Raw genomic sequence first — 72,089 nt, forward strand, 5'->3', positions numbered from 1 at the left:
AACCAGAGGACTTTATTTTTAGGACTACAAGAAGAAACAGACAGACAGAGAGAGAGAGAGAGAGAGAGAGAGAGAGAGAGAGAGAGAGAGAGAGAGCGCAAGGCAGAAATAAATTCATTTATCATCATCGTTTCTAAATATTTATACATCTGATCATTTTAGCAGCCTGCTCTGTTAGAGAATGTCCTGCTGATGCTCCGCTGCAGCTTCACGCATCACTAGGTCTGTTTCAATCTGTCAGTTTTGATGCACATTTTCAGTTTGCACAAAAAAAAAATACATTTTAAAAAGCCGAAAATTAGTGGAAAAAAAACTTTCTCAAAAGTTTTTACCTTTAAAGATTATTTTTTGGTCTTTCTGCTTTATCTTATAGTGAGAGAGACAGACAGGGAATGCAAAGTGCAATGGAAGCAAATTAAGAAAATGAAATGACGTGACTTCAACATGAAGCTTGTGCTCCGATGAAGAGACAAAACAGTTTCCTCATCGTTTCGTACAGATCTGATCCTCATTTGTATCAACATACACTCACACAAAGATTCGTATATTTCACAAAAAGTTACTCCTCATTTTTGTGGGTCTTCCTACGAAAGTCCAGCAACACATATATCAATATCCGCTCGTTACATAACTACGGTCTTTTCAAAATAAACTTCACAGGAGACAACTTAGCCATTATGAAGCCTCGAGTTCGGTGAATTTGTCGTCACCATCTTGGCTTTTTTGCAACCGATGAACGAAAGTTACCATATTTACAATGCAGAGAAGTGACGTAGAGACGCTATATACCAGCCTGTCAATCACAGTGTAGCCCCGCCCTAAAGCATCCCCTGCTTCATGGTCTGTTTGACTCTAAATGGACCATAATGTACTAAATGAACATCATGCTGTATTGAAGAAGACTTGAAACTAGAGATTGAGACCATAAACTCATGTTTACAATGTTTACTGAGGTAATAAATCAAGAGAGAAGTAGAGTCATTTTCTCATAGACTTCTATACAATCAGAGGAGTTGCCCCCTGGTGGACACTAGAGAGAATGCAAGTTGAAGACACTTCCTCATCGGCTTCACCAGAACCGGAGGGGCCCGATTAGTGTGATTCTAATTAACTCATCTTTTTATGCCCTCTTCTTCTGCAGCGGTATAACGGTTTGCCGTCTGGAGAATTGGCACCGCCTGCTGCTTATCTCGATGAACCAACTCCTCGCATAGCCGTAGTAAATGGAAACAAGCATTCATTCGCAATTTTATGTTGCAGATATTGTTGAAATTCGATTGACATTTGCCCTACAGTTGGATGGAAACCCACTCATAGTGTATTAACTTGAGTTTAGTAAGAATAGACACTGTGGATTTTGTCCTCCATCACTTACAATAGAAGCACTTCAGTAAAAGGTTATTTTTATGACCAGTATGAACAGGAGGAATGATTATATCGAGAGTTTTCACGCTCACAATATCCTGAATTACTGCCTTTTACTCGTCCACAAAGTATAAATCAGACGTTTGATCTCTGCCTTGACTTCACATCAGAGGAAACCTTCAGCGAGTCCGCTTCTTAGTTTTTGTCTCTTGATAATATGTCCAACATCAGCTGATGCTAATAAAGAACAAGAACACCAGGGCACGCGCACACATGCACACACACACTCACACACGCACACACACACTCTCATCACCCGCAGTATGAAGGGAACACACTGTAGTCGTTTGGATGCTAGTCTCCTTTCGCCATATTTGGCAACCTGTTGCTGCCACACACACACACACACACACACACACACACACACACACACACACACACTCCCCTGCCGTTCCCTCTCTCTATGATCGTGACTGAACCCAAGAACCTGATGAACCCTCCCCTCCCCCTCCTCCTCCTCCTCCTCCTCCTCCTCTTTCAGGTTCACTGGGTGATCTTCTGGGAATCAAAAGCAGCAACACTTCTTCTGGACAGCTGGTTGGCGGGAGTTTTTTTCACTTCGGGCAACGTGAGGCAGTGTTCGCGAGGTGTCACTGAGTCACTCCATATCTGTCAGGTTGGATTTCAACTACGTTGTATCTACTTTAAAAAAAAAACAAGAGCAAACATCTTTAAATATAACTTTTATGAATTCTGGAGGAGCCAAAAAGCATGCAGTGCATTTAAATGTTTAGGATTCTATATTTAACATCAATGTAAAAGAGCTTAAAGTCCCAGTGCTCCGGGTTCACTCCTGACCATGTGCTTCAGCAGAGATGGCGCCAACGCCGCCGGTTGGCTGCAGGAGCCGGCTCCGCCCCCCCCCCCCGCTCATATCCTTGCTCGAAAGCGCTCCTCGGCCTGCTCCGAGAATAAATGTGTTACTAGGTCATCACCGCGGGGACTCGATCTGTGTAATGCAGCTGAGCGGGTCAGGCCGCTGAAATCCTACACTCGCTCTATTTCAGGCAGCAATGCCTCGTTGGCTGCAGCTCGACACCCAGAACAATATTGGTCAGGGTTCATCACAGGTTTAACACCTGAGCCTGCGGTCTAGATACCCGTCCACATAACCCCCTTCACCTTTCTGCATAAGAGAGCTTCACTGGTAACTCACAAGTAGGACGTCTCAGCTTTACTTTCAACGACTCATAACTTCAGTTCCAGTTACCCACTTACATATTCAAAAAGACTAATTAGGCCATCTGTAATCGTGACGCAATGAATCCCGACTACTTTTGATCTCGACTTCTAATCAAACCGATCTGGATATCTGGATTTTGTGAATAGAACTATTGTTTTACATACGCAGAGAAGCACCACGAATCTTAAATAGCCACAAATAAACTGTAGATAAAAGTAATCTTCATCTAGCAAAGTTGAAAAGAGGCGTATAAGAACAAAAAATGAATTATTTGGGATTTGGCAAACAAAAGGTGAGGTGACAGTCATGAACTATGCAAAGTTCTTTAGCGTAGATGGTGATTTTCATTTTATTAATCTATATTATTATAATATAGATTGTTTGCTTTCAAAAGTAATGGTAGAAATCGATAGAAATCTACAGTATAAAAAAGAAAATGAAGTAAAATATATTAAAATACATAAAAGTATGAAGCCTCCATTGATTTATTACCAGCAGTGACTGCTGTCTCTTCACTTGCACATCCTGTCTTCTATCTTTATTCACTTTCATCTTCACCGATACATTTGTTCTGCACGTTTCAGTACTTTTATTGACCCAAAGAAATCCGGTTAGCAGTCGATACCTGAAATTCATAGAACGGCAGTTACGTGATGTAACTCCTGTTCTCTCATTCATCGAGACTGAACGCGCCGTTTGCTTCTACTTTTCCATCATTCTCATGTGTTCTGATTAATGACTGCGAAGCCAACACGCAATGTGACGATTGATTCATCAACAGCTTCCTCACCAATTCAACTTTTCTGTGTGTGGATCCTCTGATTCTTCCCCGAAGGAAGAATTTTTATGAGATATCATGTTATATCTCATAAAAAAAACAGGATTATTTCTCCGCTGCGACATCCGAGTTGCCGAACACTGTTTGGATTTGATTCCACGGTATTTACTGCGTGAAACCACAGAGGCTGTAAACTGAAAAGAAAAAGCTGAAGAGGCTCTTTGACTGTTAAGAGTTTACAGAAATGTTAAACTCACATCTGCATCCAAGTCTGATGATGAAATATGGACTCTGACTGCTCCCTGCTGCTGCAGGCGGCCTTATACAGAGCTCTTTAACACACACACACACACACACGTGCAGTCAGGCTGACACAGCTGACGTGGCATCCAAACAGCACGTGGACTGATGCGTGGAAAGAGAGGGAAAAAAAACCTCAAGAGCTCTTCAGTTGGAGGGATTTAAAGGGGAGGTCCAACTTTAACGTTCTGTCTCTCCCTCTCTCAACCGCACACACACACACACACACACACAATTTTGAAATGTCAGAGGCTCGTTGTATTTTTATTTCCGTGGTTGAATTTAACATAAATTGCTCCAAATGAGAGATGTAGTCAGAGTTGAATTTGCTTTACATTCAAACTTTTATTGAAAGTTATTTCAATATAAAACTAATTACAAAAAGTTTTTTTTGTACCGTGCAAATATAAAGAGAAAAAGAGAGGAATAAAAAATTCTGACAAAATCAAAATAATAACTGATCGTGGAGAACTCTATGATTTCAACACGTCAGAGATCAGCCATTAAAAGCAGCAGTTTGCCACAAGGTACCACACCCGAGTGAACACCCCTCTCTCACTAGTAGAGACCTACGGTGGCCTTCAGGGCTCATTCTTAGCTCACTACTACAATTCTTAGTTTCATGTGATGACACACCAAAGAATACTTATGAATATTATCTCCATTTCTACTAACAGATCCCCCTCAACCCCTCACACCGGCCCGTGACAACTTAAAACGTTCCTGAGAGCTGGATTCTTCTTGTAGGATTTAAGGTTAGGTTAGAGGAGATAAGGTGACAGGAAATGACACGAGGTAGACACTGAACAGTATCTAAATGTCGTTTCCTTGCAGACACTTTGAAGCGTTCTTCTTGAGAGCGTGGATTCGATTGTTGACGTAGTACTTGAGGGCCGACCATTTTCTGGTCCCGAGGACCTCTGTTTCCAGCCTCAGGCACATCTCACAGTCACTTTTCCCCGGAACGCGACCCGACGTGATGAAGGACATCATGTGCGTCTCCACAGCAAGGACCTCCTCTTTCTGCCACCGTATCCTGCGCGTCCGGCGACCTGCACAACAATAAACACAAGTCAATATTTCTGTCAGTTGATATCAAATAAGGAATATTTTCTTCAAAACGTCTCTAAAGGTTTACCTCTTATTGCAGACGTGGTCTCACTCTGACTGGATGTGATCAGACTATCTGATAAGAAGAAGAAAACAACATTTAGTATTAATATTAATCACACAAACAGGAACCTAGAGATGCCTCAGGTCAAACCTAGTCTCGTATAACATATATTTACCTTGTGAGTCGGACTCAACCTTCTTGCCTTTGTCCATCTGCACAATCTCTGTGAGTTTAGAAGTGAGGAGAATGACGGTTGGTAAAACATTCATTTGACTCCAACATGCTCTAATAATGAAGCAGGACGAGCACATGAGATATAAGAACTGTTCACATTAGATGAGCTATTCTTTAAGTTACTATGCACCATTGGGGTCAATGCTGATGTCCTCCAGGCTCTTGCCTTTGAATTCTGCGTGGCGGCCCCGGTCCAGATCCATGAGGGCTTTGCAGATTTTAGCGAGTTGCAGGGTTCCCGCAGGAAGTCTGTAGAACGGCTGGTGCACTCTCACGCCGGGTCCGAGTAAACCGGCCAACTGACCCAGCTCCGCGTTGCCGAGGTTCAGAACCAGAGACAGGGTTCCCATCTGTCTGCGCAGTTTGGCGCAGCTTAAACCGATGGGATTTGTTGCACCGCAGTCCCTGGCGTAGTTTCGAACGGTATCGGACCCCCGGTAGCAGCTCAAAGCAAACGGTCTCCCAAAAAAGTACACGTTTCCCAGAGGAACCTTACACGCCTTCCGGTTGCTCACCAGCAGATCCATCGCTTGCTGCATCGCCGGGGTCAGAAGCACGACGAGTTTTCTTCCCCGTTTCCCTCTCATCTCTACTCGCCTGGTGTTCTGACAGAGCTTCTTCTCGATGTGCGACAGCGCTGCGTCCGCGTCTTCCTGAGGTTCTGGGGACACGTATGCAGAGAGGGGCATTCCGGACACCTCCCTTGTTCTTCGTCGGTTGAACAGCGCGACTTGAGTTAAGGTGACCTTTGCCAGCCGCGACCACGCCCGGGCGAAGGGCCTCCTGCACAGGTCCGTCTGAAAGCGCTGCCGCTGCACGTCCAAGTAACAATGGAGACGCTGGACGTCTTGTATGAATGCAAGCAGCAGAGGGGCGGTATACTTGGTCTCCCTGATTGCTTTCAGCGACGCGGCCGACACCACTTCGCGCCATCTGTTGTCGTACACTTTGCGGAAGGCGCGAGCGTCTTGCGCTGCACGGTGGTTGTTCTGTTCGTTTGCGCGGATTTCGACGAGCCGTGCGATATTTACCAAGCTGTTTCCGATTTTGAGTGCAATGCTCGGGCTCTTGAACGTATTCGTTTCACTGTCGAAGCCCGCCAGGTATTTCACCGCTCGCACAACGTGCATGAAATTCGCTGGTGTGATGTGGTCTCTGATGGTCCTCATGGAGGAGGTCTTCCTCAAGCGGATCAGAAGCCGCCCCAGCTCTCTCATTCTGTGACGAACGTATTCCCTTTTGCCGTCCTTAAATTTAAGCCGGTTGTAAAGATCCTCTCCGTACTCCATAATGCATGCGTCAGAGTGCAGTGCATGATAAGTTGCATCTTGAACAGTGTTCACGAACAGCTTTCCAAATTCTCCTTTGACCTCAGGCGGCGGAGATGCACACGCAGTCTGGACGCGCGCTTTTGATACGCTGTGCGCAAAGTTGCCTCTACTGATCAAATGCTCCAGACATATCCGTCTTTCTTTGGAGCCCTTTGGGAAGGAAAAGGCCTGCGCAACCTCCGGCTCGTTGTGATGGGTCTGCTCCAAATGCCGTGCCATTTCTCCAACTCCTAACTTACAGAACAAACAATGTTGCTTTGGCTCGTACATGATGGTTGTACAAAGGGAGCCAGCAGCCTCTCCAGCTTCTGTGAGTGGGGAAGAAGCGCTGTCAGGAAGCTGCTTCGGAGAGCCATTGTTCAGGCATTGGAGCGTGTCCTTCGTCAGGATGAGGGGCTCCTCGTCTTCGCTCGTGTCTGTACCGTCAGAATCGTCCTCACTGGTATAGCGATTATAATCGTCTCCGCAGTTGTACGGCTCAAAAAGCTCATCGGAGTCAGAATCAATCTCTGACTGAAGACTCTGAAAACGTAAATGAAATTACACTTTACACACGATGCGGACTATGAATTCAGAACATGTCAAGCACATGCATCAATGTTTCTCTACACGGCGAGTGTTGCGTACAGGCATGTTTTTGGTCCTCTTCTGCCGTGAGAGTGAGTCGTGTTCCTCTTCGTCGACGCTAACCTCAGAGTCAGAACTCAGAGTCTGAGTCTAGAGTCCAAAAGAAATGTAGAGAATTTGCATTTGCCCGGAGTACGAAAACAGGTTGAGGTGGAAAAAGAAGACAAAGCTCAAAGATATTTAACTATTATGTTTTCATTGGAGGAAGGTGTTGTGGTCCATCTGAGCCCTAAAGAATTTAAAGACATTTAAAGATATAATATCGGTGTGATAACAGAACATTTAAACAGCCTTTACTTCAGTGTCCTGGTGAGAAAGTAATTACACGCTGGTCATGTTTAAATGATCAGAGAGTCATATCAATAGCTTTCATGGTTAATAATACTAACAATACGAAAGAAGGATTCAACGTTTTGAGTACTGTACATGAATCAGGTTCACACAAAGACAACCTCCAAAAAATGACATCACAAAACGAGATTGTGTTTTAACTTAACAGTTATATAAATATCTTACCAATTATTCAAACAGGAAAAGCTTCAAAACTAACGTATGAACACACGACTCTAACCCAGACATGCGTACCTTCATCTGATAGCATGATCTCTGAGGATCCTCCTCTGTTGTTCTAGAGCTCTCAGGGATGGTGGTCTGAGGTCCAGCCTGTAGAAGGAGTTCAACGTCATATTTAATAAGCTGGTCAGCAATAAACAATAACTATGAGCTGATACAATAGACAAAAAGATGAATGTGTGTGGTTATCTAAAGACCCTTCTGGTCTGATATACACATGCATACAGTACCAGTAGATTTATCACATGTAATACATCTATGTTCACTACATGTACCGTCTATAAAACTGACTCAACTGACCAACCTTTTTCCTCCAGGGACAGTCCGTTCCCCCGTAGTCATACGTGATCTCTTCTCCGGCACTGATGTCCTTCAGAGCAAAGAGAAAGAGGCGTGGCGTTCCCTCCGTTACGACCTTCTTTATCTTGCAGTTTGGATGGTGGTGGTCATCGTTGACTAGTCTCCCAAGACTGCCATCTTCTTGCGCTGCATCAACACTTCAAAATGATAACAAATCAAGATTTGTAAACCTAAATAGCCGGACTAACATGTGCAACTCAGGCTACATTACTGATGGTTAAAGTTACTATATCAGACTGATTTAATATCACAAATGTAAATCGTAAAAGTGTAAATGTCCTTACCACCATGCTCTCTCTCTGCAGTAGAAATCAAACATGAAGACCGTACATCTACTGTGATATATCGATCTCCTCCTCTGGGATTCTTCAGAACTTATCAATCTCCCTCTGTACTCCACCACGAAGTCTCCTTTTAGGAAAGGAGCTTTGGCAAACACACCTCGACCTAGTACACACAAACACATGGACACACTTATACGTTTAACATCCCTAGAAGCTGCACGTAGGAACAGTTATTTTCATAACACATCAATTACTACATTAATAAAATGGTGAAAACCTCTAAAAAGTCAATTTAGTTTGGTTTGGCTAGTAAGAGTCTAATGAATACAAACACCCCCATACCTTTGTAAGAGTTGATGTATTTTATTTCCAGTTCTGCCGTCTTGTCGAGGGCCCTGACAGAATGATCTATCGCATCCCATACAGGAGGCTGTCTGAATCTCCTGGCAGCCATTGTTAGTCCTGTGATCACACACAAAGCAAAGTCAGACAAGATAATCATTTATTAGTCCCGCAGAGGGGACATTTACAGGATTACAGCAGCATAGTGGCTAGTGCAAACAAGAGACATAGTAAAACAAGATCAAAACAAGTATTATAAATAAGTAATACAACTGTAAAGAATTTCAAATAAGTAAACAAATACACAATAACTAAAACATTATATATACAGACAGAACAATTGTTAATTAATCATTTTATACATTACAAATTATAACTGGTTTAATGCTCAATGCATCTGAGCATTAATAAGTGGTCAATATATCTATTAAAAAGGGTATAATCAACGTACTGACTGGCAACCCAGTTTATTTACACAATAACCATAGTTTAAAAATGGTGGACTCGCTCGGCCACGTGCTTAAAAAATGGCCGTAGTCCGTCTGCCTCCTACTTTTACTTTTCACCATTAACTTTATATGCACAAACCTCACCAACATGCTCGTTGTTTTAAACAGATAAATCCTCCCTTGAGTCACATTCTTCAAACTGTTGTTTTTGTGTTTTATTGAGTTAAATAAATATAAAAACGATTTGTTAAACCAGGACGTTGCTGCTACACAACCAGACTAGCCGACTGGGCGCTAGCTTAGTGAGCTAACGCGACCTAGCATAACATAAATAAATCGTAGTGTATTGTAGTAACTACTCACCTTTTTATAAACACCAGTCTTGTTGCCGTTTGCAGAGACCAAGACGCAGACGTCGAGTGCTTCTTTTACAATGAACTGTTTTACTTTCGCCGTCTGTTGAGTCAAGGAGCGCTTGTTTAGGAGAGTGGGCACATCCTGTATGTGTACAGTTACACAGTTATACCTGTAGGACTTTCTGACTCCGCCCACTGGGCGTGTCAACGTGTAACTATCCAGCCAACCCAATCCGTCCGTTTCTCACAACATGAATATTTATTCACAAATAAGAGACACTTATCAATTTATTTTCTAAATATAGATTACCAATATATGCTTTAACACATGTACGTTATTATTATTATTTTTATCATTTATTTTTACATCTGTAGTTTTTTTTTCTTTCTGTGAATTAAGGATAGTAATCAGCTTGTCTTCTCTTAGCCTGTGCTAGCTAGTTAGCTGCTGGGAGATAGCTAACAGCTAAGACTGTGAAACACTAGCTGCAGAACAAACAGTATCGCAGAATCTGTGCAGTATAAACACACTGTGCAACACTACAATTATTCTGTCTGTATATATAATATTTTAGTTATTGTGGATTTTTTTACTTTTTCACTGATTTAATATTCGTTACTGTTTTACTACATATTTACTTATTTATAATACTTGTTTTGATCTTGTTTTTTTACTATGTCTTATGTGGCTGGCTATGTTTCCAGCGATCTCACCACCATGATCTGTGTTTTTGTAATTGTTTTTATGCCGGAGAAAGCTAGTTAGCTATCTACAGAGAGATTTGTTTTTAGCGATGCTAGCTATCCAGGAAAAAACAAGACGGCAGTCGTTCAATGCTTTGGTCCAACCGCTCACAAATTAAGTACACATACTGACAGACACAACTTATTATAAATTTGGATCTTATAAATAAATATTTCATGTGGGAATATTATTATTATGGATATTGTTACTGTACTTACAATGAACCCTACATTCATAAATGTATATATTCAATGCTGACAGCGATTCCTTTATACTGTTCTGTACTTTATATTGATTTATTACCTTAAAATTAGCTTAGCGGCTAATCCTCGGCCTTAACCTCTATCAAAGTGTGTGAGCAAAGTGTGTGTTGAGGCTGTACCATCCTCCATCACTACTGGCCGTTTCTCTTCTAAGCACAAACTGTTGATGTATGTTTATTGAGGGGAAACCTCTAAAAACTTCACAGTGCATTTCTTTGACCTTGTTTTCACTGAAATTGATGTTGAATTTATGAGGCCCAGGTTTTTGGTCCCCACCCTATGATTGTGCTTGCATGCTTCAGGCCCCACCATATAATAAACACACACACACACGTACGGAGGTTCATTGACTACCGATACATTCATCCAAATCCACAATGGGACAGTCCTGACCCTATCCCCCGTGGCCCCATCCACCAGCTCCAGACCACCAGGTACCCCTCCCCCAGCTCAGCAGGGGCCCATGCCTCTCAAACACCTATCCCAATGCCCCCCCCCCCCCCCCCCATCCCCCACCACAATGACGACTCTCTATTCTGGAGAGAGCCGTCAACAGGCTGTTTAAAAGTCAGAACCCCCGCAAATCAGCCGGCCCAGACGCTCCCTCCCCCCTGAAGCCTGTGCTGATAAGCTGTCTCCTGTGTTCACAGATATTTCAACACCTACCTGGAGACATGTCATTTACCAGCGTGCTTCAAGGCCTCCACCATCATCCCCGTCCCCCAAAAACCCAGGATCACAGGACTTAATGACTACAGGCCCGTCACCCTGACCTCTGTGGTTATGAAGTCTTTTGAGCGCCTTGTCCTGTCCCACCTCAAAACCCCCACCGACCCACTCCTGGACCTCCTGCAGTTCGCCTACAGAGCCAGGCTGAAGACAAGGCAGTCAACTTGGCCCTTCAATTCATCCTTCAGCATCTGGACTCCTCAGGAACCTATGCCAGGATCCTGTTTGTGGACTTCAGCTCTTCAGGCTGCAATCTGCCGTCCCCCCACAACTTCAGGACTCTGAGGCGGGCAACAAAGATTATGTCTCATGCTATTGTGTTTATTGTTATGCACCAATCACCGAGCCAAATTCCTTGTATGTGTAACGTACTTTGCAATAAACTGTTCTGATTTCCTGAGATCCATGTAAAAATTCAGGTGAGCACACAACAAACTAAATAGTAGCTGCCCACCTCCACACACACATTTGGGGTTCAATTATACTCATAGATGTACTTTAAGCTTGCTTATGTCAAATAAGTGAAAACAATTGGAAACAATTGTCACCAGAGTCAGTCAGAGGAGGCAGATTTCACGCCTCTTACATCTTCATTCACGCTTGTCATTATTTTCTCAACGTTTAATTAACCGTGGCGCTCAGTGAGTTTCCTGTTCTGACCAACACACACACACACACACACACACACACACACACACACACACACACACACACACACACACACACACACACAGCTCTTGTGCCAGTAATTAACACTCTAAATACACGCCTCTGTGTTTGTTGGTGAAGTTCATTATAATTAGTGCCTCATAAAAACGTCCACATCCTAAAACATCCTGGCCTACACATCCTGAGGAGGCCAAAGGTCAGAGGAGGGAAGAGGAAACGTTCATTCATAAAAGATACAACAATGTAGATGATAGTGAAGGCACTTTTTCGATGGTAGTTATGAACCCAGCTCAAGTTTATAGATATAAAAACTTGATTTAAAGAGTAAATCATAAGGATAGCTCACAAACACGTCTTTGAAATACCACCTAACACTGACATGAGCTTTTCAAATCAGTAGGCCGGTTACCGGAGGAGTCGCCCCCTGCTGGTCAGTAGGGAGAACGCAAGTTTTTTACCGTCCTCTAAGGAGGAGATACCATTGGAGTTAGTTGAAAGCCTGGTGTGTTGCAAAACGTAGCTAAAGGGGGCCTCCGTGTGACGATCTCCGATGCCAAGGGGCACTCACCAAACGTCGGTATTTGTCAAGTTGGGAATGAGAACGGGTTGGCGCTGCAGACAACATGCTTGACTACGCCGCCGTTGCTACACAGAGTGCTGTTTTGTCTTTTTATTTCAAGATTTTTACTATTGATGTCCAGATTGTACTAACTTTGAATTGTCATTGGCACGTCTGTCCTCAGCAACACAGTGTGAAGTAGATCAGATGAACGTTTCTCGAGATATGTGAAGGAAATACAGAAAGAGAGATATTTCTTACTGTATAATTATATATTAATGTGACTTTTCACAGCACTGGCACTCTGTAAAAGGTCTTATGTGCTGGTACAAGATGGTAAAGTAAAAGAGGGACAATATGTCAGCGTCTCAGCTTTGTCACCATTTCAGTTGATTTTGATGGACGGTCAGGCCTGTGGCCAGAGACAAATGTTTAACTGATGTTTAAATGTTTTTCAACTTCCTGTTTTCCAGATTAGTAGCTTCTGTCTATTATTAAATGCATATTTAATCCGTCTGTATCGTCATCCGTCTCTGCTTCTTCTTTTCTTTCTCTCGGTCTACGATGAGTCTGACACTAAAAGCCTCTTTCTTTGGCTCTACTCCCTCAGATGCTTCAATAAAGGAAGTATACAAAGTCAAATACTAGCTAAATATGTCCCAGTAACTTGTTATAAATGTGTTAAATTTGTAAGGTTTTGCTCTAGGCCAAACCGTAGAAGCTATAACCTCATACAGCTGGGATTGCCTGTCTGCACACGGAGATGTCTGAGAAGGCGGCTAGCAGCTAACGGTGCTAACAGCGTCAGAAACAGCAACAACGGCAACAATGCTGATACCCTGCCCTTGAATGGTGGAGACTTAACTGAAACAGGGCCAGTAATCACCAGAGTGACACATGTTGGAGAAGACGGGTCATAGGTGGATGAAGCTTCAGTGATTCCATTAGTGAGGGCATCAGGTGGTCCATGGGTTTGGGGTGTTGGTTGTGTTTGGACATGGTTTGCGAAGTAGTAACCTCAACCCGGTTTCAGCATTCTAGCCTATACAACATGTTTTATTTTTATTTGCTGATTCTACTAAATCATTTTATTTATTTATTTTATTTCTTAGTTTATTTTTATCGTATCGACTGTCTCACTGAGCTTTCTGTTATTGTTGTTATTGTCTTACTTTTACTGCTTTGTCTGTCAAAGCACTTTGTAAACTCTGTTTTTAAAGGTGCTATAAATAAAGTTATTATTATTAATATCAACAAACTAGCTTACAGAAGGATGTTCAAATGCAGAAGTAATTTACTGTAACTAGAATGACTAATTTGTTCAGAAAGAGGTGAAAAGTGACTCGGGGTTTGTATTTGAGACTTTTCAGGAAACACCCTGATGTGCGACAGGGCACAGATTTAACAAAAAAGCATTTGTCAGCAGTCTGACCACAGCCGGGCAGACACTTATTATATTTAAAGGGTATTGAATGAAGAACTTTGTGAAATGATTTAGATTTGTTTGGTTTTGGAAAAGCCTGAACTTCCCTCCTCAGAGCTGACTCACTGCACTGACTCGTCTGCTGCCTTCAGTTCCTCCAAAAAACAAAACAACAAATGAACCGGAGGAATTCAAGAGTCAGGGGTGACTCTCAATTCCTCATCTGTAAATATAAATCAGCTCACAGTGACATTATGAAGTGAAGCTCAGACTCAGCGGTTTACAGTAAAGAACCGTATGTTTTTATTTGGCTCTTTGAAGTATTTCATAAGTAAACCAGGGATTGTAAACAAAAAAGTCACATGACTGAGAAGGCAGCTGATTACCTGGACAGCTACTGGAGAAAGCTTCCACCATTGTTGAACTCAACTGAAGACGGTGTTGCAGAAGTCTGTACTATAATAAAACAAAAATGCTGTATAAACAGTGACACGATGTCAGACTACAACACTACACAGCAGCCAGCTTTGAATCAAACAGCTGCACAGAAATCAAAGAAAGAGGGAAGCGAAGAGAAAGAAACAGTGTTAGTGGAAAGACAATTAGAATCCTTCTTACATAAATTCAACACATCCCTGTGACGATGACAATGACCGCTAATAGTGGGTGGATTGGTCCAACAAACATGGGATTTTCAGCCATGAGACTGATGTTCAACACCGTGTGTCCCAAAGTTTTGCTGTGGTTTTGTTGCCTAAACCCAAACATTAGTTTAAAAATAAGTTGTCCTAAGCGACACAAAAAACCCAGACGGTTTGTGATTTCGTGAATGTTTCACAAACGACCCTGAGACTGTGCCGAATATTCAGCCGTACTTATTCGTGCCAGAGTATACAGCCGAAGATGTGCAGCGGAGAGAGGCCGAGGCTGTGGCTGCATTAGCCGTGCAAGAGGATGTGGCCAATGGAGACCCTCCGAGCGTCAAAAGCTTGCGTGCAATGCATCCTGGTACATGTAGGCACTGCCATTACGGATAACATCTACATTTAAAGTGGGGGATTTTCCACTTAAAGATGGCAACCAATCTGGTCTTTGGGTCCACCGATTGAGAGTGAAATATTTCAACAGTAGTTGGACTGGATTTGGACGAGTTCAGACATTCATGGTCCCCAAAGGATAAATACTCAATGACTTTTCAGGCAGCGCCACCAACAGGTCAAAATCTATCAGCCCAAGCTGTTCTTGAGGCCTAATGCTATCATAGCATCTATCGAGCAAGTTTTCTGGTGTGTAAAGAGCATTAGCGCTTCTCTATTGCTAACAGCGTAACACACCAATGCACATTTTCAATTTGCGGGAGGTAAGTCAGATCATTTCTTCTGTTAAAGTCTAAAAAAATGCTCACAACTGCATTAACTTGCTATAAAGATACTTGACTGCCTGGAAGGAAACTAATCTCAGGACTTATTTATGTTTATAACACTTTGCCAAACCACCACCATGGTCCATTAAGTTTGAAACATTTCTACTGAATCATCCGCTGTGACTCTATGAGCGTACAAAGCAACAACCTCAGTGTGAGTCACTGTGGATCAGAAGCAACAAAAAAAAATGATGGTGGATTATTTTTATTTTTTTGGTTCAGACGGCACAATGAGTCAAACCCAGCCGCCCGTTCTCTGAGGGAAGTACTTCATTTCTAAAACTGTCTGCATCTGGTAGGCAGAGGAAATCAGTACAGGAAGTGAACCGCTGGATCACCGCTGGTCCAAAATCCCTTCAGAACACTCCTGTTCCCTGTTTTTATTATTCAGACCCTCACGAGTGTCTGAATAATCTTGGGATCAATTATGTTAACTTGTGGTTCCCAAACGTTTCCAACAACTCAATGGATGCGTCTTGTTTATTGTTAATTAACACACGTAGAATTGGAAATCATTGTGGTTTTAGTTGCTATGACTGAAGTCATATGGAGAGAGAGAGATATATTAGTGATTCCCTCGCTAACGTTTAGAATAAATGTAAACAAGACTTGCTCTTTTGACAGAGCGAGAATAGCATTTCTTTGCTTTGTGCTACGCTAAGCTGAAGACATCTTAGACCTCTGTGCTGAATGCACAGAGAAGAAACATATTTATAGAGCTAACAAAGGGCTATATAGGTAAACACTGTATTGTTTGCTGTAATTTGTACTGTTAGCAACGTTAGCTATGAGCCACCTGCTCAGATGTCGCCATGTTGAGAGCCTTTGAGAGGCAATCAGACTGCTCCTAATCTGGTATATGTTGCACTTTTAGGGAGAAACTGCAACATAATTTTTTGCACCGGGCACATAATCCCAAATATTGTGTTGGTGTTTTGTGTTAGAGCAGACATTTATTTTCTAATGATACACATATTGTGTTCAAAAGCCACTTTTGCTGCTCTAAACTAGCTTTTATGCATCTTCCTCAAATTTGAGCTGTGGCTCTTCCATAACTTTCAACCAATACATGTTGGTGGAAACGCTTTACTTTGGTTGTCTCGTAATCTTAAAGTATGTTCTCAGTTTTAGTTCATCTGTAGGTTGGTTAGAGTGTAAAAAGTCACATAAAATAAATAATATTACATGGAGCACGGTCTCCCAATACTTCTTTAACCCTGCATTCTGGGAATTTCTTTGAAAGCTAAACCTGGAATGATTTTCTTACTGGGGTCAGACGAGAAAACCTCCCTGTAAGCACAACTTGTTTTCCCCTCCCCTTACATACAACTGTTGTTCAATAACATCTAAATCACTACATTTAAATCTGTAGTTAGAAGCTGCTTCACACTGAAATATCATCATTTAAATTCCAGAGAAACAACCGTTATCTGCGTCCTGGACGTCCAGAAAATGTCCACTTTTAAACCAATCGGAGGCCACTTTTAACCTTTTTGTTTTTGTCTAGACGTCTTTGAAGCTTCAAATCACCAAATTGGTGGTTATTTTTGGGCAGTTCACCACCTACTACAAGATGTACCAGTGAGGGACACACCCAGAGTTTAGACAGAAGATAGAAGAGAAGATGAGGAGAAACTAACTGCTGGCAGACGAGGAGGGAGATAAAGACGTATTTTATATCTGAGTAATGAACCCAGTCACTGTTTAACTTTCATTCTGATGTGTTGACAAACCAACACATCTGGTCAACAGAACCACTGACTACGCCTTTTCCTTTTGTCACGTTTAGCCAGTGTGTGTGTGTGTGTGTGTGTGTGTGTGTGTGTGTGTGTGAGAGAGTGTGGGTGAGGGGTCCACTGTGTGTGTAGATCCCAAAGCTAACATCCATAGCTGGTAGATCCCAGCTGATAGAGCAGCGGCTCGCACTGATGGCATCATAATCCAGAGACAGGAAGTAGGTGGATAAGTGTGTGAATACATCGCCAACACACACGCACATACGCGCACACATAGCTGACATAGAGGGGCCCATTAAACCTCAGGGGGTCATAGGTTTGAATGGGCCGATCCAAGTATGACTTACAATACTTACAAGTTACAGTAAGTGGAGATGGTGATGTTATGTTGGCCACACCAGAACGGAAAATAACTTTCATTGAAGATGTCAGACCAACCTCCCTGTGAGTCGGCTAATGAAGACAGATGGTGCACAAAGGCATCAGGGGAAAGTCTGAGGGTCAGTGCGCTCAGAAGCTGGAGTTGTTCCACGGTAACGTTGGATCTTATCTCATTTGTTTATGCACTTGTTCCAGTAAGTACGCCTGGGGGATGCTCCCAGTACGGGGAAATTACTCCAGTCTAACCAAACGATGGCAAAAAAATGAAAACAAATGCGTATTTTTCAGCATCATAACTCAGTAGTTTATGTATTAAGAATGTTTACAGGATATTAGAGACTATTGGGAATGACTTTTTTTACGAAATATCTGATGTGTGTTTATGTTCTCGTTGACTGTTGCACAACTTTCTGTGTAGTCGTCCAAGCAGCAAATGAGAACGTTGCAGCATTGGGAGTTAGTATTTGGCAAATTGAGAATGGGAGGACACAGTGTGCTCAGTTTTCATTTGGGACATCAGCGATCTCACTGTTCAACTGTTCAAATGACAGAATAATCTCAAATTATAATGTTCAAACAACTGGCTTTTCCCCCTGATCTGTCAACATAACACCTGTGTTCAACAGCAACACCTGTCATAGAGCACATATGATGTGTTAGAGATGCGAAGTCCCTCCCCTTGTGGTTGACCACCACAGGACCTTATTTTGGACACAGTAGTTGGTCCTCTGCATGTGTGAATCTGTCTTTTTATTGAAAAAGTTCTGCAACTAGATTAGATCGATTCGGTGTGAACCATTTGCAGGCAAAAACATAAGTGTGTGTTCATAAATGTGGTTTGGCTATGTTATTAGCCATGTGGGCTAATAACATAGCACGCCAGCTAGCTTCTGGTTCCTGTAATCACACGAGGAACTTCGCTCTGAACACCATCAGCTCCTATAAACGCAACGTGCCGAAGATCAGAAGAAATCACACTTAAACTTCACTTTTACAAGCAAACCGTTTTCTTCCATCATTGAGTCTGAAGCCTGCAGACAGAAAACTGGCAGAGAAGTTTGTTTTTTCTAACCATCTCACTTCAAATAGCTGACCGCGACACACGACTGCCATTAACACAACCACCAAACACCCTGACACACACGCTCACACACGCTCACACACACACACTCACACACACACAGAAACTGAGTCTGACCCTCATCAGTCTGCGGTGTAACTGCAATTGTGTACTTGTGAGGTCCAGATGTTTTCAAGAATTTCAGCAGAACATTTCAGATTTCTGATAATGTTTAGCTACGGTTACAGTAAAAATCTGTGTCTGTGTGGCGTCACAGCCAAAGTGTGTGCGGTAGTGTGTGTGTGTGGGATTAAAAGGGAGGTTCCTGTTATGATACTGTCTTCCCAGTTCTGTTGCCGTCCAGTTGTGTAATTCCCACCCAAACAAATAATAAATCAGAAGAGAGTTTCTGTGGAAACACATTTACAGTATGTGATCGTCTACCTCTACATGTTGAACTAAAGCCAGAATAAAAGTCAGAACCTCAATACTTTATTTTTGGGTACTGACTGAAAAGTGCTGAAAGCTGCTATTGAATGTCCTCCTTTGATCACATAGTTCCTGTTTCCAGTAAAACATGACATTTTGTTCAGATGTTTATGTTTAAACATTTGAGAACTTTGGTTTCTTTTATGCAGAAGATATAAAAGAAGTTTGGCATCAAGAAATTGTTATTTTTGGTGTTGGATGTTGAAGTTCATGCATCGCGTTGGCACCAGCATGTAAAGCGAGACTCCACCACGTGATCTGGATCTTGATCTGTGGTTCCCAACCGTCTCGGCTTGAGGCCCTTCAACCAACGGCTTGAGATTTGGGGAAACACGTTTTGTTGCTGGTTGTGAGATGAGAGGCTCGATACCACCCTCATGTGTGTGTGCGATTAACATGCAGCACGGTTAGCTTAGCATAAAGACTGGAAAAAACTAACCGGGGTCTGTTCAAAAGTAACAACATACCAGAACCTCTGAAGCTCAGAAGTGGAGCGTGTGAGAGGAAATGAGGTCTGTTTCATGCACCTGCAGCTGCTCATCGTCCTGATTGTCTTGCAGGTAATCAGGTGGGCGGAGCTCTAACATTAGTGAAACTGTGAGCACCTGAGACCTGCTGATCAGACTCCATCAGGGCTTCTGCCTCCTCAGCTAACGAGGCTCTCTTCGTGTGCTGTGGTTTGGTTTCTTCATCATTTTGCACCACATTCCTCATAAACCAGCTTCACTCATGACCACATCCCATCTCTTCTGTGCAACTTAATTTGATTTGTTCATAAAGTACTTATAATAGGATGTTTTGTTCTCGTCTGTTAAATTATCTGCAACTATCAAGACAACATGTAATAGTGAGATAAATGTGCTACGCTGCATAATGACAGACGTCACAAAATGTAAGTATGAGCTTCAAGGATTTTCAAACTTTAGGAATTTCACCTTGAGACATTATGCTTCAAACTATATACAAAGCAAACCTCAACTCAAAGTCTTCACTTGAACCATGAGCCAAAGTCTAAACCTTGCACCCTCTAAATAAACCTCAATCCTAAACGTCAAATTAAATCTCAACCCTTGCTCTGTAGACCGAACGCATTTACAACCAAAAACCCTGGAAATAAACACAGAAGCCTCTAACCCCAACTCCAAACTGCACACCTTCAATCATCACCAAAAACCCATCAACCCGACACTCCAAGTCCAAAAAATAGATCCTTAAAACCCAACCAAACTACAAATTGAACCTAAACAACACACAACAAATACAGAAACTCTTCTTCTTCTATATATTTTGAGTTTTTTCTCGCCTCATGTTCTCCCGTAGTTCTCCACCTCCTCCCAGAGCCGGCCCTGATGCTGCTCAGCTTCCTGTCTTTGAGATTAAACTCAATCAGGTCACACAAGATTGTATTTCTCATAATTATGTTGTAGGTTACTTCCAACCTTCCACAATGAATTTAAGGTGGGAGTAAATTACTTTATCTCTAGCTAGTTATCAAATTAGCGAATGTTCCGATCGCCTGAAGTAAGCTAGTAGCACTCTGCTCAAAGTTCGAACGGTTCGTATGACGTCTTACGAAAGAGCGACTCCTCATTTTTCGTGTGTTTTCCTACGAATGCAGTCTTTTCAAACTAAACTCCTTCACAGGAAGCTACTCAGTCAGGTTGAGGAACAGCCAATCGTGTCTCTGATGGTCCGGTTTACTGATGTAGGTCATACAGAGGCACCAGTATTAAACGGATATTGTTTCATAACCAGTTAAAAAGTTCCTCACGGTAACTTTAAGTAAAAGATGTCGGTACTGCCTCCACAACTATGTGAATGTGTGAAGAAAACCTCAGCGAGTCAGTGTCAGATAAACCTGATGGTGTCTTTCTGCTCCTGTGAGGACTTTAAATGTACATGTGATGGATTTTAATATGATTCAGAGCCCAACGCACCACGCAGATAATTATGTTTCCAGTATCAAATTATTCTCCAAGGACTGTAACGCTGGACTGCTCAGCCTTGTGTGGCCCTGACACACACACACACACACACAGGAAGTTACTCAAGCCGGCTGTAATTTTATTCAGATGTTCTGTGTGTGTGTGTGTGTGTGTGTGTGTGTGTGTGTGTGTGTGTGTGTGTGTGTGTGTTTGGGGTACCATGGTTTGAATAGTAAGAACTAGGACAGTTTGAGGAACGCGGTCGCCATCTAGTGGCGACAGATGTAACTGCAGGACATTTCAATGACAGAAGAAGGGATTTGTATGACGGAGAAACTTTGATTACAGCAGGAAATAACAATTAGATCAAATATAATATTTAACAAAAGCAAGTTATCGCATTTAATAGATTCCCAATTAGTTTGATTTGAAAAGATTCAGATGTTTCCAGAGATGTCCGAGGTCAGCCATGAGCCACACATGACTTCTGAGTATATATATATATATACATATATATATATATACATATATATATACATATATATATATATACATATATATATATACATATATATATATACATATATATATATATACATATATATATATACATATATATATATATACATATATATATATACATATATATATATACATATATATATATATATATATATATACATATACATATACATATATATATATACATATACATATATATATATATACATATACATATACATATATACATATATACATATACATATATATATATATACATATATACATATATATATATATATATATACATATATACATATATATATATATATATATACATATATATATACATATATATATATATATGTATATATATATATATATATATATATATATACATATATATATACATATATATATATATATGTATATATATATATATATATATATATATATATATATATGTATATATATATGTATATATATATATATATATATGTATATATATATGTATATATATATATATATATATATATATATATATGTATATATATATATATATATATATATATATATATATATATATATATATATATATATATGTATATATATATATATATATATATGTATATATATATATGTATATATATATATATATATATATGTATATATATATATATATATATATATATATATATATATATATATATATGTATATATATATATATATATATATATATATATATATATATATACATATATATATATACATATATATATATACATACATATATACATATATATATATACATATATATATACATATATACATATATATATATACATATATATATACATATATATATATACATATATATATATATATATATATATATACATATATATATACATATATATATATACATATATATATACATATATATATATACATATATATATACATACATATATATATACATATATATATACATATATATATATATACATATATATATACATATATATATATATACATATATATATACATATATACATATATATATATATATACATATATGTATATATACATATATATATATATACATATATATATATATATACATATATTATTTCTCACTACGCATGTACATCTACTACATTCCCGTTTACATTAGTCGATACATTTTGCATTTACTGTGCACCCGTCTACCACAAATGTGTTATTCTATTTCATATATTTTGTCTTCTATCTTCGGATTTTCATTTTTACGTGTGTGGTTTTCTTTATTTTTTCATATTTAATGAGCATTGTTGGAGGGAGCCTGAGATCTAACAATGTTATAGCCAACGACCTTCAAAGCGTTCACTTTCTTTACGGCACTATCTACACGTCAGTGTCACAAACACACAGACGGTTGAATTACAGGCTGATGCAACAAGTAAAGATTATTAGATAGCGGCAACATTTTGACCGACTCTCTTGAGTTTGGTTGAATTTAGCACCTTCCTGCTCTGCTGTTAGTATTTTTGTTTTTATATAACTGATGACTGCAGATTTAGATCACATGGACTCTGTAGTAGAGGAGATTGAGCAGGTGCCATATCTTAAATATTGCACCTTTTAAAGTGTAAAGCCATCAAATGTGTGAGATTAAATATAAATAATAAAACCAAAGTAAAGACATTCAGACAGGTGAAGCTGGTGTAATCAACATTTATTTTCTGTCATTTTAAAAACGGTTTGAGGACAATCAAAATATAAATACGTTTCTCTCACTCATCCGATCTCACACACACACACACGCACACACACGACCCCTGCCACTGATTCCGATGTTTCAAAAAGGTGCAACGACTCTCCTTCACGATCAAACCTCATCATCCAGATTTCAGAAGCTACTTAAAACACAGAGAGAGAGGAAACATTTCATACTGGAGCTCATCAAAGTGTCTCTTTACAGCCGTAGTACTCGGCTTGACATTCTTCATGTGACTTTCCGCAGTCACACGAGCTTCACTCCTGCTGTTACATGTTGTCTGTCGTAGTGAATCTAGAGAATAAGTTGTGTTTTGTGTCGACAGAGTGGTTTAAATCTGAAGGTCCGGCTGTCTCAAGTGTCTCCAAGTGAAAAGACGTATTCGAAAATAAAATGTACATCTCTACTGGGACAAAGTCCTCCAGCAGGCGGGAAGTGATTTATTCTATGGTTCTAGTTTTGTTAGTGACGGACAGAAGCAGAAGATCTCCACCACATGTTCAATCACAGGTGGCGAGTTTTAGTCCGATGTATTTTAATACAACTTATTTTTAAGAAGCTCGTCATTTCACCGCCCCAAACTCTGATTTATTTTAATTCGACAGTGAAGAATTTGTTGCCTTTAATTTGCAGTTTATTTTATGTGTAAAAGCATGTACGATATTTCACACCTTCATGGTGTTGCATTCAAGAACACTAAAACATATGAGAGATGTGAGTGACACCGGCGTTGGAAGAGATCCAACACGGTAAGCAGACATGGACGTCCTGTAGAGGACGACGGTCCTTCAGGTTCTTTAACAAGTTCAAAGACATTATGATCGACACGAAAACTGACCGACAGACCGCTGCTGTGGTGCAAACTTCTGTGATACGGAAGTAAACGTCTGGAAGTGGTGAAAAAAACAGATCATCTTAAAACAGACTTGTAAGAAGTGTGCAGACGCTCGTGATTGTCGTGGATAGCCAATCAGAGTGGAGCGACATCGAATGAATCAACAACTATATCGATAATTAACACTTTTTACGTCTGTAAAGTGGCTTTTCTTAACATATAGAAATAAAAATGACTCTGATTTGAGTTAATGCACCGAAAAATGCAAAACCACCAATGTGGTCTTTTCAGGAAAACAAGAACCCCAAACCTTTTAACCGACAATATCACCACACTGAGAATAAACACAGAGAGGCGAACGTCAACATCTGGGTCTCATCTGGCGGCTCGACACGCGAGTCAGGAATAAAGTGAGAATCAAACCGACGTTTACGTCTTCTCGTGGTCTGGAGCTTCCTGTCAGACCGGTCATTAAACCTCAGCTTTCAGATGAGGAAAACACTTCTTTTGAAAGATCGTCATCTGAAAGCAACTGGTTACGTTATGACCCATAAACATTCCCAACTCCCACAGACCAAATGAAAATATATATTAAACAGAACAGAGAAACGTATGGCAGTCTATCGGGGCATATGGGACTGCACTGTCCCATGGAATGAAAGAAAGAAGCAAAGAAGGATAGAAGGATAGAAGCATCCCTTTTACCGATATCACAAAAAAAAACATGTTTTAACACTTTGACTCAGTGCTGCGCTCGACGTGGTGGATTCACAAAGTGTTTAGCTGTTTCCTTCCGTTCTCTGAGGCAGTGGCGGATGTGTCTGTACAATATTTACACTCCTGAATACAAAACAAAGAGGTACAAATCATACAGAGAGTTCATCTTCAAATCGCTGCACGAGTGAACAAAAAACAAAATTGTGAAAAAGGATAATTTAGTCAATCAGGGAGGTAAGATCCCCTAAAACAGAGCCGGGGTTAAATGACTAAACGGTGCAGGTGAGGACGGACGCGGACGAGAGGGCGGTCTGACACTTCTGTTGTTGAAATCACAGGAAGCTACTGTGATTGGTGTAGATGTAGATGTATGACACTGTGGTAGACACACATTGGCCTGGCTCCAGATCTCACACACAGACGTGGCTTACCGGTCAGCCAATCAGAGCTTTGCTCGTCACGATTAAGAAGGTGGACGTCGTGTTCCTACGTCTCACAATGACGGCGGGATAAAATTGGCACAAAAACAGAGTGTTGTGAATTCAAATCAAGATAAATGTCGCTTTAACTTCTCCGATCAACCGCTGCCACGGCTTCTCTGTTAACTGAACACGTGTGATATGGATGTTATTTGTAATATCTAGTGGAAGAGCCTCGCGTGAAGGAGACCGTCCTCCATCAGACAGCGTCTCTTCTTTTCTTACTACTTATAACATCCTACTCACGGTGGCTGTGATGTAAGAGGACTGACATCGACCTGCGTCGGGTCGGTTGATCAAAATACAATCATCTCGGGTTGAAGTATTTGTTGAACAGAAAGTCTTTAAGGGAACACGTCAACCACAATGTTTCAACCGCTCACAACGTGAGCACCGGATGATTCTGGTCTCACGGTCACAGGAAGCAGAGCTGTAACCAGGGGAAGAGACGTTTCTTCTTCTGCAGCTTTGAACCGGTGTTTATCTGATTGGAATCTTAATTCAAGGATCCTGTATTTAAATGTTTAAACATCGACTTATCGAAAGAAACAGACACAATGCGTGTGTGTGTGTGTGGAGACGGTGATATTCTGTATTTTTCTGCTTTGTCAACAAATCCCACGAGAACCAACAACAACGTGATAGTCGGTCTCTGAACACCCCCCCTCTGGTTCCTGCTGAAGGCTGATCTTAACCACTCAAACAGGAATAAATGCTGCATTTGTTGGGGACTATTTTCAGCGGCGGATTAATCCACGTGTGGTGCTCTAGTGAGCAGCAGCAGGACGGTGAGTGTGTGTGTGTGTGTGTGTGTGTGTGTGTGTGTGATTGAGTCAGAATAAACTACAGTGTGTGTGTTCACAATGAAGGAAAGTGTCCCCCAGTGCAACAGTGAGACTCATCGGTGTGTTTTTAATGTTTTTGGACGACAATGGAGCGCTGTGACACAGAGGAATAAGATATGTGGATACAAAGACAAGTTAGCAGGAGAAGTTGTTGCTGGTTTTGCTTAGTTCATGGGATTTGTTGACAATAAAAAGTATAAAATATGACCAAATTTATCCTTAAAGGCGTCTCAATATATTTGTTGTATTGAGAGTCTGTGATTCTGCTTAAAAGAAATGTTCGTACAAACCAGGTTGTATGATTTTGGGTGACGTATTCCATTAAAGTCTCTCATCTTCGCCCCTCTGGATCCTCTAACGGACATTCAGTGTGGCGGCGGTCGTTAAACAGGAAGTGAGCAGGAAGTGAGGGAAGGAGGTTTCCTCTTTTCCCCACCGAGGAGCTTCTGGAGGCAGACGAGGCGTCGTCGTCCTCTCTGATTCTGAACCCGTCGGCATCGAAATTAAACAGCGGAGAGCAAAAAAAAAAACCTGAAAAAAAGTCCCACAAGTTCCTCTCCAGTGCTTTAGAACCTCTCTCTGTGTTCTGTCACTCCATCTGACAGAAGACAGAAAGACAAACTGCTTCCGTCTCCGTCTGTCTGTCCCTCTTCTGTGTCCGTCTCTTCTGTCCGTTGTCTCGGTCCGTTTTGCACCGTGGAGGCCGGCAGGGGGGTCAGTGTGTGTGGGGGGGGGGGGGCGTTAGGACGCCTTACCCAACTCTATCTTCTTCTGGATGACCCGAGCCGAGTGGTAGATGAGCGAGTCGATCAGACCGGCCACTGCAGGAGAAGGAGAGTCAGATTTAATCCGCTACATTTCTACTCGCTCTCACGCGTTGTTAGTCTGCGGTACGTTATGATGTCACACAGACGCACTGACCTGTAAACACGCCTCCAATGATGGCACAAACCCCCGTTAAGAAGTGTGTGAATGATCTGAACAGAAAGAGAGAGAAGATGCATTTAGTAAGAACATTTAAAGAACAATTTTACTTTTATTGCCGTGAATGTGCATCCTCCGGACAGATTGGTAATTCAAATTTAGCTGTTAAATCTCGTTATTAATGTCACTTAAACCCACTTCCCCTTTAAAAAGGCAGATTGTAGCTCAAGCGAGGACACTTTGTTATTCTGATCTTAACTTTCTCGGACTAGTTTTCGTACGGTGGGCTCAAACCAGCGAGCCACGTCTGATAACTGTGTGACTGAGCAGCGTAAACACGATGAATGTGTGTAGTGTAATGTGTGTACTGAGCGTGTGCTTCATGTAAATAGTAATTAAAGCCCCCCATAAACACCATACAAGGCAACGCGTCCTGCAGCCATACGTCCTACATTGAAGTCCTGTTTTCAGAGATCCAGAAAGGAAAATCTGTCATTTTAACAGCGTCAGAGTGAATAAAATAATTAAACGTTGTGTTCACAAACAGCAACCGACAAATGTTCCTCATCGTGCCTTTAAAGTGCCTCGTTAATACCGTTCTTGTATCTATTCATTCAGTCTCTGGTTGGTTCCAAATATTGACTCAAGCCATATGAATCAGACACCGAGTGAATTATTATTTTTCAGCCGGTTGAATGGAAAAAATATTGAATGAAAAATGTCTTGAATCGTTGTTTTTTCTCTCTTCTCATATGTTGCTTCCTTACTCAACTATTTTAAATTGTTTTTATTTATATGTGTTTGTCAGCCATTTCTATGTTGTAACATTTTGTTTTAAAATGCTAAAGTTTATTATTAATTTCAATATTTAGGAGTTTAAATAAATCTGGACTCGAGTCAAGAGGCAGTTTTCCCGATTTCTGCGTCAACGGAAGTCTTCACGGTGCTCTAACGCAGTGGTCCCCAACCACCGGGCCGTGGACCGGTACCGGGCCGTGGATCATTTGGTACCGGGCCACACAGAAAGAATAAATATATTATTTCCGTTTTATTGATTATCAGAGTCTGAAAGAAGTTTTATTTTGAAAAATGACCGGATTCTCTCGCAATTTCATCCGCCTGAGCTTCTTGACACATGTCAAGAAGCTCGTCTCGGTCACGTGATACGTTACCTCAAAAATTAAGCCCGCAAACTAGCGAAAATGAGTAAAACACTTTTGCAGAGCGTCTTTGCAAAGGGGAAAGGCCCACTAAGGAAGACAGAAGAAGAACCTACAACTTCCAAGAAAATTAAAGCTTCATCTAACAGACGATATCAGGAGTCTGATTAAACATCAGGAGTAATTCTGAGGCACCAAGCCCGCTCTGCAGAACATGTGGCGACAGAGAAGATCAGCTGCTGGAGATTGTAAATGACGGTGGCCTTAGAAGTATGTTTGAGACAACAACTCTGCTGGTGTTTGGATTAAAATCAAGGCTGAATATCCTGAGATCGCCACTAAAGCACTGAAAACCCTGCTTCCATTTCACACATCCTCTCTGTGAAGCGGGATGTTCTGCAGTGACAGCAATCAAAACGGAGTAGACTGGACATCAGGAACACACTTCGGGTGTCATTGTCTCCCATTAACCCCAAATGGGGTCTCGTTGCAGAGAAACAAGTTCAGGGCTCCTACTGATTCAGCGTTATTGTGAGTTGTATTTATTTATGCATTTTATATTTGTTTTCATGCCAATCGTATCATTTTATTTCGTCGTGTTTTTACGCCACACCTTGAAGGCCGGTCCGTGAAAATATTGTCTTACATGAAACCGGTCCGTGGTGCAAAAAAAGTTGGGGACCACTGCTCTAACGGACCTCAGCTCCTGTGGTCTCCTACCTGTGTTTCTCTGTGAATTTAACCATCATGGGCGACAGCTCGTATAAAACAAACACGCCCGGCAGGCCCTGGTCTCCTATCAGCCCGTTGGCCACTTTCTCGTGTCTGGTGACCGAGAACTGGTTCGTTTTTACCACCTGCAGAAATAAAGAGACAACAAAACAGGTTAGATTCAGCCTGTTGCAGCTCTCAGGTAAACATTAGATTAGATGGGGTGAGACACCTTAAAGTAAAGTCTCATGATGAAAAGAAAAGGATTTAACAGCACCAAGCGCTCATAAAACGATCAAACGCAACACTTCCTTCTAAATGTGTCACTTCAACATTTCGGAGTGACATGAAAGAGGACATTTAAAGATGAACTCACCTCTCCATCAGTTTTCACGTAGATGGTGGGAACGATCTTCACAAAATACTGGTACATCATTGATGCTGTGGGAAGAGAAAGGAAGCCCTTGTTCAAACTCAAATACATGTTTTGGGGTTTTGGTTAGTTTGTTTTTATTATTATTTTTCAGACTATGATATTTCTACTAAGTAACATTTTGAATTAGGACTTACTTGTAATTAAGTAACTTTATACTATAAGACACCACTGGAGAATCTTGAACTGATTAAATAATTAAAATCTAAATAACAGCATTACTAAAATAAACCACTGTGTGGCGCTGTTTGTTTTTCTCATGTTTCTCCTCCAGGCTCATTTCTCCTCTTTATCCTCCTCCTCCATCTTTCTCTCCTTCCGGTTATGGAGTTCTGCTAGAAAGACATTTAAACGCAGCTGAGCTCTACAACTACGAGGAATCCTCCAAATTAGGAACCATAATAAACCCAACTTATTTTAAAACACACACTTCAAGGTAAGGTCGTATTTACAGAATGCATTGATCCAAAATAAACTATTTTATCGGTGAAAACGTGCCGTGTTTATGTGTCAAGGCCACAGGTTTAACGTTACACAGCGTTAAGCATGTCATCTAGCACGTCAGTTAGCATGCTAATCTAGCACAACAAACGTATCTGGTGCATTTTACAGCATTAACATTAGTAACTATAATGCGGTATTGTATAGTTACCGTGTAAAAACTACAGTGAAGCAAACGGCTGGGTTATCTTTTCTTACACAACTGTGCTAGCTAACGTTAGCCTAGCTCACTGGCTAATGCAATAAGAGCGATTAACCTAAAATCACAGATTTAGCAACACAACTTAATCATTAACCAGCAGCTTAACTACCACATGTCTTTAGTCAGAGTCAACGTTAGTGGTTAGTGTAGATTACCAGTTTAGTAACCACTAAATGGACTACAGCGACTGGTTAAGTTAGTATAATAAATTACTAGTAGCAAGCTAGATACAAAGGTCAAATGTCCGACTTGTTGTCCGTCCCGTGAAGCAACATTACTAAGCGTCAGCTGCTATCTTCTAGTGAAGAAACTACAGCATGAATAATGTAATCAAGGGTCTGGGCGTTTCTTCTACACATGTTTTAGTAATAGTCACATTGGTCTTGCTCAGCAACCTTCAGACCTGTTCAGTATTTTAGTTCCTGATACAGATCAGAACTGTATCTCACTTCCTGTCTATCTCATCTCTATTTATTCTTCCTCTCCTGTTCCAGATGCCCGTGGCTGTAGGTCCATACGGACAGACCCAGCCCAACTGTTTTGACCGGGTCAAGATGGGCTTCATGATGGGTTTTGCAGTGGGGATGGCTGCTGGCGCCATGTTCGGCACCTTCTCTTGTCTCAGGTGAGTCTGCACCCAAAATATTCTGCTTTTATAGGAACAGTAACTGCACATGTGGCGAGATTGAGAATGTGGACCTGGTTTCGAGTAAGACCAGCTGTTATGGTCCCAGAATCAAATTCTTACATCGATGGCCACTGCCGACATTTTCAATAGCGACTGTCATTATAACCCTTCACTTTGCTCTAAACTGTCAGCTCACTTTGGGAGGTGGTAGTTGAATTATTTTCCATTTTCTGCCAAATCATTAACAACCTCTCTTTGCCTCCCAGTGACTCAAAAAACTGTAGGTTAAAAAAAAAAAAAAAGAAGCAGATTACTGTGAGCTTGCCCGACCTCACAGCAGCCACCTGCTGAGTTTGAGGCTCAGTGTGGTTGAGGGTTTGATTCCTGCAGGAGTCTGTCAGTTTCCTACGACCTACCAATGATCATAAATGGTATTGTCATGTAGTCCGCTGTATTACAGCCAGCGACGTTTGTTTAGTGAGTGTGCAGCGTACAATTCGGGGTGATGTCAAGAGTTGAAAAAGGTAAAATAGCATCAAGTTGTACTTAATTTAGTGCAATAATGGAGCAAAATGGATCTGAAGAGTAATTCAAAAGTTTCAATAATTGGCCAGACCTCTGCCTCGCTGTCCACATCTATTTTATCAGCAACTCAAATGTTCTTGGTGTCGTTTTGTTTCCCTGGTTTTAAAAACGGAGCCAATCAGAGCTTTGTCGGCTTAATATTGAAGTGAAACAAAATGGCTAACATGTTCAGTCGACACTAAACTAAAACTGTCTCCTCTGCCTCAAGGATCGGCATGCGCGGCAGGGAGCTGATGGGAGGAGTGGGGAAGACCATGATGCAGAGCGGCGGGACGTTCGGCACCTTCATGTCCATCGGGATGGGCATCCGCTGCTGAGGACGAGGAGGGACGACCTCCTGCACACAGCAACTCAGCTATGAGACTTTTCCAGTAACTACAACTACAGCCGTCTGTCCGCTCGACGCCGTCACGTTCTCAACCCGCCGTCTAGTTTTGTCAATAAATGTTCACATTCGTCAAAATGGTTTTCAGAGTGGATGTGTTACTTTGTGATGTCAAAGTTTCTCTGCTTAGTTTGTAATTCTACAAGAGAACATCGGTCTCTTACGATGCAGCTTCTCTGTGATTGTTGTAAGTTGATGCAAAACGCAGCGATAGAAATAGTCTCTCACGAGGGTCTGACAAGAAAAACCTCAAGTTTAGTCCAAATGTAGGAAACGGGTGGAGTCAAACCAGAAGACGGGTTATTGTCACATCTCTTCTATTTGGGTTAAATTCAGCGTTTCAGTAGTTTTCAGGATCCGGTGCAAATGTGCATTTATTATTATGGACACTCACATGTGCAGTAGTTTGGGAAAATGTACACACATTTTGGGTGGTGCATGGTCGCCCACGCAGATGAAGAAATTTATCCCTCAAATTACATCCTCGGCTTTGAAAAATTGGACTAAGCACCGACCTGATAAAGTTCAGATTCAGTGGGATGATGCATTATTTTTGATGAAGAACTCATTTAGTTTAAACACTGAACTTTGGTGCTACACTGAAGCTTAAACATTTAGACGGGGACAGACCTTGTGGCGCCGTGACGTCCGTCTCGTCCAGAGGGTTCACGATGCCGGGGTAATCTTTACCGAACGACAGGTGTTTTATCAGATGGGTCATGTTTATCTGCAGGACGACGGACAAGAGGGGTACACTTCAACTCTTCATAGCAGTTAGCATCAAGTAAACTCTTTATATTGTATTACTATGGACAACTGAGTATTTCTAAAATGATATAATGTACCAAACTAATATTTAAACAAGCAAAGAAAATACACACATTTGTTAGAATCGAATAGTTTTAGAAACAGAAACTAGCATCAGTTGAAATACTTACGTTGTCTAAGCCGAAACTCTGCAGGTCGTGAACTGCAAACACACACAAAACATTTCACTTGTTGATTCCAGAAGCTTTAAAACACACATTTAGTAAAGAAAAGGGAGGGAGTGTGTCTGAAGCTGCAGATCTGTCAGAAATGTGAGTTATTGATCAGTTTGTGGTTGATTATTGCCCATTGATTCAGTTCATGTGCAGATGACAGACAGCCAGTAGAGCTGAAGCCGACAGTCACAAACGCACACGTTCATGTCGGTGTTAGTCGCTGAATGTCACGTCTGAGGTGCTTTTCATTATGCTAACATGTCTCCTCCCTTCCTTCCTCCCGGTGAGGATGGAGACATCCTCATGTGCCACGTGTGGAGGTGCGGCATTTATATGTCACGCCAATCGGTAAAAGACTTCCACGTAGGATGCACCCGTGTTTCCTCGCCGCCACAATCTCAGAGTAACAGGAGGAACGTGGACTCCAGGAAGCTACGGTTAGCATTCTGAAAAGCACCCGCTGGTCTCCGCTGGCTGAGGCTCTGACCTCCCTTACATGTGGTTTGCATTCATAAACATCAGTGTTTTGAGGCAGTTTTAGACTTAAATTGTTACGACTTATCACGCTGAGACTGAAGTGATGTTAAACCGTACAGTAATATGGGTTAGCGTGCCCTTCCACAGGTCTGCTAAGGAGGATTTAACAACACTCAATATTAGAGCAGCTTCAGTCTAATATTTTTTAAAAGGGGAAACAAACTGGATTCTCACGATCGACTTAAATTCAATATCTGTAAAAGTTGTCATTTACTGAATATTTGTATACTAGCAGTACGTTGTGTCCATGTGTCATAAACAGGTAACTGTACAGGAATGAGCCGTCAGTGACGTTTCTACGTATTTATAAGATTTAAGAAAGACTGCAAAGAAAGATGGACTTACTTTCCACAGCGTGCACTGCAGAAAGAAGAGAGAAGAGTCACTATAATGATGCAGGTAGACAACAAACCACGTTATGTTAATGTGTATGAGGGGCTGCACAACTCTGACAAAACATTATTTTTCTTTATATTTCAGATTTTTACAAATGAAATATTAAAAACGACCAGTGGCGCACGAGGACCCATCTTTTTATAACTTACCTCAGGCTTTCGTGCTCATCATTCGGTTGGTTTCAAAGTTGATTTACAAGCTGGAGATTTTACATAACGGCAGATATTACAGTGTGGAGGATTATGGTTTATTCTGTGGCAAAGAGAGGGAGCTTTTGAAAATATGTATCGTCTGTCAGGGTGGTCGTGCAGCCCCCAAACACATGACACTTTAAGGTCAGTCCAGAGACTATGGAGGGAGTTTGGGACCAGAATGAGGCGGATTTATTTCAGCCGGAGTCTCGTTTACTGTCAGATCCTTCAGCGCGAGTGATTCTTGTCTCTTGTTTCGGCTGCTACGCGTTCAAATATAAGACCAGACAAAATCAATGTAACACGTTCAACCAGATTCATTTAGAGAGCAGAGGACGATGTGTTCAGGGAAGAAAAACAACAGCTCAGACTTCAGACACCTGCACGACTTCAATCAAACTGCCAGATTGATGTTTAACTACCTGAAGACTTCAAACTCAGTGGCCAAGTTCTCCTTTGTAGCCAACTGCAGGTTAGTTCAAATTAGAAGCAGCTTGTAAACTGGCTCTTTTCCTGCCGAAGGGGCCGTGAGAGAAGATTTATTTGAGCATTTGTTAGTTTTCTTGCTCTGGTTTAATGTGCAGATGAGAGGAACTTTAGCAAGCAGGTGAGACGGGACGGTCAAGATAATAATAATAATAAAGAACAAAACTAAAACACAATGAAGGCAAACGTCGGCAACAGCAGTCAAAGGAAAGGAAGCAAAGAGGAGACGTGCAGAGGAAAGGAAAGTGTTTGCTGATGTATCCGGTGATAATGTTCTTGGCTTTAACTAAATGAAATGGTGCCGGTCAGAGCAGATGCATTTGGTTTGTTAGCTTCTGTTTGGTTTTGGGTGTTGAGTCAAAGAAATCCTTAATGAGGCTTCTTCACTCAAACAGATCTGGACAGAAACACTGACCTCTCATTAAAATGGTCAAATTATTATTAACACTCTATAACACTTGCATTAGCCTTAAAGAACGTTTATCAGTCAAACTCTACTGCACTGTGGAAACAGAGGAATGATGTCGTGTCATCGAGTGACGGAGGTCACAGACACGTTTTTTAAAAGTTAAAAATAGTTATTTTTTAAATCAAACTACGCCGATTCTCTGATAAAGACTGAGATGTGGTTTAAACCTAAAAAAAACTTCAGCTCAGATATATATATATACATTTAGTTGTAAGTCTGCAGAATACACAGCAAACATTAGACTCATTTCAGCAACACAAGTCCTGATTTTGATCATTTGTGACTCGAATATCGATGACTAAGACTTGAGCTTCGACTTAAAAGTGAACGGGATCACCTGAAGAGTTAACAGAAGGTTTAAAAACGTATCAAACAACAGAAGCTTCAACAGAGGTGAACCATCTGTGAGCTGCTGCCTGTGGAACAGAACTGCAGCGCCGCACTAAACAAAGACTGCGTCCAGCACCAACATCTTTATGATCAAACTACGATCAACACACTGAAACGTGTTCAAACAGGAATCACGCTGACTCAGCATGGAATCAGACCTGATGGTGTTTAACCCTGAGTTGTGATTAATGGATGATTTGTGAATGAGTGTGTGGATGATGAATGGATGAGAGAACAGAGACTAAAGATAAAAGCACTTAGTAGTCAAACGTTTCTGAACACCCTTTATTATGGATTCTTACTACGCATTTTGGGGGTTAAGCGACGCACTCGTTGTCTATAAGTGTGCTCCGATTGATCGGCTGATATTTGTCCTAAATAGTTTGATCGGTGGTCTCTGTAAGCGCTACAGAAGGCTTCAAACAGACCCTGTAATCGGCCGATACTGCTTCATGGATCGGTCCTGATATCCAATGTCATCCCCAGCATGACATATTTTTACTTAACAAATGAATGCGACTACCCTGGACTACTGGGCGCGTGTAAACTTCACCCTGTACATGTTCAGAACATGTACAAAGTGCTGCAGTTTGACCATAGAATAGATATCTGGATGTCATCTGACACCGGGTGTTCAGAAGCCTTTGACTGGTTCTGTGTGTGCGCGCAGAGGACGAGGTCTCACCGTGGACATGAGACTGCTGGAAACTTTTTCCCGGAGCAAAGTGGAAATTTCCGGCCACCTGAGACACAAAGAGGAGGAGAAGGTAAATAAAACATAATCAATATAGTCACAACATTATGAGAGGGTTGTTCTGTTGTAAAACTTTTGGTCACGATCAGCTATTGTCTTTCTGAAACACAAGCTTCCCTCTGACCTCCTCCTCCGTCTGTCATCACACAAATGGCATCGTGGGAAACGATCAAACAGGTTTTTGTATTATTGTCAACTGAGTTCTTCTTGTTCCTGAATTTTTACATTTCCACTTGTTAAACTTCCACATGTTCTTGTGAACATTTCTCCCAAACCTCCCGGACGTCCTCCAGAAAACAACAAGATGAGATGAGAGTCGTTCACCTTGTTGACCTCCAGGAAGCCGTAGACCTGGCAGCCTTCGTTCTTCTGCTCCTGCATCTTCTGGGAGAAGCCCTCCCTCTTGCACTGCTCGATGGTGTCGGCGTTCTTGAACGCCCAGCCTCGCCGCCGGTACGCCTCCCGCACGTCGTCACAGGTGTTACAGCATCTGCACACAAACACATAATAAAGGAGAAATAAATATTTATATTTTAAAACAATTGTGTGTCTTTTCTTTCTAACATCACACATATGTTATTGTCTTACTTGAGGTCTTCGGTCTCGGCTCCGTAGCAGCTCTCACATCTGTTTGGGTCCAGTGAACTGGGGTCGAACACTTCACCGTCGTCCGCCATACCGAGGTCTACGCACGACAACGCAAAACCAGGACTTAAAAACACTGAAACTGTATTACAATCGTTGTTCACATACATGGAATTTGACTCCTAGAAATGAGTCAGAACTTTTGCACATGTGGTTCCCTGGACGGGTGTTTTTGAATGTGTTTTTGATGCTAGATGTTTGAAATCAGGTCTGTGGTTAACACAAGCTGAAGAGATTCTCTTGTGAATTCTGAAGCGTTTACGTGTCGTTATAAAGGCGTCTGAATGGGACAACAACACTCGGACTAATCCGCCTTCACAGCCTCGTTGTGTTTATACTCGCCCTCATGCGGCCGTGGTTAACGTTAGCTTTTTACTTCTGGTGATTGCGTCCACGCTTCAAAAATCATAAAAGCGTTGTTCACTTGTGAAAATGATCTTGCTGAACAAAACGTGTCAGTATCACAAACGTTTGTTCGCCACAGAGCTTATTTTCTGCACTAATCCCAAAACGCAACAGAAGAATCCCTTTGGCTTTTTGTTGAGGGAACCAGTGAGATGCTAACTTCCTGGTTGGCCTACAAAACTACATCTTCTCTGCAGCGCTCTATTCAGCAGCACTGAGCTGCTGTGTCATCTGTTAAAGTGCTGCGCTGTCAAATCAAACACATGCAGCTAAACTTTCCAGCTCGACCACCTCGCTGTGTGCAGCTTCTAGCGTTCTGTTAACTCCGCTGTTTACCAAAGGAAGAGGAGCAAACACTCACACCGGCCTTCCTAAATCCTACTTCTACGACTCACATGTACCTGTAGCCATCTGACCACATCAGTGTACCGCCTGTCGACCCTCGATGAGAGTCCGGAGCTCAAACGTCAGAGTAAAGTCAAAGTGTACCGTGTTTGTCTGCCTCGAGGGTCACAGCTTTCAGGTCTGTGTCCAGCCGCTGTTTGAACAGATTGTGTTCCACGTCCAGCTGCTGCTCGCCGGCCACGTCCATCGCATCTATACTGAGATCTGAAGGGTTAAAGAACGGGAGAGGGTTGTTTGTGAGCGACATGTATTTGTTGTTAGCGTGCAGCTAAAGCAGCGAGGTTAACAGCGGTGCTACTTACAGGCGCAGGGCATGTGAGGGAAAATGACGTCGATGTTGATTTTCAGCTTGTCTCCTCGCGACGTGTCGACGTAAAGCTCGGGGTGAACCTGCAGCGAACACACGATTTAATTCAGTCACAACACAAACATGTCGATGCTGATGCACGGTCTAAAATCTATACATTTTAACGGGATTTTCCTCCCCAAAAAACAAGGTAAATACGCTCATACTACACTCCTACTGACCTGACTAGATACACAACCTTTCACTCCATGAAACAAAAGACGCCGACTGACATCAGTTTATCTCTGTTGAAGTCTGATTTAAAAGATGTGCAGTCTACGACTCTCTTACACACTTAGAAATTATGATCAATGGGTCATAGAATATTATATAATAATAAAAACTACCACAGTTAACAAGCCAGCAGTGACTTAACGTTTACATTTTAGGATAATGTAACGTTGCATAAGAGTTTTGACCACTTAAGTTGTGCACGTGCTACCTTGTGACATAACCGACAGCAGCCTGTTCAAAGTACTTTGGTCCATAAAGAACCATTTGAACATTAATACGATCGTGGACATATTTCAGCCCTTTCAGGTGGTAAAGTGATCAGTTTTGGGGATCTCTGGTGGCTCGTCTGTCTGCTGTGAATGTCAATAACTTCTAATAATGTAATCGCCCAACGTGACCTTGTGAGTGAATGAGCTTCCTCACTGTAATCTGGATAACCACACACGAGTTATTGTGTCACATTTAATTCCACCCGGAGAATCCTTCCCAGTAAAGGACGTGCGTGTGTGTGTGTGTGTGGTAATCATGTGCTGTGTGATGAACTCACCTCTTTAGTGAGATAGTACTGCAGCTCAGAGATGAACAGGATCAACATGATGACTCCGCTGATGACCGTCACTGCACAGACACAAAGAGGAAGTGTGTGTGTTACAGCTGAGACGAGTTGTTTGACATCAAAGTGGTTAAAACATGCACCACCACTGGTATCAGCCTATACAGGAAGTATGCGGAATAAACGGCTGAAAGTAAGTTGATATCACAAAAGTATATTTTAAATACATCTTAAGTCTATATTTGCTTTTATCATTAGCCTAGTTGATATGTGGCTCTATATATTGAATTAAAACAGTTTAATGTGTCTATTCTGCATAAAATACAACGTTATGACTGTAACAAGTATTAATAATACAGTTTATTTGTATAGCGCTTTAAAAAAGGTACTCAAAGACACTTGACATGGTAAAAACAGAAACAATAGAAGTCATTAAAATAAAAAACAAATAGATGACATCATAACAGTAAGGAACAACGCGCGTGTTTAAAATATCTTTGATTTGTTTGCAGGAGGAATGATTGAGTTAGCCTTGTTGTTAGCCGCAGCAGCAGCTAACATGCCGCTCTGACAGATTAAATTAATCTAATTAAAACAGGTGTGAAGCGGCTCACCGGTCGCTCCTCCCCACGTCTTCACTCGGAAATCCTCCAGAGTTTTGGGATAAGCGTCAAACTGTTTCAGCTTATTTAACGCGTCCATTTTTCTAAGCCGCAGAAGCACCGCTGAGCACAGACGTTACCGACAGATTCCTGCAGACACACACATCAGTCCTCCGCTTTCACTTCCGGGTCACTCACGTGGCACGGTTCAGCCAATCAGAGCCGGCCGCGTAATTTAGACCTTTTTTCTTTCTTTTTTTGACGAAATAACAAATTGAAATTCATTCATTCATTCATTCATTCAAATTGAAATACACCTCAAAAATAACAAAAGAAGTAGAAAGAAAACCTCGTCAAAATCTGATTACATTAAACAGCTTGAATTGAAGTGGATGAAGCAGTACTTTGATATTGTACTTTAGTAAAAGTAGTAATACCACACAATGGAAATACTTTGTGACAACATGCATTAAAAGTAGAAAAGTATTACCATCAAAATATACTTAAAATACCAAAAGTAAAAGTATTCACCGTGAAGAATTGCATGGAAGATTATAAATTAATTTGGAATAAATCCAGTATTTTAATTCATGTTATTCTGAAATGGGCCATTCTGCATAATGAGTACTTTTACTTTTTAGTGAAGTATATTTTGATGCTAATACTTTTCTGCTTTTACTTAAGTAAAACTTTTAATGCAGGACTTTTACTTGTAACAGAGTATTTTTAAAATGTAATATTACTTTTACCTTAGTAAAAGATCTGAATACTAAACTTAACTTAAAAAAATAAAGTTAAGTTAAGCTAAAAGTCCAATATTTGCCTCTGAAATGTCGAGTAGAAGTGTAAAGTAGCAGAAAATGGAAATACTATTATACTATGTCTGTACAGTTGTCATGTCTTTTTCAAACCTTATTTGATTAAAAACAATCAATAAATACAAATAAAAAGTTAACAACATAAACAATACATTATATTGAGTGCCTGCTTCTCTGAAACTGTTTGTATTTTAAAAACACTCTCAGAGATCCGACCAGTAAACGAGTACAGTATGTAAATAACTAAAAACTACAGTGATGTAATGCAAAGGACAGACATGAGATTCAAATACTTTAATTAATTAGACTTTGTACAAGTTAGAGAACAGAAACTTATTCACATATTCAGACACTTAACATTACAAACGGATCCAGAGCAGATCTCATAACAAACTTCCTCGATACGGTGGATGTAGAAACCTATTTTTGTGCAAACATTAAATCCTGTGTTGGGTTTTTAAAGCAAACTGTGACTTTCATTTGTTAGCATTTGTTTTTCACAGTTGTGACATTTGGGAGGAAGGAAGAATAAAGACAGAAGCTGGTAGAAAGTGATGAATAAATGTCCACAGTTCAGAGTTCATCAGCATCACTCCTCCTCTTCCTCCACCTCAAGCTGCCGACGAGAGGCGAGCTCCAGCTCACCTCGGCCTTCGCTCGCCTTCACTCGACCTCTGACCCCGAGGTCAGCCACGGCCGTCTGAACCAGCTGCAGACGGGTTTCTCTGAGGGAACGTCTCAGCTTGGCCCGCCGGTTCTGAAACCAGATCTGAGAGAGAGAGAGTGGAAAATTAACGTGGCTCAGATCGCAGGAGAAGAAGCTTTAAGTATGTTTCATGTGGCCATTTCTTCTCACCTGCTTCTTAACTTTATACGCTCACACTCAGAATTGTCCCTTTTCTCATATAGTGTGATAAGCTACACTAATTGATAGTGCGAGAGACACAAACATGAATCTCATTGTGTTACTGGTTTTAGAGTACTGTCCTCTGTACCTTTTTTACACCCATTTACTTGTATTAGAGTATTATTAAAGCTAATATGAGGAACTTTAAATTTGTGTTGATTCTGGCGCCCCCTGTGGACTAAAGTGGTAGTGTTTCTGAGCATCAGAGTCCCTTTAGGAAACCTCTCATTTTACTGCAGCAGGGTCTGACAGTCTGCTCCTCTTCGTCCTGGTTCTGGTTCTCCCGTGCCTCCCTTCCCTCCAGCGGGTCCAGCAATATGTCCTGGGTCTCCAGCAGCATGGTGTCGCTGTTGGCTCCCAGAGAGGAGAAGCTCTGCTCCTGGAGGAGGAGGAGGAGGAGGAGAGGAGGAGGAGAGGAGGAGGAGGAGGAGACGCTGCTGCTGCCGGGAGCTGAGCTCTCCTCCTCCCTCCGGAGCTCCGGATACGGGTCTGTCCACAGTGGACCGGTCTCTGCTGGAGGCCCTGCTGGAGTCTGAGCTGAAGGAGTTTCTGGTGAACCTGCATGATTTCATCTGATTTCACCAGAATCCGACCCGGTGGCTCCGATGGCGAGCATTAAGAATAACTCTACGTATAGAAACAGACCATCTTCTCTCTGATGGTCTCATTTACTGATGGAGGTCTTATAGAGGATCAGGATTAAACTGAGACTGTTTCATAACCAGATAAAAGTTCCTCACAGTAACTCGACACTAATTCGACTTTTAATTAAGCCAAGACCTGTAACACGGCCTCGGTGAGGTTCTCTTTTAAACACCGAACATGTGTCCTGGTAGTAAAGTACGTTTATGAACCATTACGCCTGGAATCATCAAAATACTCTGTTGGATTCAAACAGTTTGTGATGACTTTGCACTGTGGGCTATGTGAGGTTTAAGAAGCAGTAGAGAGCTGTCTTCCTTCCAGGGTGGAGTTCTCATGGTGTGCTGTATGAACCTGTATTCTGTCCTCGTCCAGGTCCAGCCTCCCTGCCAGCTGCTCCCTCAGCTGGATACCTGGATAACAGTTCACCTGAAACACCGTCTCCAGTACATTCACCTGCACAGCAGAGAGATCAACAGACGGGTCCTCAACTTCATGGCATAACCGAACTCAGTGTTGAATGAGGATCTATTTGTTCGACTGATTGATTGATTGATTTATTAATTGATTGATTGATTGATTACCTGGCTGTTGGTGAAGGCGGTGCGCGGTCTGCGTCCGATGTACCAGTTTGATGTCGGCCTGGGAGAGTCCAGCTGATGATGATGATGATGATGATGTCGTTGTTGAGAACACGTACCGTTTCCTCTGTGCTCCTTCTCGGCTCCGATCTCTGGATATAAACAAAATTAAAATACATTTTAACGGGTTGATATTTGCCTTGACCACCTAACAGTGATCCATTTATTATGTATTCACAAAATATAAATGAGAACATTTTACATGATTTCTTTGTAATGATTACGTGCTTCATTAAACACTGATATTTAGTTTCATTTAGGTTACAGTTCAGTTAAGTTTCATTTAGGGACAATGAGACAATACTGTGATCCATCAATAGAGAAACTAGAGGCTCAATGAGAAAAGGTGGTTAAGAGTCGTCGTCCCAGAACAGCGTCTGGTAATAATTATCTCTTTAAAGCACTTTGTAAACTCTGTTTTTAAAGGTGCTGTATAAATAAACGTATTATTATTATTATTATTTCAGAGAGGCTGCAGGAGAGCTATACATTTTCAACAGCCACGGGTTGAATTGGTTTGTCCAAAAACAAAATGTTAATTGAAATATTTTCAGGCAAAGGGAAATATTAGAAAACTGAAAATGACTGAATAAATATATCAGCAATTTTAGGGAAATTAAGGAAAATATAAATAAGGATACAGAACTCAGCAGTTATATAATTACACAAATGAATGTATTTATAGAAAAGCAACTTTTACTCTGTTAAGATTTTCTACGAGCATCTTTTTAAATTAAGTGTAGAAAGTAGATTTTTACCGTTATAATCATTTACAGGATATTGTGGTGCACTGTGTCATTTATTTTTATGTCAAACCAAATGGTGTTTGCAATAATAATTGAGCTTTATATACCTCAACTTAAATATTATAAATGTGTGAGCCATGGGTCACACATGCCACATGCCAATGGATCAATTCAATATTTCTACAATTTTATAACTAAGCAATACATTAACATACACAATAATATCAGATTGTTGCTTCATAAATAAGAAAGAAACTTGGCTTTAAAGTCCAAACGCTTTGCTCCTCACCTGCCCAGGGTCGGTGGAGCTTCCGGCAGTTTCCAGGTCTTTCCGGCTCCAAACCCAGAATCCGATCGATGGAGAACGCCGGCCTGCTTTCTGCCGTCACGGAGGCCAGAGCGGACGCCATAATGATGGATCTGACTAACGGATCAATGAACAGCCCCGAGAGCAGAGAGCCTCCCAGCGTGCTAACAAAACTACTGGCAACAACCAAAAAACAAAACAAAAAAATAGTTCCATAAATCGAGTTTCTTTCAATATAACAGCTGGATGATGCTTTGAGTTCCCCACTGTGGACCTGTGCTCTGAATGGATGGTTTGTAAGTCTGAGCTACATGTGAAGCAGCAGGAAGACAAACCGCTGACTGCTGGTTTGAATGGGAGTGGAGGATTTACACTGGCCACCAATTAGAATTAAGAAGTGGTTTTTCCATGTGAATGAGGTTCCCTGAGGTTCCATACAGCGGCTAATCTCTGCCGTGTGTGTGTGTGTGTGTGTGTGTGTGTGTCACTGAGAAACAGCGTATTTACATTTTTAGTTTACTTCATTCAACACCTCTAAAAAATTAGCAAACTTTGCAGGACACAAAAACCCATCTTGTGTGTGTTTGTTTGTGTTTTCCCTCATGTGAATCAATGTTGAGAGAGTTTGTGAGATTAGGGTAAGAAGCCTGTTTTTAAAAACTGTCACACAAACACAAAGCCTAATTCCACCCTTTTCTTCTGAATTACCAAAGTAGACAATCAGTTTAGTTTTCACGGGAGAAGAATACGTCCGTCCTTCTGTTACAAGTCTGTGACGGAGCTTTAATCTAATAATAATAATAATGATAATGATAATGAGGGCAATAATAATGATCCGGGGAGATCCAGTAATGCCATTAGCCTAATCTGTGTGTGTTGTGATGCAGAAGAAGCTCGTAGCGACTGAATGCAGGTTGAAGCAGCGGGGAGGAAAACCTTTTCACAACCAGATTAGCTCCTAAGGAAGGCCCGAAGCAGCTTTAAACCAACCGCACACTTGTTTATTTATCTCACAATGAACAGCGGGATGAATGTAAGGATGTGATGATTACAGGCAGGGGGGGAGGGGGGAGGGGGGCACCCAAACTCAGCTTCAGTGTGATGACGTGTGGAACGGGGACACCGGGGATGTGTCCGTCTGTATTTTAGAGCTCTTTTAAGACAAACTAGTTATGCGTGTCTGCTATTAATCTCTCTAACATTAGTCCCTTCTACTCCTGTTCTATTTGTAACATAGCCTAACATTATGAAATACAAATGATTTAAGATACCGAGAGCTTTTTATTCAACAAATGACTGAACATAATTAGTTTGTTTGTGTGGCCCAGAGTTCAGGTCTTACACTAAATTACTTTTTGGGTTTGGTTGTAACATTTTCCTCATATGTTGGTACAATAACTGTCGAGATCATGTCATTTTATTAATTCAGCATTATACACATCTGAAAAGGGAGTACGAGGGGGGGGTGGGGGAGACACAAGATAACGTTCAGCTGGAACAAGCAGTTCAGTTTGTGTGGAGCAAATATCCTCCGCTTCGAAAAACTTTGACTTAGTTGTGACGCCTCCAGTTTTACTTCAGGATAAATTAACAGCTTAACAAGCAGTTTTTCTATCTTCATTAAATTGGTTGAATGTATTGTTATTGTTAGGAGATAAAGGCTGTTGTGTGTCAGACTTTGTGGAAAACAATAAAAAACAATCTGCTGATTTGTGACCGAATTATTTTTCTGTAGACTTTGTGAAATACAGACGGGAAGCAGAGTGATCGGATTCATTTCTAACACTTTCAAAAGGGATTAGCAACGTTCCGCTCTGGAAGTGAACAAATAAGCTCATAAGAAAGATTGTTCATTCACCAGTTTATTAAATATTTACATGACAAAGCGTAGAAGCAGATTCAACGAGTCAGACAGGACGACACGGGCGGAATAATAAAAAAAACAAAAAAGTGTGTTTGTGTGTAACGTCCACTAGAAAGAGAAGAACACCACACGGAAATGTTTCCTTTAAGATAATTTATTTTTGTACAGTAAAACAGAGGTTGCATTGCATCCACCGAGTGGCTTTGTGGAGAGGACAGGGGAGGATGTTACAAACTTTGATGCAACCATTCTCTCGGCGCCTGTATGGGTTTATTTAGCATCTTACAAAGACGGGCAGTCAAAGCAACTCAGTCGGTTTGTGACAAAGCGTCTGATACGAAATGTCAAGACCTCAACTGCTGCCAGATAAAACAAACAAAACTTTTGTGGAAGGTGCGTTCAAGAACGCCACAACTCTCTGACACAAACTTGAACCACAGTATTCCAGATGCAGGAACAATCTGTCGCACTATTGGTTCTACCGCACCCAACAACTAAAAACAAGCTTTCTTTAGACATAAACATATATTCTCATTTCTCTACCTCCTCCTAGAAAGGCATGTGCGTGTTCGTCAGTTGATCTGTTTTTTTTGTCCGTATGATAGTTATGAGGTGAGCGCTGTGGGGTCGTTGAACGCGGCCCTCTCTGGTAGGTTTTAGGCCTGGGTAAGCGGGGAGTTTGATCTCCGTTTACTTGGGAGGCCTGTAGGCGATCTTCCTGCTCTTCAGCACGGACCACCTGTGCCTCTTCATGTAGTAGAGCAGAGGGACGACGATGCCGGCGCCCATCAGCAACTGGGAGGAGAACGAGGACGGAGAGATTAAGCCACACATTGAGCTCCATGTTAACCCGTTTCCACTTGTTCAGAACACACGCTACAGATTCATTCATCAACACTGGAAATGTGCGTATTATAGTGCATAGAGAAGTCTTGTTGAATAAGAAACGGTGGAATAAATAAATCATGTAGCCGTCTGTGGGTATCCGGGCTCTACGATAGAGAAACTATCTGTATAAACACGTGTATGTAAACCATAGACTGTCTATGGTACAATAACGTCGCTGCCGTCTTTAGGACTAGATGACGTGATTTTGCTACAATGTTAGCGTAGCATAGCCCTGCACTGACCGATCTGAATGCCATAAAAAAAAAAAAAAACATTTAAAAAGTCTCAAATTACATAAAATCTATATTATTTACTGATTTAAATAATTTTAGACTATTTTATTCAAGCACTTATACCGCAGCTTGCGTATTTAGTATTTGACAACTTTGAGGTGTTTATACATGTTTTTCTAGAAAAAGCCTTTTTCATTCAACAAAAGAAGCCACAAAGTATTGAAATAAAAGTAATGTTTTGGTGTGTGTACCCAGCTAGTATCGGTACATTTCAATTTCAGATGCAGTCCGGGGTGTGTGTGTGTGTGTGTGTGTGTGTGTGTGTCGTACCTTCAGTCCCATGCGTTTACGTTGGTCGTGCTCTGGCTCGGCGGCCCACCTCAAGAACGTACACACGTCTTTAGCAACTTGGCTCATGGTGGCAGGGGTTCCTGTGGAATCAGAGTGTATGTTAACGTAATGCTCTCCTAGACACGGGGTGGATGAAATTATCAAGTCCATTTAATACTTCAAAAAAAGAATGCATTTCTAGTGAAGCAAGCCAATCTTTTAATATATTTTTATTATGTAAAAAGTAGTTTCTTCCATCTTTGACAAACTGAAAACATAAGCTTTATATATCTATAGCTATCTATATATATATATATCTATATAAATATGACAAAGACATATTTCCTGGGATACTAGAAGCGCCCCCTCAAAATATATCGATGTCGATGCATTTTCAGTTCTGACATCATCATTGTGCGACAGGTCTGAGCACACATACACACTGCATCTTCACGTACCGTCGTCATACTCCAGCACCTCATTGTAGATGGGCGGGGCCATGCCGATGGCCTGGCCAACGAAGTACGGGTTGTAGTAGAGATCTTCTCTCACCTCCACTCCTGCCGGGGGGTCGCAGTATCCCGTCAGCAGGCTGAACACGTAGTCCTCTCCTCCGTGTCTGAGGGGAGCAGCGGAACAAGTGAACACCGAGGATATGTGGATTTTTCCGGGCTGATTTCATGGCTATTAGACTAAACCGTGCAGGTTTTCTGTCTTTTGGTTGTTACCTGGCGTTGACGATGTAGCTGAGATCTGGAGGCAGGGCTCCGTTGTTGGCGTTGCGGGCCGCCTCAGGGTTGGCGTAGGGCTTTGGGAAGTAGTCCGACAGCTTTCCTGGCCGGGTGAACATCTCTCCAGTCTCATCGGGACCGTCCACTACCTCAACCTGAACACAAGGAACCTTTTAAGTATGGCTGAAAACCCGAGAATATAACCGCAGATTACTAAAAATAACCAAAATTACATTTATCAAAAACATGTAAACTGTAAAATACTAAGACAGTGATGTGGGATCAATTTAAAACCGCACCACCATAAACTCACACACACACAGCCTCACCTCCTCGGCGATGGTCTTAACCTCGGCCTCTGTGTGCGACACTCCCACCAGGTTTCTGAAGGCCAGGTACTCCATACTGTGGCAGGCTGAACACACCTGCTTATACACCTGGTAGCCACGACGAATACTGCAGAAAGAGCGAGACAGGAAGACAAAGTCAGACTATAAAAAGGGCCAAAACGAATGCAGACACTGGAGGACGTGTGTGTGTCCATCCATCCTACCTAGCGTGGTCCAGAGAGGACAGAGGTCCAGCGTGGCTCCAGGGGTAATTGGGGGGGTGGAGCTCCAGGTCGGAGGCTTTGACGGACTGGTGCAGCATCAGGGCGAGCCCCGCCCCCCCGGCTGTGACCACGCCCATCGTGGTCAGGGCAACCTTCTTGCTCCGCGGCAAACTGGCGAAGGACATTTTGGCCTACGAGAAACAAAGACCACAAGAGTCCAGTTAAGTCATCTACTTACAAATCATCCAAGTGCAATAATGTACACGGGATTATTCAAAACATCCAACGACTTTATATTCTGTTACAAGACTGACTGACACCACGAATGAAACAAATGATTAATCTGTTAGTTCTTCGAGTAATTTTGAGAGAAAATGGAAAGAATTCACTGGTTCTTGCAAACCAGATGAGAGTATTGCTGTGTTGTTGGACAAAACACCGGAAACAATCAAAGCCATATAACAGTAACCAAACACGATTCTTTGTACTCAGTGTTTATCTGATGCTTTACAGAATTTGAATTGAAGTTAAAGTCTTAGCAAATAGGACTGCAACTAACAATTATTACCATCAATTAGTCTGCCCAGTAATTTCTTGATAAAAAAAAGTTTTTGTCTATAAAATATCCAAATAAAATTGAAAATCCTAATTTGTGGAAGCTCAGTGACACATCTGCACCTTGCTGGTTTTGTCCCACCAACAGTCTAAAGCCAACGACAGTCTGATTACATCATCAGAGACAAAGAAAAGCAGCAAACCCTCACATCTCAGAGGTTGGAGCAACGAGGAACTGCTCGGCATTTTTACTTGAAATATGATTCAAAGATGATCAAAACAGATGCTTATTAACTACCGTCTATCAGCTAATCGATCCAGCTCTAGTCACAATATTGATACTATTTTGAAGTGCAGTTCATCCTAATGCCCTTGCTTATAGCGCGTATGCTGATCGTACTTATGAAACTGCCCTTCACTTCTGTAACCAGGCATCACCCCTGTATCAGGACACACACAAACACACACCTCCAGCCTAAAACCAAGCTACACAGGAGAGGCGCATATTTACGAATTTGGGACTTGAAATGGTGAAGTGGTATCTGCCAGTGGACAAGTGACACCATTTAAAAATATTAAATATTGGAACACATAGTGGTCTCGTAGTTTATCTATCCACCTACCTACCCATCTGTCTAACTACCTGTCTTTCATTCAATCTATATCTATCTGTCAATCTATATCTGTCTGTCCGTCTGTCTACCTAACATATCTACATACCTGTCTATCTATCTGTCCATCCATCACACCAATAAACGGCTAAAGACTGCTTTGATTACCGGAAGTCCTTTCAGTCCTTGAAATGCTAACTCGTTAGCTTGCCGGTTAGCTTCTTTGGCCGTTGCAGTTTATGCCGAAAACATCTTTACAATGTGAAACATGTCAATATCAAAACAGTTACAGACACTAACAACACATACCGTGGAGTGCATATCCGTATCCCTGTACCTTATGGTACAAGTTTAACTTGAGCTAACCTTTTAAATTTTGCCGGGTAGTTTGAGACGACTTCATGATCTAGCTAGCGTTAGCTAACGGGTCAGTTTGCTCCGTGTAGCTACCAACGTTTTCTAGATCTTCTGCCTTTGTTGTCGCAGTAATTGACGCCATGTCAATCTCTATGCTTACAGAGTGACAACATATAAGAGCAGCTGGTGTCACGGTTGTTGCTGAGAGCCTAAAAATGTGTGAGAACACGAGTGACCTTGTCTCAACTAGGCTAACATGTAGCTACTTAGCTAACAGTAGGACACCTCACAGCAGCACATTTATATTAAACCTATTGTTCTAAACACATTCCATCCTGGGTGCTAAACACAATACTCCATCTATCGACCTACCACGGGGGTCTTGATAGTTTTCGGTGTGAGGAGGAGACACACTCTCCCACTCCCCGATAGCACCGAGACTCGTAGCGCCGCCATCTTCTTCTCTGCGGTTCTGAGCTGACAGAGAAGCGTCCCGCACTGACGCGAAGACAAGAAACAATACTTTTTCCGGTCTGAACCTTCAAAATAAATACAGCCTGCGTGAAGTCAACTGTTATCACGCAGCTCTCAACTGTCAGAATAAAACCATTGAGAGCCACAACTTCCATTATGTATGAAAAAACTAAAAGAATGAATGGAATTAAATAATATACACATAACTATACTCATAGGCAATTACCAATATTTGCATACACGTAGAGAAAACATGTCTTGCTGGTTACTATTGAAGGGTTAGAGTCGCACAACTACATCTCAGAGCAGTACACAATATGTATAACATAAGAGCCCCATAATGCTTATGGAAAAACTTAAAAGGATAAACTAATCATACAGGTGGACTTTTTTCATCCGTAACACTTTGTACTTGTGTTTGATTTGAAATCTGATGTTTAATTGTCATGTTTAATTGAGCTAATCTAACATTAAACATGACATTTAAACATTATCTCCAAAGAGGAATGAGGATTTTGTCCAGTACAGTATGCTGACAGTATGCTGATTAATCAGTATCACTAACAACTTTGTGAAATAATGCTCACATTAAATCATATTGTTTTGATGTATGTCAAAATATATATACCCTACCAACACCTGTCTGTCACAGTGTGACATATTTGGGATTTTTGCTCCATTTCCTCTTTGGAGATAAACGAGTATGTCTCTTGAATGATGTACAGTTTGTCTTTTTCTTTGCATAGTGTTCCTCATTGCCCGCTCAGTGTTGAGTCTTCTGCTTTTATTTAGAAGGTAGCCCTCACGGACAGACCGGAATCAGGGCTGATTCTGACTTGACTTGATGCAAACTTACACAACGAGGATTTACACAAACATTTTTTCGCATTGTTTAGTAACAACTTACAAAATTAAAAAAAAATCTAAACATTTTAAGTATTAATTTTAATGATCAGTTTGTAATTGATCAGCCGTGAAGGTGATTTTGTGGCAGTAATGTAAAGTCTCCACACAGCGGCTGCTCTTCATAGCGTTTGACCTACATTGTGAAGTTTGTGTGAGACTGTAACTCAACTAACATGATTTTAGTTATGACAGAAACCATTTTATATATCCCCTTTGAGTTTATTTAAGTGGTTTATTATTCAAGCCGAGGGCATATGAGGATAAGAATAGTAGTGCATGATTCCGCCCCCAGTGACCCCAAATAACTTTTGAAGGAGAAACTTTATTGAACCATGACAACATGCCCCTTTCACAGTGGAATCAACACGTGGCACTGTTTTCTTTTTTATTTCTTGTTCGTTGTGACTGAAAACAAGTAAACATTTCGATGACATATTTGACTTATCTTTACTTGAGGGTAGATAAAAAAAACAACTAAATCATAGCCCTTTAATAAATAGTTCACGTTCTTTATTGTCATATCCACATCAGTTACAGTGAAGCAGTCGTTGGTAATTTAATTCTTGGATCTCAGACTCCCTCGAACAGTGCTCATACAAATAGGCCGTGTATTTAAAGTTGTGTGAATAAAATCTTATTAGAATCTAAGACAGAATAGAGCTGCAGCTAAAATATAGGAATAAACTAAAATACTTAATGAAATATAATGCTGCAGGTAAAAGTAAAATGCATATATATATATACATACAGTATATATGTATACTATATAGCCTATATTTTAGCTGCAGTTCTGTATTTTCTTCATGTTTGTTTTTTTATTCATTATTTAGTTGTGTTATTTTATTCATGATCAAATCAAACCTTCCATAATCACTGTTTTTTTGACCGATGTTATTCCCCAGACAGGGTTTCCATGGTGATATGTGGTAACGGGCAACACAAAGAACACAAAGAAGGAATTTCATACTAAAAAGACGTGTAACTTGGGAAGATACTCACTTTATATGTCTGATTTAGACTGGAGAGCCCTCACATTAGCCTCATGGAATGTATTTTGGCATGTTGTCCCCCTTCTCTTCCATGTTGAGAGCGAGCCTTTGGAGGGTAAGAACAGGAGGAATAATAACAGGAAGCACAGACTGTTTAAAAACGTACACATGGGCACATGCCTATTGTTTTAAGACAGACTTGAAATATTATGAACCTGTCCTTTAACAACTTTATTGCAGCATCACAAACCCAAATAGGACGACAAAGAAAAAGATGAAGCGGTTGTACTTGTGTCCTCCAGAAGATGGAGGCACAGCGTCAAAAAATGAAACAAACAGGGACATAAACTGAAGCCTAATGTCACTCCTCAAAAACGGCTGTGGGGGTTAAACCTCACTCACACAAACAAACGGTTACACATAACGTTTAAAAGTTTGGCGTCACCTGCCAAAAAATCTTGATTCATATGAGTCAGATGCCTGAGATGACTACTCTATATTTTTAAATAGTCTTTCTTTGCACGATTGCACAATAATTCATCCTATAACAAGGTGGAATATGTACAGGTGTGTCGCTTAAAGGTCTGTGTAGGATTAAAACTTCTCCCGTGTGCCAAACGAAAGGCCTTATCTCGAGCCAGTTGTTGTGAGAGTGACATAGGTCATATAGAGAATAGCAAAGCCAGTGTGGATATTGGAGTATCAGCTGAACATACTACGGACTGAGGAATCACAGTTTAAAGCTCTTCAATCCAACCACTGAGTAGACTGCAGAGGTTCCAAAGAAAACCCTGGAGATCTTTTGGTTGCCGGCATAGTGGTCACTACTGGTACTGCTCCTCAAAGGAGATTAAAACATAAAGAAAAGGTGTTACTGCGACCAAAACTTTGAATCTCACCATGTATATTTATATACATACACACACACGCTGAACAACAACTGAAAAGCAGGATGTTGATGTTTGTATTAACGTGGGTAATTTGTGCGTGTAAAAGATGGAATTAATCACCTGAATCAGGTAATTTAACATGTAAATGGTGCAAAAATACTTTATTAAGTAAAACCTATAACTTTTCAGACAAATGTATTGCTAAGTGGACCTCCATCAGAGACACGAGATGGAGACGGAAGATATAATCTAAATAATAAAAAGGACAAACATCTAGCCTGAAATATTAAGATACATAAAAACACCCAGCTTGTTTGAATGAGCTGAAGTTGATTGTGAGTGGAGCCGCAGATGGATGTTTGGTGTTTTGACAGCAGGTGGGTAATAAACTATTCATCAGCCCCAGCAGTGTCTGTCATCGCCTGTCATGTTAGCTTGACAGGAGGCCTTCCCTGTGCGTGCTGTGCATGCGACGCGCTCCAAATGCACAGCGAGATGACAACCGCTACGGCTTGATATTAGACTCAAACCAAGAGCTCATTAGAAATTACACACGAGCACCAATTAGAAACCTAGAGCCTCACTTTGTTCACCGTAATGTCGGAAAACCACAAGAAACTTTCTCAAAACCGCAGCCGTTTGGATAACGTAAGTTTTACATGCAGCTAATGCTAACGTGTGTAGGATACCATGAAAAGTTATTCCGGTGTTTAACAACTTGGGTCTTATTTTTGTAGTTTTTTTCCATCTTTCCTATCAATAATAATAACAAAGATGTGGGAACAAAGTGACATCACTACAAGAAGTCTGATTGGTGACAGACCAACATATTCTAAGTGCGTCAAACTAAACCCTCTAGCGGGAGTTGTGTCAGGGATGGCTTGTCCTCGTTACAGTTTTCAAAATAAACTTCTGTCTTCACAGGAAGTTTAGACAGCAAAACCACTCAGTTAGGTTCAGGAAAAGAGCGTGGTTGACGTTATCTTGACTAAAGACTCGTGATTAGCGCCTCACGTGACGGAGGCTGGTTCCTTAAAACACAGCAGAGTCCATATCAATATTAGGCTACTATTGAGAGCAGTTGAACTCGTCGAGAGACCGAGGTTGAGCTTTTCAATCAGCATTAACATTGTTGTTTTGTTTTTTTGTGCTGATCAGCAAAGAGTTGAGATCTGGGTTATTAAAACGAGACCAGATTAGCATTCGCTAGTTCATATACTTGCATATTTCATGGTTTTATGTTGCGCTTCAGGAGACAAAAGTTTGGCTTTTCAATCAGCATGAAAAGCTTGTTCTGTCACAACTTTGCATGTTTTCACAGTGTTGTCGCTGAATGCATTGATTATAATGGAGTCATAAAGAGAGATTTTTATTTAAATGTATTATTTTAATGTGGAACAGATCAACCTTCACACGCTGGTGAGCAGATCTGACATCTGAAGTTATTGTCTCAGACCTTTTTAATGGCTGCCATGGAAGCATGCTGTGTAATTATAGTCACGTTAGCTGTCATGAAGATTATGGGCCGTACATCAGTCTCTGCGCCAGCGTGTGTTGTTGAGATTCGTGTATTTTGAAGTGCACGTGGCTGCGACATTGAGTGCGGCTTGTTGTGCAGAGAATAGTGTATGTGTGTGTGTGTGTGTGTGTGTATCGGTGCTCGTCACTGGTGTCGTGTCAGACGTTTAAATCACAGTGAGCGGCTCTTTGACAGCCTCTGCGTATCTGTGTTCCGACTCTGTGACATTAATTATACCGGCGTGTGTGCAGATAAACAGGCTGCAGGTGTGGCTGCGCTCGAGCAGGCGGATGATTTAACTGCTATGCAAGCTTCTTTTTAAAAGAGGCAATAATTGATCCTTCTTTGACTTTAAGACACTATGGATGTCACAAAGCGATTAAAAAAAAGTAACAGGGTTAGGATGCAAATGCACATGAAGCAGACGGACAGGATCAGTTCAGTGATTCATTTAAAAGGTACAGTATAGGTTAACAGGTAAAGCGGCAGATTAACCAAAGCTCAAAAGCAAACTAGAATTACCGCCTCGCAGTTGTAGGCCTGCACCAACCAGTCAAGTTGTCAAGATGTCCATCCAAAATATCACTTCATCATTTTATCCTCTTAGACATTTGTGTAAAATTGTCACCAAAAACGTGTTTTGTGAGGTCACTGTGACCTTTGACCACCAAATTCTGACCAGTTCATCCATGAGTCCAAATGGACGTTTGTGTGCCGATTCTATAGAAGTCTATGAGAAAATGACTCTACTTCTCTCTTGATTTATTCCCTCAGTAAACATTGTAAACATGAGTTTATGGTCTCAATCTCTAGTTTCAAGTCTTCTTCAATACAGCATGATGTTCATTTAGTAAACTATGGTCCATTTAGAGTCAAACAGACCATAAAGCAGGGGATGCTTTAGGACGGGGCTTACTGTGATTGGCAGGTCGCTACCAGAGCCTGTTGTTAGCCATACAATATGAATGTGTCTGTACCTCATGCTTTTGTGTTTGCTTCTGGAGATTGATAAATGTTGTTCATGTCAGACTGACTTTTCATCCGGACTGTAATATCTCCCTCTGGATCCTGGTGTAGCCATATGTAAAGCACATAATGGGGTACGAGCACCAAATGTACTGTGCTCCTCCGAGGCCATTGCATCCTCAGTGGTGTCCTCTGTTTGAAGTTGCCCTGTGTTGTTTTTGGCCCTGTTATTTGGATCAAAGACGGAGATGCAGCATTAGCGCATCATTATTGTGATGCATTAGATCTTATGTGACATTTCCTTCCCCATCTTTGTTTGTTCACTCGTAGGCTCTTTTCAAGTTTCTCTCTCTTCACTGAGCCACATCTCCTCACCTCTGCTCAGCCAAGCAAAACAGCAGGGTTTTCTGCTTGGAGGCTTAAAAAAATGTATGAATATTTGTTAATGAAGCTTTTTAAATCGTTACCGGTTGTTTTATTGAGAAACCGTATGTGAGTTGTGGATTTAAAGGCACGGTTGGTAATATTTTCCAAAACATTTTTCGATATTTTTGATGAAATTCTCTTTACATCCTGACAGCAATCAATGAATCAAAGGCTCTGACAAAAAAAAATAAAAAATTGTGTTTGATCCTGTTCATCCCCTTTCCAGAGAAGTCATAAAACTGCTCGCTGGACCAAACACTTCTTAAACACTGACACCATGTCTGTTATTGTTGTCTGAGCTGTGCACGTTGAGCTATTTATTGTCGATATTGTGATTTACTCTGATAATGTTTAACCAACCTCTCAAGCCAAAGATGAGTATTTCTCAACTTTGGAGCCTACAGAGGGTAAAAAAGAAGGTTGTAAGAGTGGAATCAGATTCCCACAAAAACTCATCATTGTATTGATGTGAAAGACATACAATACTTTACACACACACACACACACACACACACACACACACACACACACACACACACACACACACACACACACACACACCGGTAACCTTGCATGACTCTCCACAAAGTTACAAGACCTTCATTGTCGCGCAGCACCCCAGATCGATTCATTTATTAATGAGCGCTGATGACGGCGGTCTGCTCGCTGCGCCGCATCCTTGAGACTCATAAGCAGGTCATTATACGTGACCTCGATGGATTCTTAGTTCAGACAAGCAGAGCGAGCATTAAAAGCCGTCTCCTCCACCTCCCACGACATACTGAATAGTTAAATCCAAGCTTTCCAAGATGAACATCGTGTGGATTGAGGGGGTGGGGAAGGGTCAGCGTGCTTTTTTAACACGGAGCATGTTTTATTCATGTGTGAAAGAGCATGAGAGCTTAATGTGAGACGCAAACTCAGACAGGTGAAGGTGTGTACAGCCGGTGCTGAAGGACGTTGATGGCTTTCTGTTCTGTCTATTAAAGCCAATAGTTTTCTAAACATACCATCATACCATGTGGACGTCTTTTTTTCAAGGCAACCAGAGGTGTTTATTTGTTTATTAGGTAATTATCCACCGTTAAAAACATTTTATTCCTAATAAGAAAGATTATTGTTGCATAGTAAAACCATGGAAGCATAATTCCGGCAAGAAAAAAACAAAAATACTTTCGGTAGGTCAAGATTTTTACCCATAATTTAATATCTCATAATTTTGACTCACTATGAGAATATATATATATTTTTGTCATGTATAACTTTCCATCTATTTTTTTCTTTTCCACTCTAAATTTAGTTGTGCAACCCTGTCATACAATGACAAATATAAACCTCCACTAGAGGGCACACCAGAGACCTCAGGATTGTATAGAAATCCTGGATAGCACGATTGCCATATCGTTAATTCTTAGATGCTATTTAAGGCCCCAAAAATCAAGCACTGTGTGTCACAGCTCCATGCGGCCCCTACGGTTCATGTACTTATTTCATCTTGCGGAGATGTAGCGTTAATTTCTGAGGTCAAGCACAGCCCACGCGAAGCAGTCATCATGACTGATCAATGACGTGGATGGGTTTACAATGGAGTTAGTCGAATGTCCCATACAGACGCTAAACGGTGCCTCGGTGCGTCAGAGGACGCAGAGGGACACGAAGTCAACAGTCTCAGTATTTGATCAGTTGTGAGTCAGAACGGGGGTCTATGACGTGCAACATGTCAGTGGTATGCCATCTCTGAGAGAGAAAAATTATACATAAAAGATGGATACAGCAAACTAACAAGGTTCAGGATTCAACCAGGAGTTCTCGGGTTTTTTTCTTCTTCTTCTGTTTGGCTTCAAATTGAATTGACTCAGTAGCATGTTTTATTCAGATGGAGGGAGAACGGCAGTGAAGGGGAGGAAGGACCCAGGCAGTGGAAGCTCTGTGCTGATGTGGGACTTCAAGTCAGACTCACACAGCGTGTTGCAGAGATCAGGGACTCCACCGCTGAACCACAGGCATGCTGGAGACAAAGTGGTGGATTTTGTCTCTTGAAGAATGAATGTGGAGTCAAATTGGGTTATGGTGAGGAAATAAAGTATCCTTTTCCTGTTGTTGGGAATAGTGGGCTTAAGAATGAATGGCTTTACAGGACGCAAGAAACTAACCTTGAACATAACTTTGGCAACAACCCCAACTAATGATCTGTGTGCCAGCTTGTCCTGAAAACTCTACGGGGATCTGAGTCTTTCTAAGGCACTTCTCTGGTTGTAACATAACAATGTAAGTTCTAAAAGTGTTTCCGTGACCAACGGTATTATTTTAGGAGTAGTTCTTAGAACCGGTTAACATCTCTGCTTAGGAGGTGACACTGAAGTCTGAGTTCAGAGACTTCAGTCACAGGTAGCCGGCGCGACACTATGCTAGTAGGCTAGCCTAAGCGGCTGCTTTGAATAAAAGAACAATGAGCTTTGTGTTTGTGGAAATCATAAATTAGTACAGCGCAAACATCTCTGTGGCCAAAAGTTAAGTCAAATCAGTACATCTGAAAAATGTAAATTGTTTTTAATTGTTCCAGATGAGGAGAGAGCGTATGCAACCGTGAGCGCTCTGCCTTTATTGTGCAGCCATTCAGAGCGCTTCAAGTTGACGTCACTGTAGTAAATAGAACAGAAGCTTGTTTTGTCCGTGTCTGTCTGTCCTGAACTTTATATGTTGGACAGACACTATCATAACAAAGACCGAAACGCTCATTTGTGGGAGCAGATCGGCCGGGCCGACACTGAATGTTGCTGGTTTTGCTTTTATCACCGTACGCCTTGTCACACCTTGCTCTGTCAGATTTTTTTCTTTGTTTTTCTTTAAAAAAAAACTGCAAACACAATCTGCAGCTTAACTGAATTTAGCATTGACTCCACTGTCCAGTTCACTTCACTGACGTACGTCAACTCTCCAGGAAAACAGCAACTCTTTTGGTGCATGTTAACGCAGTTTTACATACCGTCTGTGGCTCACGTTATATTATTATTTCATTCAGTTCTTCACACAAAACTACTAAGTAAAAACCAAAAGATGAATAGAAACAGTTGCAACTCATCGTGGCTTCCTCGTCTTCTGCAGTTTTCCCTCTGCAGCCTAACTGAGACTCAAACAGGTGGCTTTTAAATGCAGCATTCTGAAAGCAAACTGAGGCCGAGTGCAAAACGAATGAAAGGTTTCCACTTCACCACTGTGTCGTCCTGCTTGTTCCTATTACACAGAGTATTACTGCTGTCAAGGTCTGTTTACCTCACCTGACTCACACACACCCACACACACACACACACACACACACTGGCTGTAGCACTTCACTGATAAAAAGAACGAGGCTTAAATGCAACTAGCAGATACACAGATGACAAACACAAGTAAACAAGTAGCGCTACACATCTTGCAACCTCACAAACACCCCCTCATTTTCTCACTATCATGTGACACATGATCAAACAGACTTCACAAGCATAACAAAATGTCCCTGAACCTGAAATTGATACTCAATCCAAGATGCAGGTACAGTCACGGAGGGATGGAAGGCAACATCCTTACTGGAATAAAGACCACGTAAAAAATAAGCAAAAAGAAAAAAACGAGTGAAAATTCACTTCGTAAGATTTTTTGAAATGGTAATATTTATGGCCTAACTTGAAATGAGCTACATTTCACTAGTATTAGGAAGTGTTGTATGTCGTAATGAGCATATAATGCTGAAAAGTAGTATTTATTCACTTAAGATATTTAAAACTGAAATGTCACTTGTTAGGTGATGTGTCTTATATTAAGTGTGATAATATATATGTTGGATATAGATGAAGGGATGGGGGTAGGTGGATGGGTGGATGGGCGGGAGAGAAGGGATGGGGAGGATAAAGATGGTCGTGGACTGATGGGTGATGGACCACTGTCGTCTGGTGGTCCTAGGGGGAGTAGAGACTCAACAATGGGGCTGTCTCTTTGAGGGCTCCGATGTTGCAGAGTCCCTAGAGTTATTTTCCAGAGCAAAGGTGATGTCGAGCAGATCAGTTGTGCTGAAATACTTTTGTGCGGAGGAAATGAGATGATGTGTTTGTGGCGTGGTCTTTGTTCCTAGCTATATACCTTCATTTGATGTTTGTTCTGGTATCCGATGCCGTCTTGTCTTTTCAGTTAAGTGTCCAAATCGAAACTTTTCACTTCACAAAATGCAGCAAAGAAGAACGGATTAACAATAACCCTCGTGTTTTTTTTTTTAAAGTTCAGGTTATGAGAAGTTCCAGGTTACTTGTCGTTAAGTTTCCGTAGTGGAAAATAACTTCACCACGAACGACAGAAACAGAGCTGCTGTAGCTCAAACAGTTTGTTGTGTCTGTAATCACTTTGTTATGCATCTTGTGAGTGGTACTGACCGATATCTGTTGTCAGAGAAATACATGATCATTTTTAAAATATTCAACACACTGCCTCACTTTTCTCTCTGAGTTTAATCCCGCTGCTGCTGAGCTCTCGGCTACAGAACAACGTTTTCACTCTTTCACTCATTCATTTTTTATAATGATGTTTAAACTCCGTCCTGCTGTCGTCCGTCGCTTGTTTTCGCCCATTTGCTTAAAAAAGCTCAGCAGCAGGTGCTGCTCTCTGTGTTCTGTACATCTGACACGTGTTGCTGTGTTGCGGTGCATTTGTGTGCTGTGGGAATCGTGACTGTTGGCTGATGAAGTTTACATCACATTTAAATTTAATTATGATGGTTGCTGCCTATGGTTTCATCTTTCAGATTTTAGTCTTTTTTTTCAAAGATGCATTGTTAATGTGATGCTGTCTGGCAGACACACTTGTGTTTCAGATATTTGGAGAATACCAACAGAACATTCTGGCAACACAAACATCCACACAGACGTTGCAGAGCCTTTTTGTATTTCTCTTTAATATATTTTCTTGAAGGCTGTCATTTTCTGACATTATTCTATCGTTGATACTTATTGTCAACAAATGCCACGGAAAAACCACAACAACGTGTTAGTCTGTCTCTCAGCACTTTAACTTCTGTGCTCCAAGGCCATTGGCTTCTATTCAAGACGTGATTCTTGAAAAGCGGCTTGCAAATATATTGTTTCGTTTAAATAAGAAAAAATAAGAAACAGGCTGAGCTAAGGAAATAACTGAAACAAAAGTGCATTTGTCGGGGACTATTTTCTGAAGCAGATTAACACATATTTGGGAGTTTTCAACGCTCTACCTTAACTTGAGCATCATTGTGCAACGATATGGGCATTCTGTATTTCTTAATGGCACGAGAAAAAAGCCACAACTTTTAGGAACTGCACATGATGTTACATTTGTACAGTAGAAACCATTCTTAACCCTGACGCTATAAATCCTCTCTGAACCCCCAAAATGTATCCTGTGATGCCCGAGAACGAGCGCTGTGATTGGTGGGAACGGTCCCACTCACACACTCAAGGCGCACGGCGGGAAGCCGGAGGAAGCTGCTGTCGATGTCGACAGTGATTACGGCCGCGGGTTAAATCTCCTGAGCCGGCGACAGACCGAACCCCAAAGCTCCCTGCGGGCCATCATCACCTTTAACAACCGACCGACCTGCTGCCCGTAATGCAACGTGACAGGGATGAGCAGCCAAGGAGAGGTGAACAAAGCTCCACAACACTATGGTTATTATTCTCCAAAAGAGAAAACAAAGTCTTCAGACAGTCAGCTCAAATTTGTTTCATTTACACATCGGGTATATTATTATACATCAAAAACTTGTCCCTGATTTTAATATTTTTCTGATTTCCTCATTAGTTTTCATTGTTACTGGTTCCCCTTTCCCATACATGCACTATACCATGCATCATGTACGTACTAGAGATAATGCAGGAGACAAAAGAACAAGGTTTTACAGATTTGTACATTTGTCTCTCTTCTTTTTTTATTCAATTTCCTATACAGTTATCCATCTATTGGCCTGATGTTTCCATCAGGAGTGTGTCATGTCCATCCAAGCCTTGAAGAACTCCATCTGTTTCAAACTGTAACATTTCTTTCTTCTGGTGGACGTTAGCGTAATGGATGGAAAATTCCAGCTTTGCATCCTAAATCTATACAATCTGTCAAACTAACCAAACTTCATTAAATCGTTTATTATTCATTCTGCAGTACAGTCGAAGAACAGTGTCATACTAGCTGTTTATGAGAATACCAAAGAGCTTGAAGTATGTAAATGGAGGAAGGCAGGGATTACAAGAAAAAAACAAAACAACAAAACGTAGTTTATAAAGACAAAGAAACAACATGTTGCTCCGTGTTATGTACATTACTGGTGTCAGGTTAGCCATAAACTGTGGTTGAGAGTTGACAAAACATTCGCACCACAAAACCCAGACAATTCTTTTGGCCCAGTACGTTTCTACAAACCACGGGATACGTTGAATGTCGTCGCTTCTGAGCTGAATACGTTTCATAAATATGTTTCATATCAGCCTCGTATCACGCTTGCAGAAACGCACAGTGCGATGCGGTTAACATTGTGAAACGATGGGTTTGGTTCTGGAGAACAGTGAAATCTATATATCCAAAATGTCTCCAATTTTTTGTCACGTAAATGGATGTGTAAATGGAATATACTTGTTCTGCATCTTTCTAGTCTTCCAACCACTCAAAGCACTTTGACACTACATGTCATTCACCCATTCATACCCATTCATTCACTGATGGCAGGGGGCCACCATGCGAGGTGCCACCTACCCATCAGGAATAACAAAGCATTCACAGTCACACATACACCGAAGTCACAGACTTGGGGAGCAATTTGGGGTTAAGTGTCTTGCCCAAGGACACATCAACATGGACTGGAAGAGCCGGGGATCGAACCAAACAACGTTATTGTTGGTCCCAAGCGAATCAATCATGGCTTCCAATGAACATTTTATGTTTTTAACAGGATATGGTTGGTGCAAACGGTTTCTATGGGGCAGAATATTAAATGAGACATTGATAGAAATTGATGAAATATCACAATTCTAAGCTTCGATCTGGTTGCTTTTCCTGACAGAAGCATTCGAAGTTCAGAAGTTGATAATCCGACGATAATGTCTGTTACAGCTTCTGGCCATGATAAGCGGTGTATTTTAAAGAAAGAAACGAGTAACAAATTTATGGAATAAATTCATCAGCAATCCCACTGACAATTAAATGAAAAATGGCAACCCATAGTATGCTGGGGCAAACCCCAAAATACATCTATATTCATGGCAACTGCACATATATCAAAGCAGGTGTAGCCCCATAAAGACATAAAAGACATGAAAAGAAGACATACTGTGACTGAGATGTGACTGAAACAAACATTTTCATCAGAAACTCCTACTGGTTTCAAATTCATTAACATAGAGCCTATTGACGAGAGTACGTTTTTGAATTTGACATTAAAATGACACAGGTTTCCTTATTTCTGCAAATGAATGAATCCTCTTTAGTTGAATTGAAAACGTTACAGTCTCTCAGCCAGCTGCTCCGTCTGCTGGTTGCAGCCGGGCGAGGCGACACCATCATCATCAGCACCTATTGATCCGTGTGCGTTATCATTTGTCAGGACGCCGGCATGCATTGATAAGGCTTCAGGATTGGCTGCAGTAGCTGCTGGCTATCGATCCGCCCTTCTTTCTAATTGAATACACACACTCTTGGGTATTGATAACGGGGAGCTATAATTTGATACAACAGTGGCGGGTATCGATCTGCGAATCTGATGATGTTATCAAGCGGCGGGGAGTATTGATAAATGTGATGGGGGGAGGGGAGTATTGATAAGTAGTCAGCAGGGTCAACAAGGTGAGGTCAACTGAGAGGAGATGGCAGTCATGAGTGTGTGTGTGTTTAAAAAAGTTTGTCCTTCATGTCCTGGTTCTGTATGATACATAATACTCTCTCTGTGACAAACCAGTAGCTAATAATGGCCAATTATAACTTATAGCATAATGCACATTTCCACAGCACTAATTAACCCTTCGCTAAGTCCCACCCTTGAATGCAGCCTGGCTAGCATAGCTTCAGCCAGCACTATCGCAGCTTATTGGTTGAGCTGCTCCATCTTACGTGTATTTAACCTCCTCTGTTGGAGTATACACTGCAGAGGAATGGTTTTCTGTTGTGAGACGGAAGTTATAAATCTTAAATTGAACTGTGTGAAATCATTGTTCCATTAGCAACCAGGATACACATCTTGATAACTTGACTGTTAATGCTAGCTGATGTTTGGTAAGCTAGCTCTGAGCTTTTTACCCTCCGAGAAGTATTATAACTAACGAGAGCTTGCATGTTCCCAGCTTCTTAGCGGGTTAGCCGTTAGCTCGCCAGCGAAAGTTCATTAACGAGCTCTGTGAGTGTTCCCTACATCATGAAGAGAAATACTTGCAAAGACAGTTGAATAAAATGCACTGTGCCACTTTCTGGTGGTGACCAGGCCTACTTTAGCACACTTCCTGCTGATTGTTCACATTAAAAGCATATCAGGGACGGGAAAGTCAACGCCCCTTGAGTTGCTGGAATGTGAAATATCTGTGCAGGAGCATAGTTAAATATATACAAAGCTTAAAACAATGTCTGACTGGAAGCTACTGGAAAGAATGAAGGGTCTTGTTGCAATCATCATCGACTGTTCTCAGTCCCACATGGTGAATTATAAACGATGACGCAGGAAGTCCGTAATTTCTCCCATGAGATGTCTCCATGACATTAGATGGGAGCTGTATGACCAAAATGTGTCTGGTGAAAGAAAAATGGAGACAGAGCAAGAGGTGAGAGAGTGGGAGAGATCTTAGCTAATTACTCAGAGATACATGCTGAGAGAAGCATTTCTGCAGAGAAAAGTGTGTGTGTGTGTGTGTTACCAAGATGTGCCATTTATCATAAAAGTTTGCCGGTTCCTTATAGTCTTTATATTTTATCTTTGTACTGCAGCTGAAGACTGGCAGTCACATGATATATCAAATTGATCCTAACTGCTTCAAAGCTTCAGCTCTCTTTAACATTTAAACCACATTCACACCAAATGCAAGACATCAGTCATGTTCAGATTGACATAAACACTGAGTGAAAAACAGCCCGGCCGGCTTGCTCATTTATTTCAATGAGAACATTCATTCCCGATGCAGAGGGCTCTGCCAAAAACGCAAGGTCGTCGGGTAAAACCCGTGTGTTATTATTCATAAAGATTACCCTGCCAATCACTACATGCAGACATTTAAAAAATAAAAATTTCTTTCGGTGAAATATTCAGAAACAGTTTTATTCTCACACCAAGAAGTTCCGTCAAGCCCTCTGTAGATTAGTAATCAATCATATCTTTAAAGACTTTAAATTAGTATAGCAAAATGTGGTGTGGGGTTTCTTCAAAAACCCAAGAAAATAAGGCAAATATATTTTATTATAAATAAATATAATGATGTTGGCAATTTTTATATTCATCAATATAAAGTTACAAATAAAACACTTTTTATTTTTATTTTTTTATTTTAAACAATATGTCAAACTCAACAAAACGACCATCAAGAAACGTCTTAGACATTTATCTGAATGTTTTATCATATTTGTGTCTACTGTGATATACCCCTGGCTCTTTTGTTATTATTCTATTTGTATACTATCCCCTGTATACTGAATCTGTCTTATTTTGTTTAATTACAAAAGAGGTGTGTGTGATACTCTGTACTTTGGGTACAGTATCACTTTAATTAAATAACTGATACCCTGTTTGGTTTTGCCAGGTTCTCCCGCTCTGTTTCAGTATTTCTTAGGGCTGCAGGTCTGTATGATGAGAACAGAAACTGTTGTTGAATGTCAATAACTAAATATACTGAATGTATGTCTGTGTGTGTGTGTCAGTGTAACCTTGGTTAATGATACAGGAAAGTTGCAGCAGTCTCTTCAGCAGCTGCTTAAAGCTACAGCTGGTAACTTTAGTAAGAACAATATTTAATCCTATTTGCTCAAACTGTCACTTTATGCTGACAAGAGCACATGAGACAAGTAATAAGGAAAAAAAGCAGGTTCCTCTACCACCTTTTAGTGCTCCTAATTTATATAAATTAAGATTCCACCTGGCACTTAAAAAGAACATCCAATCGGAGGCAAAAAGAACATAAGATGGCCTAAAAACATGTTGCAGCCGTAGAAATGTTGCAGTAACTGTGCAACTTTATTATGCCTTTTGGTTTCAAACTGCTGGTCAATCTCTGCATGAAGAGGGGAGTACGTCTCTAAGCATGTGATTCTCAACTGAAGTTAAAACTAACTTCTATCAATTAAGCATCAAGTATCAAACTCACAACACTCTGTTGGACAAGCCAGAATATAAAACAACCCCTCAACCGGCCTCCACCTCCCAAACGAAAAAGAAACACCAAAATTGATCCCACCAGCTGCTTTCATCTTTCTGAAACTTCAACCCCAAGACGAGAAGCATCGATGTATTTTAAAGGAGAACACATTGGTTGTATGGACTCATACCTCTATTTGCAGTCTACCGGAGGATCAAATCAATGTGAACGCCTGTTAAGATAACACTGACGCTCCCTTGGAAGGTTGAATGTGCTGAGCAAATATCACAGCAACTGCCTGCTAAGATGATGTTGCATGCGATTGGCTTCTAAACTCGCCCTGTTACAAATGAACATGGTCTCATAACATCCACAGGCTAACATGCACCAAAGCTACGGTCTGACGCTGGCACATACTGTAAATGTCACACAGTACTGGAGGTAGATTTAAAACTGTTTAACGTTGAAGTACTTCCATTTATTTGGCTGGCAGGTGTTTAGGTAACAAATAAAAGCAAAGATTGAGGGCGAAGGCACAAGCCTTTGTCAGAGTCGGACTTTAAAAACATATCGTGCTTTTTCCTGGCGGAAGATCGGGTTAATTAGAATAGGTACAAAATATTTGTTTGTTCAGTTTTTGCTAGCACTACACGTTATTTAGGATCACCAACGTTACAATAAGTGACGCCAGGTGACCTGAAAGAGAGCCAGACAAAGGTCAGCTGCTACAAAGTGCTTTGCACACCACATCTTGAACCCCAGGAGGGAAGGTTGGAAAGGAGTTGGGAAAACATGCATTTCTTTTAACGGGAGTCACTAATAGTTGCTGCTTTGACTTGCAGTTTGCAGTGCAATTTCCTAAAACTCCTAGGCACTGCAGTTTTGAGCAAACAACACTCAAGCAGGAGTAAAACTGTTGGGGACTATTTTCAGCGGTGGATTAATCCACATTTCAATCCAGCCGCCAGGAAAAAGGTTAGCTTCCACATTTCTAGAAACCACGGGATACGTTGAATGTTGACTATCTGAACCGAAAAAACGTTCTTACTTAACGCTACGTAAATCGTTGACCCAGCCTCCACCCCTAATGTCCACTGTTAGTGGACTTTCTCGGTTGTCATATTCGTTATTATACGACATAACTTTCAACATACATTACGTCACTTTCTCTGACGTCCACATTCATCTTATCTGTGGTTTGCATGAAACGTACAGTGCCAAAATTTTCCTCCTGCACATTTGGTGCTCTAATGAGTATTTGTGGCAGCAGGACGGTTTATGTGGGGTTGAGTCAAAATGAACTACAGTGTTTGTGTTCATGGTGATGAAGGAAAATGTCACCCAGTGCAGCAGTGTGACTCACTGATCGTTGAACAATAATGGAGCTCTATGGCACAGAGGCTTTGGATACACAGACAATACTTGTTAGTAGATCAATTCATTGTTGGTTTTGGACTTTGTTGACAATAACAAAAAATATAAAATATCACCATGACTTAGCCTTTGACTATGTGTAGCTACTCTAGTCCACATGGAAGAACTTTGAGTGTCGCTGGAGGTAATTTAAGAATTTCCTGCATTTTTTTCCACCAATAGTTAAAGAGCCTCTCCGGCCATGATTCAAGATATGGAAATATAAACAGAGAAACTTTCCCCCGTCAGACAAATGCAAAAACAGTCTTCTGTGTCAAACTCTGCTCATACATCACTCTGCACAGTGAAGGTCAAACATCCAAGTGGAGTAATATAAAAAACACACATTTTTTTGAGAAGAAACTTTGGTTTAAATGTAAATATTTCACTTTTTTTCCCCCTCAGCAATGCAGCAGTTTTATATCCCGGTTTTTAATCACCATCACAGCCTCTAGGTCTTGGATAAGGATTTCTACTTTTTGTTCTCTCTCTCTCTCACTCTCTCTCTCTCTCTACAGCACACCCTGTATGCAGATAAATGCAGTCATTTCCATCCCTGACTGCTCAGCCTAATAATTTTCTTCTCTCAGTCTTTTATGTTGAGCAGGGCCTGTTACACCGTGAGAATAAATGACATCTCTGGGCCTGGCGCCACCTCTCAGGATGAAGAAACGAGCAGCAGTCGGCTCTGTGTGAAACCAGATGGATCGAGCGGGTCAATCAGTCAATCAATTCATGCATCGATCTGTTGGTTTCTGAGAACTGTGGCTGTCTAGGAAGAGACGATGCATAACATTACCCTATAAAGTACGTTGAGAGGAAACATAAATATGTTGCAAATACTAAAAGAACACATCGTGGAGTGAGTGTGAGAGAGAGAGAAGAGACAAAGAGAGATAATTTCACTTCCAGTACACGCCAGAGCTGCTGTGGAGACATTAAAGTGTGCGTGCATGTGTGCGACAGACTACCTGGAAGCTCTTAGGGAGGGAGGTGAAATAAAGGGCACCCCGCCACTCTGGAGCAACCAAAGAAAAGATGTGCAGCGAGAAAGGATTCGACAGACGGACAAAGAGAGACACGGACAGAGAGAGGGGGTGAGAGACAAGGTGTGGTGACAAGGTGAACAGAGGACGGCAGACAAGCTGCCACCGTCATTTACGTCTAAGAGAACCGCTTGGCCTTTCCACAAAAGCTTACACACACACACACACACACACACACACAGTGGTAAGGGTGGGCAAAAAGTAGCCCACCAGGTTAAGAAAGCCATCGAAAGATGCTGTTTGTGTCAGATTTAAGGCTGCGAAATGTCCCAATTCAGGATTTAATACAACGTACACATTCACTGTGATTATCTACCCTCACAAGACCCTGAGATACCTGATATCCCTCAGGTTTTGTGAGGGTGTCTAGATTTACCAGTCTCTCTACGTTCTGTCCTTCACCTATGCTCATGAGCTTTGGGTAGTGAATGAAAGAGTGGCCCAAATCAGGTTCCTTCGTAGGGTGGCCGGGCTCATCCTCAGATATAGGGAGAGGAGCGAAGACATCCAGAGGGAGCTCGGAATAGAGACGGTGCTCCCTTAAAAAATGGTGACTTATCGCTCCGAGTTCGTTTGGAGGGCTGGACCAAATGTGGAAACACTCTAAAAGACAGACGAAGGAGCCGCTACGTGGATTAGACCAGAGACAAAAGAAAATGGAGATAAAAGCAGAGCTATTGTGAGTCATTTCTATTCAAACCGAAGGGGTGGCGACTCTCCAGCTTATTTCTAGGTCAGAGAATATAAACAGCATTGTTGCTCTTTGTTCATAATATCATCAGATGATGAAATGATCAGACCTCAGCCGTCCTCACTCCTTTGTCTTCTGAACTCCTCCCAAATTATAGCTGGATTTAAAAAATATGTCTCCTGCCAAGATGGAAAAAAAAAAAAAAAAACGCTGATATTTCATGTTCTAAGTTTTAAATGTATTTTCATGGGTCCATTTTGAGTCACTTAACACACCAGCGAGGCTTAAAGTTCTTCCTCACAGAACAAAGGACAAACCGCTGATAGAAAACTTAAAACAAGTGCAAGAAACTGCAGGAAATTAGGTCAGTCTGTGTGTGTGTGTGTGTGTGTGTGTCTGAACAAACATCAGTTGTATAGTCATGATTAATACTCTGACCTCGTTTTGGATTCTTCTCACTATTTAATATTTTATTCTTTATTCTAAAAGTAAATTAACTAAAAATTGGTGAACCCCACACCGCTAATCAATCTGTGTGTGAGCACAAGAGCCGAGATGATGCACACGACTGATTCACATCGCTTTCCTCAGTTGCTAAAATAACGAGACTCTCTGATGTTCAGCCACTTTGAAAGGGAGAGTGCGTCCAACATGTCCTTCAAGAAGTATTGATTATTTACATCCTTGTTCATGTAACTGTGTGATGAAAGAACTCAAGCAGCAGACCACAACTTTTTAATGGTGCATTATTTTCAAACTTTGGAAAGCTACTGTATTGCCTGCTAGCCACATTAGCTGCAGGTTTTTTTTTTTTAATCTCTAAAACTTATTTCCTGTCCTACCTGTGATTTGCTGGAAATACCTCGTGGCAGCTCGTTAAATTGTCAAGAAATAATTGTTTTTTGGTGTCGCGCAGCACAAAAACAAAGCTGATGGAAAGTCAATTAGCATCCTTTTTCATGGTGGACTCACAAATGAAGAGCATCCACGTGACCAGGCAACGATCAGAGCTGGAGACGTAGAGTTGAATATTGAGACAGACCACTTGTGGGCAGGGGGTGAGAGGAGGTTGACGTAAACAAACAGGACTTTCAACCATTAGACCGGCGTTTGTGTCCCAAAGTGTTTCTGTGAATTGACACGTCCATGACAGTTTTCCTAAATCTTACGAAATAGTTTTCGTTGCCAAAACCTAAGTTGACCGACTTATGTTACGCCCAACCATGATGTTTTACTTTTAGCGGTTTTGTTGCCTAAACCTAATGTTAGTTACGCAACGTTATCAGTCAAGCTGAGCGACACGGTAAAATGGAAAATTCGTGTTCATGTATCACTAGATGTCAATTTCACACTCTGTCGACCTTTCACCTGTAGACTGTCTAAAACGTGAATGCTGACAGGAAACAGTCTTTGACACCAAACCGGGAAAGAAACCCGAAAGCCCTAGCATGAAACATCACGGTTTGTCTTAAAATAAGCACGCTCGTAACGTCAAATCCCAATAGATATTATTGTATGTTACACAGCCACTAACGCTGGGTCAACCACCGCTAATTACAAGCAAACAAACAACATGACAACTTAAAGATGCTAACTACAATTGCCATTCGGACACATCTGCCAGTCGCCAATTTTGGTGCACAACAGATTCCTCAAACAAGTATGGATAAAATCTTTCAGACGTTTCCTCTAACGGGGAAAATAAACCAGAGTTCGGAGCCGCCATCTTGATACGAACTGTTCTTTCACGAGTGAGGTTTCAATGATGGAGAAGGAGTAGATTTTTCTTGTCGTTTTTTTAAATTTTACTTTTTATTTCCGGAAAACCATATTAAATAAAATATAAATCATGGAGTATTTTATCTACTTTAATATGTGTCTGAAGGAGAACTAAAGAAAAGCTGACTCGCCTCTTAAATCCCAAACTATATTTCTCTGTTGTATAATTAAGTTTTTTCTAAATTTCAACAAAACTCAGAGATTTCTGACTGAAACCAACTACAGAACTCCGTTTGTAGTAGTAGAGGTGGATCACAACATGGAGGACTGAAACCCACAGCAGGAAGTGTCAAATGATCTCTCATGTGAAACGTCAGGGAATGTTATGCGTTTGTGTTATGATTAAATATGATATGATTAAATAGAAAATCATAATTTCATATTAATATTTAAAATGTGGAGGGTAAATCATCTCTTTTTTAAAAACAAATAATTGTTGATGAACTTTAGATGCCTTCATGAATACGTTAGTGCTTTTTAATAATCATATATTGATGTGGTATAATTTATAATATGCATAATGTGGGTCAAATGTAAATGTAAAGACAGAGTTTCAGTTCCACAGAAGCTTTTCTGGTTGATTTAGGATATTTTTGCCACATCTTTGAGGTTGTGACATTTCACTTGTAATATCTACAATGTCTCTCCTGTGTGAATTTACAGTGTGTTTGGTTATGTAGTAAATAGAAATAATATTTATGGTACCGCTGTTAAACTGTCTGGCTTGAGAAACATAGTGGGGTTACAACATCAGATGCCTTCAAGCAGAACTGTGGCGGGTTTTAAATTATAAACTGCAGCTGGTTATATTTCTAATGTGGGTCAATAGCAAACCTCTTCCAAAACAGTGGGGTGAATATCAAGGCACAAAGTAAGCATATTGGTGGATAAAAAACAAGATGGTAGAATAAGCAAGTCTTTGCAGCTTCGGATGCTCGTGTATATTGCCATGAAGCTTATCTTGATGTATTACGTTTAATTATTAAAGGTAAGGGGGGCACATGACACTCTTTGTCAGCTCCACTCTGCTTCAGGCTCCTACAGTTTCACATATTTGCAGTCGGAGCTGCTGAGAACAACCACAGAACAGCTGGAGATTAAACTCATTATTTAACCCCCCTAATGTCAGAAGAAACGCAGTCCACATCATAACTTCTTACAAAACAATATGCACAACAATGAGGGATCTCAAGAGCATGCAGGGACCCCCCCCAGATGTCAGATGTTGACAATAGACTGTATAAAATATGGACGTAGTCTCCGTGACGTCACCCAGAGGTTTATGAAGAGCCGTTGTGAAGCTCAATCGTCGGTGGAGCTGAGGCAACCAGGTGACATGGCACGGCATCGACATGTATAGAATCCTATGAGAAAACGACCCTACTCTCACCTGAATTAATACCTCAGTAAATATTGTGAACATGAGTTTATGGTCTCAATCTCTAGTTTCAAGTCTTCTTCAATACAGCATGATGTTCATTTAGTAAATTATGGTCCATTTAGAGTCAAATAAATGAACATAAAACGGATTATGTTTTCGGGCGGGCTTACTGTAATTGACAGGTCGCTGCCGCTACCAGAGCTGAGCTCTATATCACTCCTCCGCAGTCCAAATATGGTAACTTCCGTTAAACAGTTGCAAAAAGTCAAGATGGCGACGGCAATTCACCGAAC

The 72,089-nt window shown here is 41.0% G+C and overlaps 4 protein-coding genes across 5 annotated transcripts; 1 reads left to right on the forward strand and 3 right to left on the reverse strand.

Annotated features, from left to right (window-relative positions):
* Positions 1 to 22,957: 22,957 nt before the first annotated feature.
* ergic3 (ERGIC and golgi 3) lies at positions 22,958 to 38,981 on the reverse strand. 2 transcript variants are annotated; one of them, XM_076095667.1, is made up of 14 exons: positions 38,830 to 38,981; positions 38,210 to 38,280; positions 37,385 to 37,472; positions 37,167 to 37,286; positions 36,216 to 36,312; positions 35,952 to 36,117; positions 35,559 to 35,616; positions 33,287 to 33,301; positions 32,360 to 32,391; positions 32,052 to 32,148; positions 29,064 to 29,128; positions 28,697 to 28,833; positions 26,814 to 26,869; positions 22,958 to 26,713 (listed from the first exon to the last, which is right to left on the reverse strand). In XM_076095667.1, exons 1-14 carry the CDS (start codon positions 38,915 to 38,917, stop codon positions 26,634 to 26,636), a joined length of 1,170 nt encoding a protein of 389 aa, XP_075951782.1. In that variant the 5' UTR covers positions 38,918 to 38,981; the 3' UTR covers positions 22,958 to 26,633. The 2 variants fall into 2 exon arrangements, with proteins under 2 accessions (XP_075951782.1, XP_075951783.1); XM_076095668.1 differs by lacking the exon at positions 33,287 to 33,301.
* romo1 (reactive oxygen species modulator 1) lies at positions 29,407 to 31,503 on the forward strand. The gene is made up of 3 exons (XM_076095669.1): positions 29,407 to 29,556; positions 30,318 to 30,448; positions 31,245 to 31,503. Exons 2-3 carry the CDS (start codon positions 30,318 to 30,320, stop codon positions 31,351 to 31,353), a joined length of 240 nt encoding a protein of 79 aa, XP_075951784.1. The 5' UTR covers positions 29,407 to 29,556; the 3' UTR covers positions 31,354 to 31,503.
* Positions 38,982 to 39,967: 986 nt separating the features above from the next.
* Positions 39,968 to 43,269, reverse strand: hesx1 (HESX homeobox 1). The gene is made up of 4 exons (XM_076096331.1): positions 42,861 to 43,269; positions 41,769 to 41,917; positions 41,539 to 41,640; positions 39,968 to 40,404 (listed from the first exon to the last, which is right to left on the reverse strand). Exons 1-4 carry the CDS (start codon positions 42,979 to 42,981, stop codon positions 40,225 to 40,227), a joined length of 552 nt encoding a protein of 183 aa, XP_075952446.1. The 5' UTR covers positions 42,982 to 43,269; the 3' UTR covers positions 39,968 to 40,224.
* A 1,611-nt stretch (positions 43,270 to 44,880) lies between these two features.
* Positions 44,881 to 49,523, reverse strand: cyc1 (cytochrome c-1). Its single transcript, XM_076096049.1, has 7 exons — positions 49,373 to 49,523; positions 47,478 to 47,668; positions 47,254 to 47,380; positions 46,922 to 47,079; positions 46,652 to 46,812; positions 46,194 to 46,294; positions 44,881 to 45,537 (listed from the first exon to the last, which is right to left on the reverse strand). The coding sequence occupies exons 1-7, from the start codon at positions 49,454 to 49,456 to the stop codon at positions 45,433 to 45,435; spliced, it is 927 nt and encodes a 308-aa protein (XP_075952164.1). The 5' UTR covers positions 49,457 to 49,523; the 3' UTR covers positions 44,881 to 45,432.
* Positions 49,524 to 72,089: the final 22,566 nt, after the last annotated feature.

The sequence above is a fragment of the Anarhichas minor genome, unplaced genomic scaffold (genome assembly GCF_050575085.1).
Source record: "Anarhichas minor isolate MPS153535 unplaced genomic scaffold, ASM5057508v1 ptg000021l, whole genome shotgun sequence".
In the NCBI taxonomy this organism is placed as follows: domain Eukaryota; kingdom Metazoa; phylum Chordata; class Actinopteri; order Perciformes; family Anarhichadidae; genus Anarhichas; species Anarhichas minor.

What these genes read in the sequence shown, in the direction of transcription:
- cyc1 (XM_076096049.1), bottom strand. Translation starts at nt 49,456, where the DNA reads ATGGCGGCGCTACGAGTCTCGGTGCTATCGGGGAGTGGGAGAGTGTGT. An exon ending in AGCTACATCGTCAACGCCAG is followed by an intron (nt 46,813 to 46,921) that starts GTAACAACCAAA and finishes TGCTCCCCTCAG; the next exon opens with ACACGGAGGAGAGGACTACG. An exon ending in GGTGCTGGAGTATGACGACG is followed by an intron (nt 46,295 to 46,651) that starts GTACGTGAAGAT and finishes CTGATTCCACAG; the next exon opens with GAACCCCTGCCACCATGAGC.
- romo1 (XM_076095669.1), top strand. Translation starts at nt 30,318, where the DNA reads ATGCCCGTGGCTGTAGGTCCATACGGACAGACCCAGCCCAACTGTTTT. An exon ending in GGCACCTTCTCTTGTCTCAG is followed by an intron (nt 30,449 to 31,244) that starts GTGAGTCTGCAC and finishes CTCTGCCTCAAG; the next exon opens with GATCGGCATGCGCGGCAGGG.
- hesx1 (XM_076096331.1), bottom strand. Translation starts at nt 42,981, where the DNA reads ATGGCGTCCGCTCTGGCCTCCGTGACGGCAGAAAGCAGGCCGGCGTTC. An exon ending in GCTCCACCGACCCTGGGCAG is followed by an intron (nt 41,918 to 42,860) that starts GTGAGGAGCAAA and finishes GTTTATATCCAG; the next exon opens with AGATCGGAGCCGAGAAGGAG. An exon ending in TGGACGAGGACAGAATACAG is followed by an intron (nt 40,405 to 41,538) that starts GTTCATACAGCA and finishes TCTCTCTCTCAG; the next exon opens with ATCTGGTTTCAGAACCGGCG.
- ergic3 (XM_076095667.1), bottom strand. Translation starts at nt 38,917, where the DNA reads ATGGACGCGTTAAATAAGCTGAAACAGTTTGACGCTTATCCCAAAACT. An exon ending in GACGTGGGGAGGAGCGACCG is followed by an intron (nt 38,281 to 38,829) that starts GTGAGCCGCTTC and finishes GTGTCTGTGCAG; the next exon opens with TGACGGTCATCAGCGGAGTC. An exon ending in AGTACTATCTCACTAAAGAG is followed by an intron (nt 37,473 to 38,209) that starts GTGAGTTCATCA and finishes TGTTCGCTGCAG; the next exon opens with GTTCACCCCGAGCTTTACGT.